This window comes from Blastomyces dermatitidis, assembly GCF_000003525.1.
Source record: "Blastomyces dermatitidis ER-3 genomic scaffold supercont1.5, whole genome shotgun sequence".
Classification (NCBI taxonomy): Eukaryota; Fungi; Ascomycota; class Eurotiomycetes; order Onygenales; family Ajellomycetaceae; genus Blastomyces; species Blastomyces dermatitidis.
The window spans coordinates 5,158,304-5,230,392 of record NW_025544778.1 but is presented as its reverse complement, the minus strand read 5'-3'; the positions used below and the strand labels follow the sequence as shown (position 1 = coordinate 5,230,392).

The 72,089-nt window shown below is 33.2% G+C and overlaps 5 protein-coding genes across 5 annotated transcripts; 2 read left to right on the top strand and 3 right to left on the bottom strand.

Moving 5' to 3' along the window:
* Nucleotides 1–19,185: 19,185 nt before the first annotated feature.
* BDCG_05620 (plasma membrane ATPase) lies at nt 19,186–23,035 on the bottom strand. The gene is made up of 3 exons (XM_045421311.1): nt 22,022–23,035; nt 19,565–21,893; nt 19,186–19,460 (listed from the first exon to the last, which is right to left on the bottom strand). Exons 1-3 carry the CDS (start codon nt 22,433–22,435, stop codon nt 19,414–19,416), a joined length of 2,790 nt encoding a protein of 929 aa, XP_045277226.1. The 5' UTR covers nt 22,436–23,035; the 3' UTR covers nt 19,186–19,413.
* Nucleotides 23,036–24,395: 1,360 nt separating this feature from the next.
* Nucleotides 24,396–25,933, top strand: BDCG_05619 (uncharacterized protein; the record flags this gene model as incomplete). Its single annotated transcript, XM_045421310.1, has 4 exons — nt 24,396–24,655; nt 24,731–24,922; nt 25,025–25,289; nt 25,359–25,933. Exon 4 carries the CDS (start codon nt 25,517–25,519, stop codon nt 25,931–25,933), a length of 417 nt encoding a protein of 138 aa, XP_045277225.1. The 5' UTR covers nt 24,396–24,655; nt 24,731–24,922; nt 25,025–25,289; nt 25,359–25,516.
* Nucleotides 25,934–38,134: 12,201 nt separating this feature from the next.
* BDCG_05618 (uncharacterized protein) lies at nt 38,135–38,365 on the bottom strand (the record flags this gene model as incomplete). Its single annotated transcript, XM_045421309.1, has 1 exon — nt 38,135–38,365. The coding sequence occupies one exon, from the start codon at nt 38,363–38,365 to the stop codon at nt 38,135–38,137; it is 231 nt and encodes a 76-aa protein (XP_045277224.1).
* Nucleotides 38,366–55,098: 16,733 nt separating this feature from the next.
* On the top strand, nt 55,099–55,458 carry BDCG_05617 (uncharacterized protein; the record flags this gene model as incomplete). The annotated part of the gene is made up of 1 exon (XM_045421308.1): nt 55,099–55,458. Exon 1 carries the CDS (start codon nt 55,102–55,104, stop codon nt 55,456–55,458), a length of 357 nt encoding a protein of 118 aa, XP_045277223.1. The 5' UTR covers nt 55,099–55,101.
* Nucleotides 55,459–58,338: 2,880 nt separating this feature from the next.
* On the bottom strand, nt 58,339–60,486 carry BDCG_05616 (uncharacterized protein). The gene is made up of 2 exons (XM_045421307.1): nt 60,081–60,486; nt 58,339–59,982 (listed from the first exon to the last, which is right to left on the bottom strand). Exons 1-2 carry the CDS (start codon nt 60,209–60,211, stop codon nt 58,899–58,901), a joined length of 1,215 nt encoding a protein of 404 aa, XP_045277222.1. The 5' UTR covers nt 60,212–60,486; the 3' UTR covers nt 58,339–58,898.
* Nucleotides 60,487–72,089: the final 11,603 nt, after the last annotated feature.

Below are 72,089 nucleotides of genomic sequence, written 5' to 3'. Positions count from 1 at the left end.
GTTGTCAATATATCTATCTCACAATGCCAGTGCATGCTTGATTGCTAGCAATTTCTTTTCATACACTGAGTAATTGAGTTCAGCACTTAATAGTTTTCTATCATTATATACTACTGAGTGCAGCTTGCTGTTCTTGCTCATCTGTAGAAGAGTATCTCTGATAGCTCATTCAGATGCATCTGTCTCAATGTAGAAAGATTTATCACAATCTGATTGAATAAGTACTGAGAATGTTATTACATGTTCTCTCAGTGTGAGAAAAGTCTCTTTGCACACAGCATTTCAGATGATTGAATGAAACTTCTTCTTTCATAGATTTGCATCTGTTTCTCTTAAGAGATCTGAGAGTGATGCAGATATTCATGTGAAATCCTTGATGAATCTGTGATAGTATGAGATCAACTCAAGAAACTGTTATACATGATGTACATTTCTCAGCTGTGATCAATTCACTATAATATTCAATTTCTTCAGAATGAGATGTATACAGTCATCACTTACTACATGTTTCATGAACTTCAACTCTTTCATTTCAAACACACACTTGATTGATTTGATGTAGAGCTTATGCTCTGTCAGATTTGTAAGCACTTCATTGAGATGCTTCAGATATTCATTGTATGAGTTTGAAAAGACTAGAATATTATCAAGATATACAAGATATGAGGTTTCATTCTGTTTATAAAGAATTGTATTCATCATCATTTGAAAGATGACAGGTGCATTTGTCAGACTGAATGATATTACTAGAAATTCAAACTTTCTTCATTGTGTATTAAATGCAGTTCATGAGACTGATAGTTCATCTATACAGATCTGTCAGTATTCTGAGAGAAGATCAATCTTCAATAGATATCAGACATTTTCAACTGTATTCAACTGTTGTTAAATCTGTGACAGTGAATATTCATTCTTGATCATAAGCTTATTAAGTGCTCAATAATTGATACACATCTGTCACTCTTCATCTGTCTTTTTCATGAATAGAACTGAAAAGCCTCACATGCTTGATGAGAATTGTATAAGATCACATTCTAGAAGGTCTGTGATCTGACACTTCTGTTCTTCAAGATGTATTTGTGACAGAGAGTATGCATTCTGATTGACTGGTTTTGCATTCTCTGTGTTAATCTCATGTACAAATCCTTGTTCTGGTGACAATTCTGATGAAAGATCTGTTCAGAAGATCTTTCTATACTTCTTCAGAAGCTTCTTCATACACTTATTCTCTCACATATTCTTTATCTTGATTTCCTCTGCTTTCAGGTCTTATATGATATACAGAATGCTTTCAGATGAGATCTTGTGAATTGTTCTCTTTACTTATTGATGTGTAAGCAGATTTAACCCTTCTATATCAGAGACATGGAATGTCCTTCTCATATCAGTTGATAGAATTGTATGAATCATTTTCTTCCTATTAGTCAACTGCATATGACATGTATGTCATTGAATCTGCAGATTGAATCTTTGAAATCAATTGAGTCTGAGAATAAGGTTATATTTCACATTCTGCAGCTCTCACACTTAAATATAGCAAGATCATTCTCTGAAGTGCAAGAGAACTCTTACTTTTGCAGGTGATATCAAATATTAGTTATCAGATAATCTTATATATCAGGGATTCTTCACTCAGCAGACCTCTTTCAATCTTCAGATCATATAATCACTAATATATTATATAGAAGCTTCTGTATCTGCTAATACTTTTACAGTCATCTCTCAATTCTTATTCAAGTGCCTCTTATACATTAACATTTCAGGTCTCAAGACATTGAGATGAGCATTCACTTTCTTATCTGCATCTCAGTCAGAAGCCTGCTTTCTCTTTATATTCACAGAATTCAGAGAATCATCTAACACAGACATCTCTTTCACTTTGAAGACTTTTCATAGAATATCAGTGAGTGTCTTCAAGCTCACTGATTCTGCTAGTTTTTTGACTTCCTTGCTTCTCTTGACTGTGTATGCTGAGTGCAATCTTTTGCATCATGATTTTGACATCTGCAGTTGAAGCAAGCTCAATACTCATGATATCAAGATTTTCATTCAGAGAATCTCTTTTTCAGAGAATTCAGTGCTTTAGCAATAGCATTCAGATCTAGATTCATCATATCTGAGTGTGTAGCTTATGTCATAGAAGTCTGATTACTCATTCTTTACTGAGATATACTTGATTGCAGTATTTTCTGTTACAATTGACTCACTTGTTCCTGTATAATGAGAATATTGTATGCTTTCTTCACTGTGTCTGACTGTGAAATTAAGCATTTTCATTCTGCTCTCAACTCAGATGTAAGATCATGAATGAAGATCTGTAAACAGAAAGATATTGAAAGCTCTTCATTCAATACAAGATAGTATAAGCTGAAGTGTGTGAAGTATAATGTAAGATCACTCACTTGTCTACACTCAGTGAAGTGTTTGTAACACTTGTCTTATATATTCACTTTCTCAAAGTTATGCAAGATTCATTTGAAAAACTCATTTCATATTTGTAAGAATGAATATCACTTCAGATCTGTAAGATTTATCTTTTCATCAGTCATTTATAATGACTTCACTTTTTCATGTAGAAATGCAGCAGATCTTAAGACTTGTTGAAATTTCATTGACTGTCTGTCTGTGAGTTCATATTCAATTCAATAATGTGATTGCATCTGACTTAGCCAGCTGATTGCAGCATCATTTTTTCAGTCATCATTAAAGCTTGATGACTCTGACAGATCTTTCAGCTTGATGTATTTCATGCTCAGATTCTCATTCTGTGCAGTGATCTTCAATGATGTATATACTTCTGAAGAGATTGTGAACAATCATGATAAGATCTTCAGGTTTAATGTAGTTGTCTGTCTGTGTAAACATTCAATCTCCTGCTGCAGGTCTAAGATCTGGTTTTCTCTATTCTTATTAATGATAGTGATTGTGTCAGTGAAGCTCTTCATAGTGAATACTTGATCTGCAGCAAATGTCAATTATTGTTTGACTTCTGTCTCAGTCTGTCACTGTGTACACAAGGCCTCAATTTTGTTTAGAATTCTTGTATGTATACAGAGCTTCAATTTCAGTTTGATGATCTCAGTTACTTTTCTTACTGCTTTAAGTAAACTCTCTGAGAGGTTCTGCATATCTTCTGATTCAGATAGCAGAGAAGAGTGTTGTTTGTATTGACTAGAGAAGATATTCATTTCAGTGATTTCTCATTGATTGTATAATATCTATTATTATATTACTGTGTCATTATATCAGTATATTATTCTATCACTATATCATTATATTGCTATATCATTATATGATTTCTGTTATCATTGTATGACTCTGATGATGACCACTTCTCTCTTTTATCTCTTTGAGTGAAGAGCAGTCTTCTTTGAATCTGGTTCATCACTCTCATTTCTTTTCTCACATCTCATTCATTCGCATACATGACATTCACCTGAGTGTGAAGTTTTTCCTCAACAAGTGAAGCAGTATCAATCAGATGCTTTTTCACTCACTGCTCTTTATATGCTATCTTTTGAGATATTCTAGAATCACACTGATATGATAACTATGAATCACTTTGTAGATAGAATTATCACACTCTGAAGAAGTCTGCACTTCTCACTGATTTTTAGACATGCTATCAGATGTGATTCAAAGATTGCTTAAGTCAGTGTATAATTACAGACATACACTGACTTCTTATATATTGAATCTCATACACTAAATTAATTAGTGACTGCTAGAGCCCTCTTTACATTTGTACACTAGTAGTTCAGAAGCAGCTACATTATTATCTGACGGTTGTACATTCTTCTGAAACACAATTTAAATTATTTTTATTAATTTAAATGACTTTAAATCTCATTTGAGTGTTATCAAAAAGTGTTACTTTTTAAAAAATTAAAAATAGTCTAAATAAAACCTTAAAATGTCTAAAAATAGTAACTTTATACTAAGAATGAAACTAAATGAGATTAAATGAGATCACTTTCCTATTTTTTTCAAGTCATGATTTCATTTTGAGATCTGATATATAGTCACTTTGCATGTTTATTTAATAATTAGTCCCAGCAGAATTCATGTCAAGAAATGTATGAGATCAGATTAAATGAGATCAAATGTGAAATTCATGATCTCAGCAGCTAGTCTAGTAAGTAATCATTAACACCTCTTCTTACTACAACTGTGACCTATAATAAGCCATCACCCGGGGCCTCTCTCATTCTCAAATCTTTCAAAAATGCAATAATAATTAATTACATGAATCAGACTCTGATTTCCTTATTAGAAAAGGCATCTGTACAGCAATAACTGTAAAAATCAAGAAATACATGCAAAATTCATTGATTCACTGTATTATTATTATCATTCAATCATTTCTTTCTGATCTCTTTCAAATCAATTCTTTTGATAAAATCTTCAAACACAGGCTTCATCAGTGGCTTGATGAGCCTGTCAGCTATGTTTGCTGTAGAATTAACATGTTTCATCATGATTTTCCCTTTTTCAATCAAATCATGGAGAATATGATATCTAATCTTGATATGATATGACCTTTGTGTTAAGAATTTCTTCTTTGCTAGATCAATTGCTCTCTTATTATCAACTTATAGATGTGAGCATATTTTTGCTTTTTCATCATTCATTAACTCAGTGTCATATAATATATCATTCAATCAGATTATCTCACAAGCTGTCTTACTAGCTGCAATATATTCAGCTTCTGTGATTGATTTGATCATAGATGTCTGTCTCTGCAATTATCATGAGATTGATGACCTGTTAATCAATATAATATAGTCAGTAGTCAATTTGTATTAAGAATCTACTTCTGCTCAGTCTGAATTGCAGTATACTACAGAACTCAGACTCACATCATCAATCTTCTTTCTGTATAGTATGTTATGGTTTTTCATCTTCTTGATATAATGTAGAACATGCTTCAATGCTGCTCAACATACTTTGTGTAAATACAAGTTAAAATGCAAGAGATAGTTGACTGTGAATGCTAGGTCTGACTGACTGCTTGAGATCAAATACTGTAATGATTTCAATTCTTGATGATATCTTGTAGCTGTAAAGTTATCATTCAATTCATCATTCTCATCAGATGAAAACTTCAGTTATATACCTGCTATCATTGAGATCTCTGCAGGATTCATCTTATTTATACTGAAATCTTCAAGAATCTCCTTAATATAATAACTCTGTGTAACTGCTAGATCATCATTTCTCTGGTATTTGATCTTTATTTCAAGATATGACTTAGTCTCTTTAATATTCTTTATCTCAAATCTCTTTGCAATCTCTCTTAATACTCAGTCTAATTACTGTTCTTGAGATTCTGTCACCTGATAATCATTGACATGTAATATCAGATAGATCTTGTGAACAGAGTGATATAGAAATTCATCATCATAAGATAATATCTTGAATCTCAATATGATAAGATGTTCTGTTACTAGGAAATACTATACTCTCATAGCTTGCTTCATTTCATATAGACTCTGATAAAGTAATCTCACTAAGCTCTCTCTGCTATGCTTAACATCTGTGAGCAGTTGCATATAGATCATCTCATTCTGTGATAGTATGTCATTTAAAAACACAGATACATAGTCAATCAATTTGATCTTTCATTCTTTAACAGTTAATATAGTGAATAGACTGTGTGATGTAGACTCTGATATCACTGCAGTATACAATCTCATATAATGAATACTCTGCTGTTATAAGAACTCTCTAATCACTCAGTGAGCTCTAAAGTGAATAATTTCTCTCTTATTATTGAATTTTCAATCATATACTTATTTATCTGTAAGAATATTCATTTTCAGAGCCTTCTCAATGATAATATATATCTTCTTCTATTCAAATATCTTAATCTTCTTTTTCATTGTCTCATGTTAATAGTCTTAGTCTGAGTTTCTCTTGACTTTCATCAGTGTAGTTGATCAGTCTGTCAGAATACTTAGAACAGAATCATTCTTATTAACAGAGTCTTCAGACTCTTCATTTATAACAAGCTATGTCTCATTATCTAGAAGATAGATTGAATCAATTACACTCTCTAAGTTCTTATTTACAATCATCTTCAAAACATCTGACTTTTTCTTTATAAGATGTTATAGTAAGTAGTGCTGTCATTTCTCTCTGACATTCAGAATATTCAATTCATTAGACAATTCATTGAATTCTCTCACTGTATTTACAGGTGTATTTGCACCCATGTCAAGAGCTTCATTAAATATGATATCTTGTGCAATCTCAAGATGACATGCAACAGAATCTTACATATGATATTGATATAATTCTTGATATTCAACTAGCTGTTATTTCTTACTGTCAGTTCTATCTGTGAGCTTATTTAACACTTTTAAATTCTTCTTATAGATCTTGCACTCTCATCTCTGTATTCAATGAACAGAAGATTGCATCTCAGTTCATGCTTTAAAAGATGTAAGTGATGTTTCTTTCTTACATCTAAATATCTTTGTTGATATTGAGAATATATTAATCATTATAATCACAGCTTGTATTGCTTCATCTTAAAGTTCTCTCTCTAATTTACTATTAAATAGTAGACTTTGTATCTTTTCTGCAACTATTTGATTCATGTGTTTCACTGAGTCATTTGATTGTAGTGTGTCAGATGTAGTCATTTCATATACTATTTCTTTACTCTGATAGTAGGTCTTAAGTTCTTGACTTTTAAACTCTTCTTTATCATCTCAGTGTAGAGTTTTAACTCAATATTATGTAGTTATCTCAATATCTGTGATGAAATTTATTAATCTTGCAGTAGATTCTTTCTTTCTCATTATAAGAATTACTCATCTATAACAGATTGTATTGTCTATTATACTCAATCAGTAGCTTGTACTCTCTCTAGTGAGAGTGTCATTTCTGTTGAAAAGTGTTTTTTCACCCTCTGTCAGATCAATGAAGAATCTCATTATCAGCTTAACAGCTCATATTATAGATGTGAAGATTGAATATGTCATTTTTATCTGAACACAGACTTTGCAGAATGATAAAGCTTATTGATCAATAATTCTCATCTCTAAATATAAATCTACTGTTATTTTTACAATATCTGTGAGATTCAGATATTCTAGCTTTTAATGTTATTGCATTATTATAAGTTCTATAATCTTTATATCATTTCTTTCAGATAGTGTTAATATTGTATCATCTTTCATCTGTAATATGATCACAGGTTTAAAATCACTATTAAGTATAGTAAACTGAATCAAGTCTCTGTATATAATCAGTCTTTTCATCTCATAGATATCATTCTCATTTAATCTTGCTGTAAATAAGAACATGTGATTGAGAGACATAATCAACATAGCATGATTATTTTCATATATTAACTGCTTATAGATATAACTCTGATGTACAAGCTTACTCATACTCATGAGATTCACTTCTAACTTCAGAACATAGCAGACATTATTTAATAGCATATTTATCTCTTTCAGTGAAATCTTTGTATCTTCTATAGCTGTAGCAGAGACTATCATTCTATCTGTCATTTTCAACATCACTTTCATCTTCTGAGACTTTGCCATGATAAGATCTCTGTGAGATGTGACATAAGCACCTGATTCAGAGTCTAGAATTCAGGTATCTTTTCCTATCTGATCACTCACATAGGCCTTTTCTTTGATGCAAAATACTTACTCTATGATATTGTGAACAGAAGCAGTATCTGTATTCTTCACATTCTTGTCTTTATTCTTGTTTCTATTGATGTTAAAGTTCAAATTTGAAGAACATTTCTCAGAGTATTTCTTTCAACAGTCAGTCTGAATATAATCTATCTTTTGATAATAATAGCAGGTCTTCGCATCATTATCTCTATATTCAGGTTTGAATTCAGTGTTCTTGTCTTTCTTATCCTTGTCTTGAGCATTATTCATGGGATTTTTCATGAATTCAGTACTACTATTTTTCACAGTAGAAAGATGTAGAAGTATGTTATAGTATAATCTTATAAAGTCTTCTTCTAAAGATCTTGAATTGTTCTTATTAATCTGATTCATTCTATTCTTTATAAAGAATGCTCAATCTCTATTGACTTCTATCAGTAATCTATTGAAAAATATGACATCTTCAATCTTATATTTCAGATGAATATAATCAGTTCTGATAGCAATTAATTATTTAATAAAAGCTCTGTCAGATTCTTTACTTTTAAAGATTATTTCAATAAGCTCTTTAAACAAACAAGTTCTATGTACAGCAGATCTCTCAGAAAAGTTATTCTCTATAATAGTTTATAGAGTATAAGCTGATAATTTGAACTTCTTGAGTATAGTGAAATTGTGATTCAAAGATTACTTAAGCCAGTGTATGATTACAGGTGTACATCAGCTTCTTATATATTATAATATTGTACACTAATATAATTAGCGGCCGCTATGACCTCTTTACACTTGTACATGTATACTAGTAGTTCAGAAGTGACTGTGTACACTAGTAGTTCAGAAGCAGCTGTGTTATTATTCAATAGTTATACATTCTTCTGAATCACATTCTCTCTCATCAGATTCAGTCACACTCACATGATCATGTCATACACTCTAGCTTCATGCAGATTAGCTCATTACTAGTGTTTCATAATTGTGTGACCTATCTCTGATTTGGCTAGCATTCTGTGTACACTTCTCACAAAGAAACTTCCACTATATTACATCACTCATTTACTAACTTTTTCATTCTTCAATCATCTTCTTCATTTCATCATCATCAAACATCATCATTATTCAAGATTTCTATCTCTTCTTCTGTTCAACTCTTTCTATCTGTTCATCTATCACATTGTACATGTTCCTGACAATGACTTCTCATTTTCATAACAAGTATTATCATAGTGCTCATACTGAGCAGTTCATTAGCAGTAAGTATAATATATTATAAAACATGGTCAGAACTTGTTTATTCTCTAACAATCATCAGAATGTATTACTATGAATAATACATCTTCTTTATCTTCTTATATGCCTTCAACTGTTTTCTTCAGCAGGTTTCTGATTGTGTTTTCTGGCATAATTTTACATAGATGCAGATGCTGATATGTTGTTTTTATTCATGTAGAATCTTCACATGTTGACAGATCTGTATTCATCAATGATAGTGAACTCAGTGTTGAATCATTGATTAAGAACTTGAAGAATATGATAATGAAGAAATTATCTGTGTTATATATAATCAAGTCTTCTATATCCTCTCTTACTTCTTCTGTCACTTCTTTCTCTGCTACTTCTTCTCAATCTTCTACACTTGTCTCTGTGTCTGATTCTCCTGCTATCTCTGTTCCCGCAATCCCTACTCTTACTGCTTCTGATTTTACTGTCTCTGCTTTCATTATCAGCTCTCTCTGTTTCAAGAAGATATTGCATAGACTTAATGAATTATCTCTCTCAGTGTGTACACTTCTGCTCTTCTTACTGACTCTTAGAATGATTTATTGTATGAAGACTGTATACAATACAACTATCTGAAGCTCAGTCACAGATGCTGATTATTATATTCATTTTAAATATTTGTGATGAGATAATTATTCATTCATATTAGAGAATCATCTTCTCTCTCAATAGTATCTAGATTATAAGTCTTCATTTTTCATCTTTTCTTTCTAACACTGATTTTTGTATTCTTAGAAGAAATTATTATGAGTTTTACTATGCATGAAGTTGTAGTATTCACAGATATCAAAGAGCTTTTTATAACTATAAAGTTCAATATCACAGAGATATCTGCTCTGATAAATTTCTTCAGAATGATAGATCTGTATTAATCTATTCTCTAGCATCTATTGTCTGACTTTGTGATGCAGACAAAAGATATCTGTGTTTTCAGAAATGAGAATACAGATGTTATACTCTTTTACATTCACAGGTGTGAGACTTGTACATCTTGTCTAAAATATTGTTGTAAAAATGAGCTGTTCATATGCTGTATTCTGCTTTCTGTATTTTCTCATGTCTCTCTCTCTCTTTCTGAGAAGCCTTATGCATGTTGTAATTGCATGTACAATTCTAAGATCAGCAGATATTTATTCAGTAATTGTTACCTCTGCTTTTGCAGTTTCATATACTAACAATAGTTCTTAGTTGCTTCAGCACCAGAGATCATTTTAATCAAAGATAATAACACTGTTAAGACTATCTTCTCTCACTCTCAGGCTTCTTTCATCACTTTCTCTCTCTTCTCTGCAGAGAAGATTGTGCATACATCAGATTATAAGTGTTCAGCTCTGAGTAACTTCTGCTGTTATTCATCTGATTCTGTATCTTCTTCTTCTTCTATTTCTTTCACCTTTACTCTCTCTGCTCTGGCTTCTGATTCTGTGAGTCTCACACTCTTCTTCAATTTCTCTACATATATGTATGTGCATTTCTATATTAGCATTTCAGTCAATCTTGCAATAAATGACATTAATGTTGTACACAGAGTGATAGAGGAATCAGAGACATACACAGTGTTATTACAAGAGTAGCTTACAGCTCTCAAATTCCTTGCAGATCTCAAGTTTTGAGATTTCCTTTATTTTTGATGTTTTTCAGATGATGTGATGTTGAAAATAGATTAAATATATGATGTATAAAAATGAATGAGATGTGTATGATAATATTTATCTTTTACAGCTGACTCTTACAGTTAATAATCAATTCATTATCTCTTTTCTTACACTTTTTCTTTATCTGCTAGTCACTACTCTTACACAATCTCTATATAATACAGTGTTCAGTGACTAGATTCAGCAGCTTTTATCTTTTGTAATTCTGTCTCATGTATTATACTGTCTCTCTTCACCTGCTCAGATTACTACAGTGAATAGCTTATTAAAACTAATCTTACTCAATCTCTGAGTGTTCTCAGAGATTAAGATAACTTAATCTCATATGTCTGCAGATGTTTCAGATAGTTCATTCTCTGTAATCTCTGTAATTGAACTGATGTAAACAGTTAAATTCAACTCTGAATTTCTTTTTCTTCTGTGATCTGACTCATGTACAAGTCTGTCACTCTGAGACTGCTCTTTATCATATTACACTCACTGTCTGCAGCATATTATCATACAATCAGCTACAGTCTCATCACTTATTGAAGTGTGATATTTGTCTGATTTCTTCATTTCTTCTCATTCTTTTCTTATAATTATGAAAAGATCAGAATAAGTGAGATTATCTAGTTTATAAGCATCTATAATTTCTCTTACTTCATGAGACTTTTCAATTGTAAGTCTTTTCTTTTTCAATACTGATAATAGTGCTGTGAATAATTATAATTCACTCAGGTCTTGCATCTTTGCTTTCATAAGTTATGAATTATTGATTAAGTTGTATAAGACTTATCTCTCTGATTCTTTCAATGCATACATTCTCAGAGAATGTGATTTAAGTATTTTATATAACTCAAATCATCTAGATTGAAACTTCTCAGAACTCTTATTACATATAAGAACTCACATTCTCATCTTGAGACTTAATTTCTTAATAAGTGAGTCTTATATTCTTTTCAATTGAATTGCTTAGTTCAGAAGTAACTCATTAGCTTTTACATGTGCATGGCTGATCTCTTTCAATCTTGATTCTGCATTCACAACTGTTATGTTCACAACTGCTGTTTCTGCTGTATCTGCAACTGCTGTTTCTGCTGCATCTGCAACTGCTCTCTCTCTCACCTTTTCTGAAGCATTCTCCAGAATGCGCGGATGCAATTCATACAACAGGTAGAATGATGAATACTTGAAGACTACATGCTGTCAAATCTGTGTGATCAATAGCGCCTGCCTGAGATATTCATTTCATAGTCTTGTAAGCTTACTCACTAGATATTTCATCAGTATGTTGCTCAAGATTTCATTCAAGTGTTTCATCTTCTTATTCATCTGTGAATGATATAACATTGTTCTACAATGTCTTATCTGTAACTGGCTCATGAAATGCCTCACTGCTTCTTTCACAAGGTTTGCATCATTATTAGTTAGAATCTTGTGTGATATTTTATAGTTGATATAAATTTTATTATGTAGAAACTTCATCATCATCTTCTCTATCATCTCTGAAACTGCTTTCATGACTGACCAGTCAGTAGCATAGTCAATAGCAGTGATTATTCATCAATTTTCATTTGATGTTTACAGTAATATGTCTATGAGATTCACTCTTCATTGTTCAAATGATTGTATTATACACTTTATCTGATATTGTACTTTCTCACATTCTAACCCTTTCTTAGATTCTTTCACAATCTGGTAATTCAGGCACTTGTGAGTGTATGTCTGAATATTCTCAGTCATGCTTAGCTAGTATGCTCTTGATTCAAGTACATTCATGAGTTCAGAGCTTTCTAAGTGGTCAAATTCCTTGTGCATGTGAGTTATCAAGTTGTGTTAAAATGAAGATTCTAGATAGAAAGCTTCTGCATATTCTAGATTGCAGTAAAGTATAACATCATTTTTCAATTTTCTCAGCTTGAAGTTCAGAAGCATCTCTTCTACTACTTTCACAAGACACTTGTTATCTGACATCTTGCTATTCTTCAAGTGAGAGTTTATGATGTTTATTTATTCTGATTTCTTGCATTCTCTCAGCATATTTAACATGAACATCTCTTGTACCTGATTCACAGAATTCTCACTCATGAAATCAGGTCTGCAACTGATTGCATCAGATATCACTGTATTCAATTCCTTTCAGTATTTAATATGAAGATTGTATACTAAACTCTGAGATTCAACATACTAAGCATTTAAAAGGTTTTATTATCAATTATAGATAGATAAGGCTTTTATGATCTGTGATCACTGTTGTTATATACTCATTATCAATATATCTATCTTATAACACCAGTGTGTGCTTGATTACTAGCAATTTCTTTTCATACACTGAGTAATTGAGCTCAGCATCTGATAGTTTTCTATCATTATACATCACTGAGTGCAGCTTGTCATTCTTGCTTATCTGTAGAAGAATGTCTCTGATAGCTCATTCAGATATGTTCATCTCAATGTAGAAAGAGTTATCACAATCTGATTAAATAAGCACTGAGAATGTTATTACACATTCTCTCAGTGTGAGAAAAGCCTCTTCACATGTGATATTTCAGATAATTGAATAAAACTTCTTCTTTCACAGATTTGCATTCATTTCTCTTAAGAGATCTGAGAGTGATACAGATATTCATGTAAAATCCTTAATAAACCTGCAGTAGTATGAGATCAACTCAAGAAACTGTTGTATATAATGTATATTTCTCAGTCACAGTCAATTCACTATGACATTCAATTTCTTCAGAATGAGATATATACAGTTATCACTCACTACATGTCTCACAAACTTCAACTCTTTCATTTCAAACACACACTTGATTGATTTGATATAGAGCTTATACTCTGTCAGAGTTGTAAGCACTTCATTGAGATACTTCAGATGTTTGTTGTATAAGTTTGAAAAGACTAGAATGTTATTAAGATATATGAGATATGAGGTTTCATTCTGTTTATAAAGAATTGTATTCATCATTGTTTAAAAGATGATGAATGCATTTATCAGATTAAATAATATTACTAGAAATTCAAACTTTTCTCATTGCATATTAAACACAGTTTACAGAACTGACAGTTCATCTACACAGATCTGTCAGTATTCTGAGAGAAGATTGATCTTCAATAGATATCAGGTATTTTCAATCATATTCAACTGTTATTGAATCTGTGACAGTGAATATTTATTCTTGATCATAAGCTTATTAAGTGCTTAATAATTGATACACATCTGTCACTCTTCACTTATCTTTTTCATAAATAGGACTGAAAAGTCTCACACACTTGATAAGAATTGTATGAGATCACATTCTAGAAGGTCTGTGATCTGACACTTCTGTTCTTCAAGATATATTTGTGACAGAGAGTACACATTCTGATTGACTGATTTTACATTTCTTATATCAATCTCATGTACAAATCCTTGTTTCAGTGATAATTTCAGTGAAAGATCTGTTTAAAAGATCTTTCTATACTTCTTCAGAAGCTTCTTCATACACTTGTTCTTCTGCATATTCTTTATCTTGATTTTCTTCACTTCTGAGTTCTGTATGACATACAGAATGTCTTCAGATGAGGTCTTATAAATCATTCTCTTTACTTATTAGTGTGTAAGCAGATTTAATTCTTCTATATCAGAGATGTGAAATGTCCTTCTCATATCAGTTAATAGAATTATATGAATCATTTTCTTTCTATCAGTTAACTGTATATGATATGTACACTATTGAATCTGCAGATTGAACCTTTGAAATCAATTAAGTCTGAGAATAAGATTGTATTTCATGTTCTGCAGCTCTCACACTCAAATATAGTAAGATCATTCTTCAAAGTGTAAGAAAACTCTTACTCTTGCAGATGATATTAAATATCAGTTATCAGATAATCTTATGTATCAGAGATTCTTCACTCAGCAGACCTCTTTCAATTTTCAGATTATATAATTATTAATATATTATGTAGAAGCTTCTGTGTCTGCTAATACTTTTGCAGTCATCTCTCAATTCTTATTCAAGTACTTCTTATACATTAACATTTCACATCTCAAGGCATTGAGATGAGTGTTTACTTCATCATTCTCACTTATATCTCATTCAGAAGTCTGCTTCTTTTTTACATTTGCAGAGTTCAGAGAGTCATCTAACACAGATATCTCTTTCACTTTAAAGACTTTTCATAGAATATCAGTGAGTGTCTCTGAGCTCACTAATTCTGCTAGTTTTTTAACTTTCTTACTTCTCTTGACTGTGCACACTGAGTGCAATCTTTTATATCATGATTTTGATATCTGCAGTTGAAGCAAGCTTGATGCTCATAATATCAAGATTTTCACTCAGAGAATCTCTTTTTCAGAGAATTCAGCACTTTAACAATGACATTCAGATCTAGATTCATTATGTTCAGATATATAACTTATGTCATAGAAGTCTGATTACTTATTCTCTGCTGAGACATACTTAATTACAGTATTTTCTGTTATAATTAACTTGCTTATTTCTATATAATAAGAATATTGTATGCTTTCTTCACTATGTCTGACTCTGAGATTAAGTATTTTCATTTCACTCTCAACTCAGATGTAAGATCATGAATAAAAATCTGTAAATAGAAAGATATTGAAAGCTCTTCATTTAATATAAGATAGTGTAAACTGAAGTATGTGAAGTATAATATAAGAATATCTACTTATCTACACTCAGTGAAGCATTTATAATACTTATCTTATACATTCACTTTCTCAAAGTTATGCAAGATTTATTTGAAAAACTCATTCTATATTCATAGAAATGAATATCACTCTGAGTCTGTAAGATTCATCTTTTTATCAGTCATTTATAATGACTTTGCTTTTCTGTGTAGAAATGTAACAGATCTTAAGACTTGTTGAAATTTTATTAACTATCTATCTATGAGTTCATATTCAATCTGATAATATAATTGCATCTGACTTAGTCAGCTGATTACAGCATTATTTTTTCAGTTGCTATTAAAACTTGATAACTTCAGCAGATCTTCTGACTTAATATATTTCATACTTGAATTCTCATTCTATGCAGTGATCTCTGATGATGTGTACACTTCTAAAGAGATTATGAACAATCATGATAAGATCTTCAGATTCAGTGTAGTTATCTATCTATGTAAACATTCAATCTTCTACTGCAGGTCTAAGATCTAGTTTTCTCTATTCTTATTAATGATAATGATTATATCAGTGAAGCTCTTCATAGTAAATACTTAATTCACAGTGAATACTAATTATCATTTAACTTCTGTCTCAGTCTGTCACTGTGTATACAAGGTCTTAATCTCATTTAGAATCCTTGTATATATACAGAGCTTCAATTCCAGTTCAGCAGTTTTAACTACTTTTCTTACTGCTTTAAGTAAATTCTCTAAGAGGTTCTGCATATCTTCTGATTCAGATAGCAGAGAAAAGTGTTATTTATATTAGTTAGAAAAGATATTCATTTCAGTGGTTTTTTATTAATTATACAATGTCTATTGTTATATTACTATATTATTATATAATTTCTATTATCATTGTATAACTTCAGTAATAATTACTCTCTTCTTTTTATTCTTCTTTTAAGTGAGAAGCAGACTTTTTTAAATCTGATTTATCACTTTCATTCTCTTTCTCACATCTTATTCATTTGTATACATGGCATTTGCCTGAGTATGAAGTTTTTCCTTAACAAGTGAAGCAGTATCAATCAGATGCTCTTTCACTTATTACTCTTCATACACTATCTTTTGAGATGTTCTAGAATCACACTGATATGATAACTATAAATCACTTCATAGATGAAATTATCACACTCTGAAGAAGTCTGTACTTCTCATCAGTTTTTAGACATACTATCAGATATGATTCAAAGATTGCTTAAGTCAGTGTACAATTACAGATGTACACTGGCTTCTTATATATTGTAATATCATATACTAATATAATTAGCAGCCGCTATGGCCCCTTTACACTCGTACGCGTACACTAGTAGTTCGGAAGCGGCCGCGTACGCTAGTAGTTCGGAAGCGGCCGCGTTATTATCCGACGGTCGTACGTTCTTCCGAACCACAAAATAAGTCTTGAGATGTGAGATAATTGCAGACTACATGTAATTATATAATCAAAGATTGTGTTCTTTTCAGAAACATTGCATGTTTATAGTAATATTCTTATCAAGATTATTATCTTCAAGAATATCATTGATTTCAGACTACTTTACAGTTAAAAGAATTTCCTCTCTTCATATTAAGTAGTTAATAAATTTAGTGAGAACTATTAGTCTTTTAATAAGTCTTACTTAGCTTCTGAATTCTTTAAGAACTTTTATTATAACAGATGTCTTCTCTTTCTATTGAAGATATTCTGTCAGATTCACTCTTATCTTATTACTTATAAGAGTCTCACTTCTACTAATCTTTATTCACTTAATCTCATACTGAAGTCTTGTAATTTCTAGTCTCATGTGAGTCTTCTTACTTACTGAGCTATTATTATTCTGATTATTTAAGCTCTCTGCATTGTCTGATATCTCACTGATATCTTCAACTAAGTCTTTGTATTTATTGTTAAACTTATCAGATTATTCTTTTATAATTGTGTTATTCAGCTTAAACATCTCAGAAGCTATTTTCTAATTTATTATTAATATTAATAGTAATCTGTGATCTTGTATTTACTACTCTGATATTTTCTCATTTCTCTGTCTTGAAGACATGTATTCTTTTATTAAGTCAGATATTCTCTCAGATCTTAGATTAATCATGAGTTTAATCACTTAATAAATCATCTAGACATGCTTGTAACAACATATAAAGATATAGTTAGTATGTTATTTCAGCAGTTTTCATTGCTTATAAAGAGCTTTATAATCTCTTAAAGAATAACATTGTTATGTTATATTATAATCTAACTACGCGAGTTACACTAAATGAATAGATTGAGATAACACGTGACTAGAATAGATGTAGTAATCATTAACAAAGTATGTATACAGAAAACTTGACCTTACTAAGTGTATTACTTAATCTCATTATGTAAGCTAATCTTGCAAATGTGGCCCGTGTCACTATCTGACCTCACTTAATACATCTTTTCTTATAATTTGAAATCACTTAATTATTTACCATCAATTCTACAATCAATTCAAAATCAATTTAAAATCAATTTAAAATTAATTTAATACTGAAATTATTCTTGAATTTAATAATAAAGTAAGTATTTATATAATTTATACTGAATTGATTATTAATTGATTTTCAATCAATTGTTAATTATTTAAATATATAGATTGAATTTATTTTATTACTATAATTAATTAATAATTAATTTAGAATTAATTCAAAATCAATTCAAAATTAATTTAATACTGAAATTATTCTTGAATTTAATAATAAAGTAAGTATTTATATAATTTATACTGAATTAATTATCAACTGATTTTCAATTAATTATTAATTACTTAAATATATAGATTAAATCTATTTTTATTATTATAATCAATTCAGAATCAATTCAGAATTAATTTAAAATCAATTTAAAATCAATTATTAAATATTTTTATCTTAATATATTTTAAAATTCTGTAAAATATCTCTTTATATTCTATATGAATTTATCTATTTATTTAATTAATTATGAATCAGCTATACATACTTTGATTGATTGATGAGCTGAATAAATGAAACTATGAGTGAATTGAAAGATTGAAAGTCAATTATCAACTGATTATTACTGTATTGTACAAGGTCAGAGTCATGATTATATAATGAGGTCAAGTGGCGCACTTAGTGAGGTCAAGTTTTCTGCTTTCTGAGGTCAAGTTTTCTGCTTTCTGAGAGAACTGGAAGAGAGAGAGACATTTGATGAAAGTTGATTAGTTCAGTTTTGTTAGAGTAACTACCATTGCTTATTCAGCACCAACTCAGTACAACTTGAACAAGAGGGGCGGATGTAGGCTACTGGGGCAAAAGAGCTCGATCACCACCAGCGCCTGCTGGTAGAAGGGCCGACCAACCGCGGGACCCTCAACAGCGAAAACGGTCTATCTCACTGCCAGCTTCTATTTGATTAGAGTTGGTTGATGCATAATAGATCTGAAGAGTTCTTCGTTCTGCAATGTACAGAGTACAGAGTATATAAATTTGTAATGTTGTACATCTCTGTATCATCATTCTTCAGAATATCTATAATACTGTTTATTTAAAGAAAGGAGGAAGAAAAACCAGAGAAGAATAAAAGAAGAGAGAATAAAAGATGAAAGATATAGACAAAAAAAATTAATTAAAAAAGAACAAAAAAAAGAATTATTATGTACAGGGGGTTTGGTGGCTATTTATCTGTGATTGTTCCGTTCAGTCTTTTGCTCTTCTTTTTTTATTGCCCAAAGCCGGCCTTGCCCTTCTTTTTTTTTCTTTTTTTTTTTTTTTATATCTCTTGTTCATGTACTCTCCTCCTCCCCACCCATTTTTTTGTGTCAATATTTGCAATTTTGCCTTTCTTCTTCTTCCTTCCTCCAACCAACCCCATCGTTTTCAAAATCTCAAAATTTGCCCCAGGAGTACGCACACACCCCACACACGCACGCACGGATACAACCACAACGGCCAACTCCCACTCTATATATATGGCGTGGAAAAGAAAAGACAAGAACAAAGAAAAAAAAAAAAGGAAAAGAAAAAAAAAGGAACAAGAAAAAAACAAAAAACAAAAAGACAGATATTCCCAAACGGCCTCCTTCCCGATCCCAATCCTCTATGTAATCTGGATAGTGTTTAATATATTATTTTCTTTTGGTTCGGATGGGTGGTGGGTGGTGGGTGAATGGATAGGTCGGACAGGTAGGCTAGGATTTTGGAAATAATTATGTGCTCTTCTCGTGCTGGGTCGAGACGCGTTGGAGTGAAACAACTGTAAAACGGAGGTGGTAACTGCGTTAGCAACAAGTCGCCCCACTTTTTTTGGGAAAAAAAAAATAAAATAAAAAAAAACAAGTAGCAATAAGTGATTCTTACCGAAATCCTCCAGTGAGCGTTGCTTCTGATTCTTCTTAGGGCTCTTCCCATGCATCATATTATCGAAGCCCGTCGAGCCCTGGAGCAGATAGTACAGCCCGCCAAGGACGCAGAAGCACCCGAATGAGAAAATCCAAATACGCACCACGGCGACGATGGACGTCTGTCCGCCCACGAACCAGCCGAAGAGCGTGAAGAAAGTAGCGACTATATCGACGACCAGGATGGCACCAGCCAGTTGCCACGATGGGATCGAGGACCAGAATGGTCCGTTCGCGCGGGTGATGAAGATGAGCCAGTTCTCCGTCAGGGAGATTTGGAGGAAGAGAACCTCGTCGCGCACACCGAAGTTTTGCACGATACCGCCGTTCTCGGAGCCGACGAGCATGGTTGTGAGGGTGATCCAGGTACCGACGGCGAGGACGATGCCGAGAAGGACAGACATACCCCACAACTTGGGCAGGTTCCATTTGACGGGGGTCTTGGAGAAGGGTGCGTTGTCGTAGGCGATGGCGAGCGTGGCGATGTCGGCGAAAATGGCAATGAAGACAACCAGTTCCAGATTCAGGGAGGTGTTGAGAATAGCGATCCAGAGACCCAGGAAGATTTCCAAGTGGAGGGACAGGGCAATACGATAGACAACGTAGGCGTACATGCGGTGGAAAATCTGGCGGGAGGTCTTGAGGGCGTCGATGATGGCAGAGAGACCAGGAGCAAGGAAGACAATATCAGCGGCAGAGCGGGCAGCGTCGGAGGCACCCTCAACGGCGATACCGGTGTCAGCTTTCTTGAGGGAGGGCGCATCGTTGACACCGTCACCCGTCATGGCGACGAGGTAGCCACGTTGTTGCAGAATTTCGACGACGTTATACTTGTGCTGGGGAAAGACTTCTGCAAAACCATCAGCAGCCTCGACGAAATCGTAGACCTCAGAGCCAGGCATGGTTCCTCCGCCACCGAGACCCAGACGCTCAGCATTGTACACGTTGGTTCCGAGACCAAGCTGGCGAGAAGTTTCACGGGCAATACCGACGGCATCACCAGTCAACATCTTGATGGACAAACCGAGAGTCTTGGCCTCGTTGATAGTTTTGGCAGTGTCGTGTCGGGGAGGATCAGAGCAAGGCATGATTCCGAGAATTTCCCAGGATCCCTCACCACGCTTGCGGGCAACACCGAGAGAGCGGAAACCACGGGTAGCGAACTCAGCGACCTTGTTCTTGTAGGCGTTGTCGACTTCCTCGGGGATAGGGTGGTCTTCCTCGACAGTCTTGAGGACGAAAAGCGGAGCGCCCTTGACGCAGGTAATGCGCTCACCTTGGGGGGACATGACGACAGCGCTGACCTTCTTGGAGACGGGATCGAATGGGTGGAATTCGAGCACCTTGTATTGGGTGAGGACGGACTTGGCGCGGGGATAGAAGCGGAGAGATTTGAGGAAAGCCTTGTCAATGGCGTCAATACCCTTCTTCTTGCGGGAGGCAGCCAAGCACGCGGTCAACATGAGATCTTCTGGGTCGACGCCAGCAACGCAGTAGGGATCAGCGAGGGAGAGCTTGTTCTTGGTCAAGGTACCGGTCTTGTCAGAGCAGAGGATTTCTACACCAGCAAGGGACTCAATGGCAGACAGTTTCTGGACAATGGCCTTCTTCTTGGCCAGATAGGCGGCACCGACAGCCATGGTAGTGGTGACGACAGCTGGAAGACCGACGGGGACACCAATGATGGTGATAGCCAGAGTGAACTCGAGGATGGTGACAATGTCGTTGGAGCGGTAGAAAGAGGAGACCCAGACAACCAAGAGGGTAAGAATGACCAAGATGAGCAAAACGGTACCGATACCGTTGAGCACTTCAGTGAAATGACCAGTCCCGGCAGCAGCAGCGTTGACAAGGGCAGCAGCACGACCGACGAAGGTGTTGTCACCGGTAGAGGTGATGACCATAAAGGCCTCTCCGCGCTTGACGGCGGAGGAAGCGTAGCAGGTATCGCCCTTGTGCTTGTCGACGGCCAGCGACTCACCGGTGATGGCGGACTGGTCGACTTGGAGGAAAGCTTCTTCCGTGACAATGCGGCCGTCAGCGGGGATGATGGTACCCTCCTCGACCTGGAGAATATCACCAGGGACGACCTCTGGAGCTTCGATTTCAGCCAGACGGCCATTGCGGAGCACGACAGCCTTGAGAGCGAGGGTTTTCTTCAATTCGTCAACGATAGAACCGGCCTGGAATTCCTGGATGAAACCGACACAGGCATTGAGCAAGAGAAGACCGCAGATCACACCGAAATCGACCCAGTCCTCGAGACCGGCGGCAAGAATAGCGGCGGCCTATTAATTGTTACATTAACAAAATGTCTTGTTCTTGTTTAATTCGTGGAAAAGAAAAAAAGAAAAAAAGAAAAAAAAAGAAAAAAAGAAAAAAAAGAAAAAAAGAAAAAAAAAAAGAGAGAACTCACCTCCATGACGAACTGGATAGGCCCAACGAAATAACTTAAGAACTTCAGCACCAAGTTTTCCTTCTCCTCCTTCATCTGGTTGAGGCCGTACTTCTTGCGACGCACAAGGACCTCCGCATCCGTCAGACCCTGGCGCGTGTCGGTGTTGAGCAGCTCCTCAGGAACAGGACGGGCACCACCGGGCTCGCCGTCTTCCTCATCCTCCACGTCGATATGGCCGTCCTGGGACTCGAGCTCCTCGATGAGGGCGTCCATGTCCTCGTCTTCGTCGTCATCTTCGGGGACAGGGGGTTTCTTCTCGTTGGGGACGGGTTCCGTGGCTTTCTCGGAGAAGTCACCGGACGGGAAGTTGGTTCCCAGGTGGTTTGGCGGGATGCCATGGCCCTGGGGACCAGACGCGGTGGGATCCGACATTGTTGTTTTTGTCTTTCTTTTTTTTTTCGATTTGTTCTGCTGGTTTTTCCTTCTGATTTATTCTATAAAAGTCAGGCGCGCACGCCGATTGGGGGATAGAGACGGCGTCCTTCCTAGTTTTTTCTCCTGACTTCGAGAACCTTTGGGGTTAAGGATGAATTTAGTAGTCTTCCTCCTCTAGGAGGAGATTTGACGCGCTGGAATGGTCCTCAGAAGCCAGCGCAATGGCGGGGAGAAAAGAGGGGAGAGGGGAGAGGGGAGAGGGGAGAGAAGAAGAGAAGAGGAAGAGGAGAAGAGGAGGAGGAGGAGGAAGAAGAAGAAGAGGCAGAGCAGAGCAGAGCAGAAGAGAAGAGAAAAGAAAAAGAGAATTGGGAGACGAGGAGCGCTGGGCGAGGATAGATATAAGAAGGCGGAAGTTGAGAGAAGAGAGCAAGAATGGGAGACTGGGAGAATGGAAGAGAGCAGGCGAAAGAAGGCGGTTGGGTTGGATGGGATGGATGGATCGGGCGGTGGAGAGAGAGAGGAGAGAATAATAGACAGAGTGTGGGACGGAACGAATAATACGGAACGAGGAGCAGTACAGTACAGCGTAGAAGCATGTAACTTATGTATTTAAAACGAAAATGCAAAAATCACCCCAAATGACGGCTCCACAGGGTAATATTACCAATAATACCACTCCTGCCGTTATTTTCTATGAGCAATTTTCCTGCTGTCCGGTTCCGCCGTTCTGCAAAAATATCCTCTGGCAAAACACGGCAAAAACGGGATGCTGGCCCTTACCGTACCATCCATTACCACCCACCCACCCACCAACCGTTACAAATCATCACCCTCACCACCAACCACCAAACCAGGCCATAATGTATGTGTATGGAGTAAGGTTCCAAGGTTTGCCACCATTGGCTGCTGCTTCTTGCCATTGGTTAATGAAACCCTTCCAGCTTAGCTTTTAAGACAAAACCTTGAACGAAAAAATAAAAAATATGTTTTAGAAAAAAAGCAAATACGTTTGATACCAAGCCGCTCTCTCCCGCAGTACACGCCACCTTACAATACCATACCAGCTAATACCATTCTATACCCTGTGGCAGAAAGACTGTTGATGATTACTACACCTACCCTAGTCACGTGCCACCCCAACCTATTTAGTGTAACTCAGATCACACAACTGAAAATAGATATTTAATAAAAATATAATAATAAATAATAAATAATTATTAATTATTATTACTAAGTAATTATAACTTTTATAATTAATTACTTTTATTTATTATATATAAATATAAAATAAAATCTCTATATATTAATATTAATATAAAATATAAAAATATAAGATTTATAAATAGTTATTTTAAATATTTACAGCTTAGTATAAAATATACTACTATACTAGTAATTAAAAGCATTTATAAATAATATTAAAACTGATAAAAAATGATTATAACTTCTATCTATATAAATTATATAATTAAAACTCACTAGTTAGTTAACTCTGTTAATTAAATAAGTGATAAGAATAAAGATAAGAAAATATAAAGCTTTTCACTTAGTTAATTTTATAAGTTTGAGCTCAGCACTGATATTATTCTCAGATAAATATTATAGTCTCTAACTGTATATATCTATAATTGAAGAATAGCTTCTTTCAGCAATATTTATTGTATGTATGAATTGAATCATGATTAAATACATTCTGTACAATTCAGCGCAGAGCTTTGTTCTCTGCAATGCTGCGGGGGCGCAGGGCGGCGGGCAACGCAAGCCTTTGGAAGTTGCGACGACGCATCAATAATGCATCATGCTGTCCGCCCAACAACGACATTTGTGTGCCATCTTCGCCGCCAAGGTGCGAATAATATTGTCATTTCATCCCTTGGCGGAGCGGCTTGGCGAGGGTTCTGACGCTTGGCGCTGGTGCGGAGTGGAAAAAGCGGGATTGAAGAGGACCGGGGGCTTGGCGGGGGGGAGTGGGTGGGAGAGCAATTCCTTGGCTGTTTGGTTTTTGTGTTTGTTCTTGTGTTGCGCCGGGAATTGGTATAGTATTATTGGGTTATATTGTGCGATTGTGGGAGATGGTGAATTTTTGAGATGTGGGGTATTTGTTCAACACAGACAAGGGGGTGGGAAGGGGATATATAGAGGACGACCAACCGGCTAGCGGAGGATAGAATAATGGATGAATTAGACAATCGTGTTAAGTACAAAACTCCTTGTCAGGTTAGTTACCATTTGGTACTACGGAGACAGAAGATCCTGTTGTGGTTGACTTAAACTAACTTAAACTCCGATTAGGTTGCAAGCTATCTCTGCGGACGGGGTCGAGCCCTTGCTTGCTTGGGGGGTGATTTGCTCTGTTTTTCTGCCTGCAATATCCTTTCTGAAAATTGGTGCAACCCGTTTATCTTACTGATATCTATAATTGCCCGTAATTTATTAGCATGCAAGCGATGGATTTTTGCAAAGGGAATGGAGGGACACTGTTGGGTATGTATGTACATTGTACATTGTACAGTCAGTCCATATCTTCATTCTACTTGGCACTGGGGACGGGGACCACCGCTAACTTATATCCACAACGGGCCCTAGACACTGCACTGGCTAAGGCTGCGGGGACCTTGCATTGGATCGCGAGATGGGGTTACTGAGATAACTCGCTCTCTCCACAGCCAAGAAAGAGCTGGCAGCAGTATATGCCTTTTTACCTGTAAGTTATAACTATATATATATGAGGCATTGACAGGAAAACTCTGGCTTACTGATGCTCTCAACTCCGCGGTCTGTCTGTCTGTCGCTTCTCATTTGAATCAATAAATATCCCATCAAACAGACCAATCATGCATACTACGCGATGGTTAGTTAGTGGCAATACTCCCCGCTGTTGCAGGCCCGGCCCAAGCCAGCCCAATCTGACTCTGACAAGTCCGCGACGCCCAGCACCAAATGTGGAGAGAGAACACCCGCTCCAAAAACCTGGGGATATTCGAGAACCAGGAATTCACCATCGGAGAAACTGCACATACTTCAGGCTTTTGAAGATAAAAAGGATAGAAAATAATAATAGAAAAATAAACATGAGCTATGGTTGTCGACGCGATCAGGACCATCCTCAGGACCATCTTATTATCAGTTGTTGCATGTCTCTTCCTGCCCGTCTACCCTTGCTTCATCGTCAGCTTCGCTGCTGAGAAAGCCGCTGATGAGCGGAGGGCAGAGGGCCTCATGGAGCCCATCGTGGGCCTGGCTTCAACAAACCCAGAAGAGAGAAGAAAGCTTTCCATAACCCCCTCCATGCTTGAGGAGGGTCACTCCTCCAACGGCCGTGCGAACGGCGTCAATAACGTTCTCACGAACAACAGCACCTCGTTCGATGCGGCGCGCAGCAAGGACAGGCCGAACAGGGTCGGGAGACTATTATCCAAACTGCCATTTGCCAAACCTCCCCGAGTTCCTTTATTGCACTTACTGCAACAATTCACTCTCTACACACATGACTGAGAGTTGCGGCTTTCTCACGCTGCACAGCTCTCTCTGAGATGCTGGCACTGGTTTGCAACTCACACAGTCTCTCAGTTCAGCACATACTGTGTGCATGCAGTTCTGTGTGCTAGGGCCGTGTTGATCATTATGATCTGATATGATACTCACTTTTCACAGGTCATGTTTTATTTGAGAGGGGAGAGAGAGAAGATGTAACTGTGATTTTATTAAGAGAGAATGAATAATTAGTAATATTGAATATAATTTAATTCTTCTATATTTAAAATTTGATTAGTTTATACTCTTCAATTTGAGGGTTTCTAAGAGTGTTTTAATAGTTTTTATACCAGCTTGAACTTAGTGATGAGTTGAAGAAGAAGAGAAAGAGAGAAGAAAGAAATAAGAATAACTTATCTTTATAATATGAAAATAGAGAATCACTGCAATTATTCTCTCTAATAATTAGACTGGCCGCCGGGACCATGAATTTCACATTTGATCTCATTTGATCTGGTCCCATACATTTCTTGGCGTGAATCCCGCTGGGACTGGCTATCAAAAAACCATGTAAAGTGACTATATATCAGATTTTAAAATGGGACCATGACATGAAAAAAATGAGAAAGTGGTTTCATTTGGTTTCATTTAGTCCCATTCTTGGCATAAAGTTACTATTTTTAGACATTTTAAGGTTTTTTTTAGACTATTTTTAATTTTTTAAAAAGTAACACTTTTTGATAATGCTCAAATGAGATTTAAAGTCATTTAAAGCAATAAAAATAATTTAAATTGAGAAGTGAAAATCATGGTCTCATTTGAAAAATGTGACAAGAGTAGACAGTAAGTCTCACTGAGACAGTATGAGACTACTATTCAATGTTAAAACTGTGTAATGAAATCAGTCAAATTGATAATAAGTAGACTGGCCGCCGGGACCATGAATTTCATGTTTGGTCCCATTTGGTCTGGTCCCATACATTTCTTGGCGTGAATCCCGCTGGGACTGGCTATTAAAAAAACAGGTAAAGTGACTATATATCAGATCTTAAAATGAAACCATGACTTGAAAAAAATGAGAAAGTGGTCTCATTTGGTCCCATTTAGTCCCATTCTTGGCATAAAGTTACTATTTTTAGACATTTTAAGGTTTTTTTTAGACTATTTTTAATTTTTTAAAAAGTAACGCTTTTTGGTAACACTCAAATGAGATTTAAAGTCATTTAAAGCAATAAAAATAATTTAAATTGAGAAGTGGAAATCATGGTTTCATTTGGAAAATGAGACAAGAGTAGACAGTAAGTCCCACTGAGACAGTATGGAACTACTATCTAATGTTAAAACCGTGTAATGGGATCAGTCAAATTGGTAATGGGACTATCAAAAAATCTGGTCCTGGTCTCAGACACGGTCACACGGTCAGTCTAATAATGAGACTATCAAAAAATCTGGTTCTGGTCTCAGACACAGTCACACAGTCAGTCTACTAATAATAAAGATCTGTTTTCTGCATGTATCTCTGATATAGATTATATGATAACTGTATACAAAGAATATCAACACTGCATGTATTAAATAAAGATGATATTACTATGTAATACTGTAGCTGTTTCTGTATATCTCTGAAAGCTGTTAATATTTTCTTTATCTCTTTATATTTGATAAGTTAGTAATATATTTCAATGCACTCTTTCTTTCATCATTATTATTATTATCATCATTATTATTATCATTATCATTATCATTATTATTATTATTATTATTATCACTATCTTCATCATTATTATTATTATCATCATTATTATTATCATTATTATTATTATATTATTTCTGACTGTCTCTTCTGCCTTCACTTCTCTTCAACACTTACTGAAATCAATTATGTTATTTCTCTTCAAATATTCTGTAGTTCTGCAGACTATCAAGGCGTGTGAGCACTGTCACAGATTGAAGAGAGAGAGAAAGAAGGTATTTAAGTAAGAGAAGATAGATTGTAAGACATGTTATAATGTCTTAAAGAGACTCTGTAAGAAAGTAGAATGATAATGATTTTAAGTAACACTTCTGATAGATTTAGACTGAACTAAGTATAGAAATAATATGAATAGCACTGCTTATGAGAGATTAAAGAAGAAGACAGTGAAGAGTCTCATACAGTAGTAATAAAATCAGAAGAAGTTCTGAGAATGATTTGAGTTTAAAATAAAGAGAGAGAGAGAGAAGAAGAGTATTACTGTAAATAAACAGCAGCAGAAGAAGATTAAGAGAGTGTTAAAGTAAGAGATAAAGAAGTTAAAACTGATAAGTTTTTTATTTATTAAGAGATAATGATTTTTAATAACACTTCTGTTCTCTAATTGATTAGCAGAAGCTGATAGAGAAGAAGAGAATTAAGACCTTGTTCAGGTCTTGAATGCACTTCATGATTCAGAATATTGAGAAGATAGCTTTACTCTCTGAGCATGTCAATCTGCTTACTACTGAGATGAAACCTGAGACAGCAGATCAGAAAATGTGAGATTTTGAGACATAGATTAACCTGACTGAGAGAGAGCAGTAGAAATTCTTCTCTAAGAAGATAGTGAAGAGAGATTTTAAGATGATTATCACTTCAGATAAGAAGAAGAAGAAGAAGAAGAATAAGAAGTAAATTATAAAGAATGATAAGAAGAATGAGAAAGAGAAGAAGTAGATTTTTTTCTTTTTATATTAATTAGTTATAAGTTTAAGTTTTTAATTATTAATAATTAAAATTGATTTTGAGTTTTTAAAAATTATTGTACAAGTTGTAATCAAGTCAGAAATGATATATATATATATATATATTTAACTATCATGATTCACAAATCACTATAATGTATAAGTATCAACATTTTTTCAACATTGATATTTACAATATTAATATATTTTTAATAATATTATCTGATAATATAATTTGATAACACTCTCTTTTACAATATTAATATATTTCAAGAAATATGACAGAGATTAATTAAGATTGTTTATTTACTTTTATATATTAATAATATTCAATCTGAGTTAGTACTAAAATTATAACTAAGTTAAGAAACAAGATTATTTTCTCTTATATTAATTCTTCTTATACACATCAGTGATCAGTTATTGAAAATAAATTATTATCTTTCTTAAATTATTATCATGTCTTCTGAATTCACTTCTTTCACTTCTTTTACTTCTATTGAAGATTTATAAACTCTTCAAGAAATCACTGTGAATCACAAAGTCTACATTATTTACAATTCAACACAGAATACTCTCTTTCAATTATAATGAATAATCACTTCATTCTTCACATCTAATTCCAGGTCATGAAATTTATGAAAAACTTAACACAAATATCAAGATAAACTATGAAATAATTATCAACAGATTGTATTATAGATTACTGAAGAGTCATCTCTCTGCTATAATCACTGTAACTTCATTCAGAAACATTCATTATAAACTGATTATAACTCTGAAGAAATTTCTTGACATCTGAAGTCATCAGAATGCAGATAATAAAAGAAAAATAATTAGAAAATTACTACTGAGCTGATAAGTTACTCTATCAGATAATAATTTTTGATAACACTAACTTTCTAATTTGAAGAAAATTATGTGAAAATAATCATATATTAGTACTCTGATTTCACAACTCTTATCTGATAACTTCTATGAATAATTATTTTATATATATATATCTCTGAATCTTTCTCTTTGATTAATTGAAAACCTCAAATTCTGAACACTTCTTTAAATGCTTAATTCAAATCTTCATATTTCACATTGATTCTGTCTTCAGTTCAATCTTGAGATACACTACAAAGTTAATATACAATATCTAGAATCAGAGTTGAAGAATCATTGAAGAGTGTCTCTCACAGTGAATACATGAACTAGTACAAATAATCTTACATTTATGAGAGTTATATATTATTATATTGATAAGAACTGAACTTATTAAGAGATATTAATTGAATTTGAATCATTGATCAGTAGTCATACTGAAGATTATATAACAGAGGTATTAATAACTGTGATTAAAAATAACTATTGAGATATTAGTCTCAGTCTTCTTACAATTACAACTGATAATACTGTGAATAACTACACTATGATAAAGAGCTTGAAGTAAAAATTGACTTTGCATTTCTGAAATGATAAACAAGATTATATTCTCTGCATTACTCATGTGATTCAACTTATAATACAAACACTGATAAAGAATCTTAACATTGAGATAAAAAATAATGAGATGACTGATTCTTAGAATGAGAATGAGATGAAAGTGATTACTCAAGTAACTTTTACATTCACTTTGTAAAAGATAATGTTTTTTGACAACACTTTTTAATATTGTTTTTTGATAATGCTTTTTGATAACACTACTGTTAATTTTGAATAGATTGACTAATAATTTAAATATCACAGATTTAAAACATTGCTAATGTGATTTATATCTTCTCTAAATAATAATAACAATTTCATGATATTCAATAAACAAATAAATCAGTCATATTACTGAATATGATACAGAATGTTAGAACACAGTGAAGTTCAACATATGAGATAACTATTCAGACTCTTCAATTGCATCAGATGATTGATCATTGAGTGTAACACTCTGATCAGAAAAAGATTCAGATATTGAAACTTTCTGATATGAAGTGAACTCAGTTGAAATATGTAATTGATTTACTGTTTCAGTTTTATAAGATAACAAAGACAGTCTCAATCACTTATATATCAATGATGCAGTCAGTCTGATGAGTGTATAATAGTTTATTTACTTATCTTGAGAAGTAGTTGAATCACTTAAAAAGAAATTCAGTCTGAAATGATACTATAGCACAGGCTATTATTACTGTAAGAAATAAACTAGCATATTACTACAGCAAAACTGAACAATCTTTTACAGAGTATTATATTATAGCAGCTCTACTAGATTTCTTCTGTTGAGTTAATATCTACACTTCTCAAGATTGAATAGAGAAGAAATGAGACTTGTATATCAAATTAGTCTGAGACTACTACAATGTCAACTATCAGAGATTTGAACAAGCAGATGTTCAAGATATGAAGATAGTGAAATACAATTCTCTAGTAAGTAACAATCTTTGATAATACTTCATATCTCATAGAACTATAATACTAACTTTGAAACAGAACTTACATACATTGATTACAACTGAAAATCAGACAAAACTACATACTTGTAAAACTGAATTTGACTGTTATCTTCAAGATAATCTGATGAATTTACATGCTAAATCAATTCTAGAGTTATGAAAAATTGTTGAGAGTACATATTTAACTATTACACTGATGACATGTGATATTCTAACAATTTCATTAACAGAGGTGAGAATGAAGTGAAAGTTCAACTCAAGTTGAGATATTTATCACTATCACTGAGAACAATTACAAGGAGAAATAATTAAGAAACTCATGATTATAAAACATGAAATTATCAGACAGTTTAATACCTCTGATCACAGTATATCAGAGAAGTGTAGTTTTCATAAGAAAGTGAAGAATAAACTTACACAAGAATCTATTTAGTTGTTTCATGAGCATTATCAATAATTATTACCAAATTCTGATTATATAAGCAATCACTGAATGAACTGAATGAGACTGATTTTAATCTTCAGTCTCAGTTTCATTCTGATTTTAAAAGAATGATCATCTTTCACAGTTTATTCTGAGAAATTACTCTCATTTCACTGTTCTTGAATTAAATCTGATCATTTTTCATGTCATTTCTCTCAGAAATGGTTCATTTTCAGATTTTTTTTAGGCTTGATTCTGATGAGACTCACGCCAAGAAATGTATGAGATCAGATCAAATAAGATCAAATGTGAAATTCATGATCCCGCCGGCCAGTCTACTGCAGACACATGAGATCAAGCTATCTTAATCTCTGAGAATACTCAGAGATCGGGTGAGATTAGTTTCAATGAGCTGTTCACTGTAGTGATCTGAGTGAGCAAAGAGAGATAGTATAATGTATAAGACAGAATCACAAAGATGAAAGCTGCTGAATCTAGTCACTGAACACTGTATTATATAGAGGTTGTGTAAGAGTAGTGACTAGCAGATAAAGAAAAAGTGTAAGAAAAGAGATAATGAATTGATTATCAACTGTAAGAGTCAGCTGCAAAAGACAAATATTATTATATATATTTCATTCATTTTCATATATCACATGTTTAATCTATTTTCAATGTCACATCATCTGAAAAACATCAAAAATAAAGAAAATCTCAAAACTTGAGATCTGCAAGGAATTCAAGAGTTGTAAGTCACTCTTACAATAACACTGTGCATATCTCTGATTCCTCTACTGCTCTGTGTACAACATTAATGTTATTTATCACAAGATTGACTGAAATGCCAATATAGAAATGCGTACACATACACATAGAGAAATTAAAGAAGAGTATGAAACTCACAGAATCAGAAGCCAGAACAGAAGAGACAGAGACAGAAGAAATAGAAGAAGAAGAAGACACAGAACTGAATGAATAACAGTGAGAGTCACTCAGAGCTGAACACTTATAACTCAGTGTGCACACAATCTTCTCTGCAGAGAAGAGAGAGAAAGCAACAGAAGAAGCTTAAGAGTGAAAGAGAGTAGTCTCAGTGACATGATCATCTTCAATTAGAATAATCTCTGACACTGAAGTAACTAAGAATTATTGTTAGTGTATGAAACTGTAAAAGCAGAGATGATAATTACTGAATAAACACTCACTGATCTTAGAATTATACATACAATTACAACACACACAAGGCTTCTCAGAAAGAGAGAGAGAGACATGAGAGAATGCAGAAAGCAGAACACAGCATGCAAACAGCTCATTCTCATAATAACATTTCAGACAGAGTGTACAAGTCTCACATTCACAGGTGTAAAAGAGTATAACATCCATGTTTCTGTTTCTGAAAACACAGATATCTTTTGCCTGCATCATGAAGTCAGATAACAGATGTCAGAGAATAGACTGATACAGATCTATCATCTCAAAGAAATTCATTAGAGCAGATATTCTTATAATGTTAAACTTTATAATTGTGAAAAGCTTCTTGATATCTGTGAATATCACAACTTTATACACAGTAAAACTTATAATAATTTTCTCTAAGAACAGAAAAATCAGCATCAGAAAGAAAAGATGAAAAAGAAAAAAGACTTACAATCTTGACACTGTTAAGAAAGAGAGTGATTCTCTGATATAAATGAACAATTATCTCATCACAAATATTTAAAATGAACATAATAATCAATGTTCATGACTGAGCTTTAGATAGTCATGTTATACATCATCTTCATATAATAAATTGTTCTAGAGATCAGTAAGAAGAGTGAGAGTGTACACACTGAGAAATATAGTTCATCAAGTCTACACAACATCTTCTTGAAACAGAGAGAGCTGGTAACAAAAGCAGAGACAGTAAAACCAGAAGTGATAGAAGTGAGAATTACAGGAACAGAGATAGTGAGAGCAGGAGAATCAGACACAGAGATAAGTGTAGAAGATTAAGAAGAAGCAGCAGAGAAAGAAGTAGTAGAAGAAGCAGAGAGAGATGTGAGAGACTCAGTTATATATAATATAAGCAATTTCTTTATTATCACATTCTTCAAGTTCTCAATCAATGATTCAATATTAAGTTTACTATTATCAGTGAATACAGATCTGGCAACATATGAAGATTCTATATAAATAAAAACAACATATCAGCATCTGCATTCATGCAAAATCATGCTAGAAAACATGATTAGAAACTCACTGAGAAGAAAAACAGTCAAGAACATATAAGAAGATGAAGAGAGTGTGTCATTCATAATAATATATTCTGATAATTGTTAGAAGATAAACAAGTTCTGATCACATTTCACAACATGTTACACACTTACACTTACTGCTAATAAACTGCTCAGTATGAGCACTACAAGAACACTTGTTATGAGAACAAGAAGTCATTGCTAGAAACACATACAATGTAATAGACAAATAAATAGAAGGTGTTGAACAAAAGAAGAGATAGTAATCTGAAATGAAATAGTGATAGTGTTTAATGATGACAATGATGAAGAAGATGATTGAAGAATGAGAAAAGTTAGTGAATAAGTGATGTAATATAGTAGAAGTTTCTTTGTAAGAGTGTATGTGAAACACTAGCTGAATCAGAGATAGATCATACAATTACAAAACACTAGTGACAAGCTAATCTGCATGAAGCTAGAGTGTATGACATGATTATATGAGTGTGACTGAATCTGATGAGAGAGAATGTAGTTCAGAAGAACATACAATCATTGAATAATAACACAGCTGCTTTCAAACTACTAGCTTACAAGTGTAAAGAGGCCATCGCGGCTGCTAATTAATTTAGCATACAATATTACAATATATAAGAAGCCGGCGTACGCCTGTAATTGTACTCTGGCTTAAGTAGACTGACCGGCGGGACCATGAATTTCACATTTGGTTCCATTTGGTCTGGTCCCATACATTTCTTGGCGTGAGTCCCACCAGGACCAAGCCTCAAAAAAATCTGAAAATGGACCATTTCTGAGAGAAATGGCGTGAAAAATGACCAGATTTAATTCAAGAACAGTGAAATGAGAGTAATTTCTCAGGATAAACTGTGAAAGATGATCATTCTTTCAAAATCAGAATGAGACTGAGACTGAAGATCAAAATCAGTCTCATTCAGTTCATTCAGTGATTGCTTATATAATCAGAATTTGGTAATGATTATTGATAATGCTCATGAAACAACTAAATACATTCTTGTGCAAGTTTATTCTTCACTTTCTCATGAAAACTACACTTCTCTGATATACTGTGATCAGAGGTAGACTGACCGTGTGACTGTGTCTGGGACCAGGACCAGATTTTTTGATAGTTCCATTATCAATTCGACTGATCCCATTACACAGTTTTATCATTAGATAGTAGTTTCATACTGTCTCAGTGGAACTTACTGTCTACTCTTGTCACATTTTTCAAATGAGACCATGATTTTCACTTCTCAATTTAAATTATTTTTATTGCTTTAAATGACTTTAAATCTCATTTAAGTATTATCAAAAAGCATTACTTTTTAAAAAATTAAAAATAGTCTAAAAAAAACCTTAAAATGTCTAAAAATAGTAACTTTATGCCAAGAATGAGACTAAATGGGACCAAATGAGACCACTTTCTCATTTTTTTCAAGTCATGGTTTCATTTTAAGATCTGATATATAGTCACTTTGCATGGTTTTTTGATAGCCAGTCCCAGCGGGATTCACGCCAAGAAATGTATGGGACCAGATCAAATGGGACCAAACGTGAAATTCATGATCCCGGCGGCCAGTCTAATCAGAGGTATTAAACTGTCTGATAATTCCATGTTTTACAATCATGAGTTTCTTGATTGTTTCTCCTTGTAATTGTCCCTGATGATAGTGACAAATATCTTAACTTGAGTTGAACTTTCACTTCATTCCCACCCCTGTCAATGAAATTGTCAGAATATCACGCGCCATCAGTGCAACAGTTGAATATGTACTCTCAACAATTTTTCATAACTCTAGAATTGATTTGGTGTGTAAATTTGTCAGATCATCTTGAAGATAATGATTAAATTCAGTTTTATAAGCATGTAGTTTTGCCTGATTTTCAGTTGCAATCAATGTATATAAGTCCTGTTTCAAAGTTAGTATTATAGTTCTATGAGATATGAAGTGTTATCAAAGATCATTACTTACTAGGGAATTGTATTCCACTGTCTTCACATCTCAAACATCTACTCATTCAAATCTCTGATAGTTGACATTGTAGTAGTCTTAGACTAATTTGATATACAAGTCTCATTTCTCCTCTGTTCAATCTTGAGAAGTGTAGATGTTAACTCAACAGAAGAAATCTAGTAGAGCTGCTACAGCATAGTACTCTGCAAAAGATTGTTCAGTTTTGCTGTAGTAATATGCCAGTTTATCCCTTACAGCAATAATAGCCTGCACTATAGCATTATCTCAGACTGAATTTCTTTTTGAGTGATTCAACTGCTTCTCAAGATAAGTAAATAAACTGTTATACACTCACCAGGCTGACTGCAGCATTGGTGTATAAGTGATTGAGACTGTCTTTGTTGTCTTATAAAACTGAAACAGTAAATCAATCACATATTTCAACTGAGTTCACTTCATATCAGAAAGTTTCAATATCTGAATCTTTTTCTGATCAGAGTGTTGCACTCAATGATCAATTGTCTGACACAATTGAAGAGTCTGAACAGTCATCTCATATATTAAACTTCATCATATTCTAACATTCTGTATCATATTCAGTGATGTGACTGATTTATTTATTTATTGAATATCATGAAATTATTATTATTGTTTAGAAGAGGTACAAATCGCATTAGCAATGTTTCAAATCTATGATATTTAAATTATTAGTCAATCTATTCAAAATTAACAGTAGCATTATCAAAAAGTATTATCAAAAAACAATATCAAAAAGTATTATCAAAAAACATTATCTTTTGCAAAGTGAATGCAAAAGTTACTTGAGTAATCACTTTCATCTCATTCTCATCTCAAGAACCAGTCATCTCATTATTCTTCATCTCAATGTTAAGATTCTTTATCAGTGTTTGTATCACAAGTTGAATCACATGAGCAATGCAGAGAATATGACCTTGTTTATCATTCCAGGAATGCAAAGCCAATTTTTGCTTCAAGCTCTTCATCATAGTGTAGTTATTCGCAGCATTGTCAGTTGTAATTGTAAGAAGACTGAGACTAATATCTCAATAGTCATTTTTAATCACAGTCATTAATATCTCTGCCATATAATCCCCAGTATGACTACTGATCAATGATTCAAATCCAATTAATGTCTCTCAATAAGTTCAGTTCTCATCAATGTAATAACATGTAACTCTCATAAATGCAAGATTGTTTGTACTAGTTCATGCATTCACAGTGAGAGACACTCTTCAATGATTCTTCAACTCTGATTCTAGATATTGCATATTGACTTTGTAGTGTGTCTCAAGGTTGAACTGAAGACAGAATCAATGTGGAATATGAAGATTTAAATTAAGCATTTGAAGAAGTGTTTGGAATTCAGGGTTTTCAATTGATCAAAGAGAAAGATTCAGAGATATACACATGCAAAGTAATTGTTCACAGAAGTTATCAGATGAGAGTTGTGAAATCAGAGTACTGATATATGATCATTTTCACATGATTTTCTTTAAATTAGAAAGTTAGCATTATTAAAAATCATTACCTGATAGAGTAACTTACCAGCTCAGTAGTAATTTTCTGATTATTTTCCTTTTGTTGTCTGCATTCTGATGACTTCAGATATCAGGAAATTTCTCCAGAGTCATGATCAGTTTATGATGAATGTTTCTGAATGAAGTTACAGTGATTGTAGCAGAGAGATGACTCTTCAGTAATCTGTAATACAATCTGTTGATAATTATTCCATAGTTCATCTCAATGTTTGTGTTGAGTTTTTCATAAATTTCATGACCTGAAATCAGATGTGAAGAATGAAGTGATTATTTATCATGATTGAAAGAGAGCATTCTGTGTTGAATTGTAAACAACATAGACTTTGTGATTCACAGTGATTTCTTGAAGAGTTTGTGAATCTTCAGTAGAAGTAAAAGAAGTGAAAGAAGTGAATTCAGAAGATATGATAATAATTTGAGAAAGATGATAATTTATTTTCAATAACTGATCACTGATGTGTGTAAGAAGAATTAATATAAGAGAAAATAATCTTGTTTCTTAGCTTAGTTATAATTTTAGTACTAACTCAGATTGAATATCATTGATGTATAAAAGTAAATAAACAATCTTGATTAATCTCTATCATATTTCTTGAAATATATTAATATTGTAAAAGAGAGTATTATCAAATTACATTATCAGATGATATCATTAAAAATATATTAATATTGTGAATATTAATGTTGAAAAAATGTTGATACTTATACATTATAGTGATTTGTGAATCATGATAGTTAAATATATATATATATATATATCATTCCTGACTTGATTACAACTTGTACAATAATTTTTGAAAACTCAAAATCAATTTTAATTATTAATAATTAAAAACTTAAACTTATAACTAACTAATATAAAAAGAAAAAAATCTACTTCTTCTCTTTCTCATTCTTCTTATCATTCTCTATAATTCACTTCTCATTCTTCTTCTTCTTCTTCTTCTTCTCATCTGAGATGATAATCATCTCAAAATCTCTCTTCACTGCCTTCTCAGAGAAGAGTTTCTGCTGCTCTCTCTCAGCCAGGTCAATCTGCACTCTAAAATCCTGCATTTTCTGGTCTGCTGTCTCGGGTTTCACCCCAGCAGCAAGCAGATTAACATGCTCAGAGAGCAGGGCTGTCTCCTCAATATTCTGAATCATGAAGCACATTCAAGACCTGAACAAGGCCTCAATCCTCTTCTTCTCTGTCAGCTCCTGCTAATCAATTAGAGAACAGAAGTATTATCAAAAATTGTTATCTCTTAATAAGTAAAAAACTTACCAGTTTTAGCTTCTTTGTCTCTCACTTCAACACTCTCTCAATCTTCTTCTGTTATCACTTATTTACAGTAATACTCTTCTTCTCTCTCTCTCTCTTCATCTTGAACTTAAATCATTCTCAGAACTTCTCCTGGTTTCATCACTGCTGTATGAGACTCTTCACTGTCTTCTTCTTCAATCTCTCACAGACAGTGTCATCTGCATTATTTCTATACTTAGTTCAGTTTAAATCTATCAGAAGTGTTACTTAAAATTGTTATCATTCTACTCTCTTACAGAGCCTCTTCAAGGTATTATAACATGTCTTGTGATCTGTCTTCTCTCACTTAAATGTCTTTTTCTCCTCTCTCTTCAATCTGTGATAGTGCTCACGCGCCTTAATAATCCACAGAACCGCAGAATATTTGAAGAGAGATGACATGATTGATTTCAGTGAGTGTTGAAGAGAGATGAAGGCAGAAGAGACAGTCAGAAATGATATGATAATGATAATGATGATGATGATGATGATAATGATAATGATGATAATAATAATGATGATGATGATAGTGATGATGTTAATAATGATAATGATGATGATGATAATGATGAAAGAAAGAGTGCATTGAAATATATTACTGACTTACCAAATATAAAGAGATAAAGAAAATATTAACAGCTTTCAGAGATATACAGAAACAGCTATAGTGTTGCATAGCAACATTATCTTCATTCAATGCATACAGTGTTGATATTCTTTGTATGCAGTTATCATATAATCTATATCAGAGATACATGCAGAAAACAGATCTTTATTACTAGAAAGAATGATTACAGCAATTCTCTGTTTTCATATTATAAAAATAAGTTATTCTCATTTCTTTCTTCTCTCTTTTCTCTTCTTCTTCAATTCATCACTAAGTTCAAGCTGGTATGAAAACTATTAAAACACTCTTAGAAATCCTCAAATTGAAGAGTATAGACTAATCAAATTTTAAATGCAGAAGAACTAAATTATATTCAATATTACTAATTATTCATTCCTCTTCAATAAAACCACAGTCGCGTCTTCCCTCCCCCTCTCAAACAAAACATGGCCCGCGAAAAGCGAGTACCACGCCAGGTCATAATGACCAACACAGCCTCAGCACACAGGGCTGCATATGCACAGCGCATGCTGAACTGAGAGACTGTATGAATTACAAACTGATACCAGCATCCCAGGGAGAGCTGTGCGGCGTGAGAAAGCCACAATTCTCAGTCACATGCACAGAGAGTGAATCATTGCAGTAAGTGCATGTGCATTGCATGAAAGTAATACTTTTTGATAATACTCAGTCTCTGATATCATGAAAATAGAGTCTCTCTGTAAGATCTGTTTTTACCAGAAGTCAGAAAATCTTATATTTCTCAAGATTATCTTCACCTGCCTTGTCTGTGAAATTGATGAGAGAAATCATTGATTTCAGTGTTCTGTCCTTGATACTATTCAAGTAACAGCAGAGTTCACTCTAGTCACACTTTTTGAGTGTATATTTTCTAAATATTCACATTTATACAGATATATACTGATTATTTATTAGATGATATTAAGACAATGACTCATCACAGCTGTGTTACTCTCACTGTGAGAGATACATAATTAATAATAGACATTGCAAAGACTCTGAGAAGTGAGTATTTTGAGAGTGCTGCAGCCCTGCAATCTTGATTTTTTTTTTTTTTATTTTTTGTTTTTTTCTTTTCCTTTTCTTTTTTTTTTTTTTTTTCTTGTTTTTATTTTGTTTTTTATTTTTTGTTTTTTTTTTATATTTTATATTTTTTTTATAATTAAAATTATATGAATTATGATCTGTATTCAGAAAAGTAATGATATTTAATAACACTCTCTGTTGAATTTTCAACAAATGAGCACTATGTTATGATATTATGTAAGTGAGAAGTGATTTCATGATCTCATTTGATATCATTCTCAATAATGAGATCAGAATGAAAATGTGACTAAGAATTCAAACATATTCTTTATTCAGAACTAGATTTTTATTTGAAAAGTGAATCTGAAACCTTTAATATTTGAAATAACATGATTTGAGATCAATGTGATAAACATAAACCATGATCAGAAGTAATGCTTTTAGGCAACGTGACAACTGTAAAGTTTGATCCTGGTCCCAGACACGGTCACACGGTCAGTCTAGGCTTAAGCAACCTTTGAATCACATATCAGTGAGATTAAGCTGATATGAATAGTATCAGATATAGAAATCATACTTTGAAAGCAGCTTTACTTATCTGACTTAATATTCTATCAAGCTCTTTGTTGTTAAGAAGTAACACAGATTTGTATAATCAGTGAGAACTTGTACTGAGTACTTATTACTCTGAAGATGATATTATCAGATTTTAAAGAATTTAATAATTACTAACATCTCTTAATTATGAGTATTATATCTGCTCTATGTAAGTGATAACTTCTTGAAGAAGAAGATTACTAATCTTTATTTACAGTGTCTTATAGACTCTGTAAAAAAGTCTTCTCTTACAGACATTTTATTATCTGTATTCTCAGTGATTATTATCTCATAATTCTTTCAACATTGAAAGATCTTCAGTATCAACTGTGAAAAGATTTCATAGATCTTATTTCTGAATACATCAGTCTCACACTGACTGAGTAAGTCAGAATTAAAGTGATTCAGTATTATAATATCTATAAAAGCTTGCTTCAATTCTGTAAATACTCTCACAGTGTCTTGAGTGAGAGTAAATAATTCTATTTTTCTGTCTTTAACACTTCTCTTTAACAGATCTGTAAGAGAGGTAGTAATCTGTGAATATGTATAGATAAATTATCTATAGAAATTTATAAATTCTAGAAACATCTATATCTTACAGTATGTCTACAGTGCTGATCAGTTCTTAATGATGAAGATTCAGCTTCTGTCTATTAAAATATTAATAATCTCAATAATATAATCTAAGAAATTAATCTTCTGCATGTAGAATGAGCATTTTTCAGTGTTTATATAGAGTTGATACTATCTCAAGTGACTCAATACTTCTTGAATATAAGTATCATGTTCCTTCTCTGTTTTCAAGAAGATTAGAATGTTGTTTAAGTATATTATATAGAAGACATTGACAAGGCTCTGCAGTGTCTCATTTATATAGATCTGAAAGATGACTGAAGTATTATAAAGATTAAAAGATAAAACAAGATATTCAAAATTACTGTACTTAGTATGAAAAGCTGTTTTTCAAATATCATCTTTATTAACTTTGATTCTATGATAGATATTCTGTATATTAATTTTTAAGAACATCTTTGCTTCAGATAATTGATCAATTATCTTATTAATTAACAGTAATAAATAGTGATTTTTAATCATCATCTTATTAAGATCTCTGTAGTCTATATATAGATATAGTCTATCATTCTTCTTAAGTATAAATAGTATAAGTGTCTCTACTGAACTCTTTGATAAGTATATTCAGTTCTTCAATTATGCTTTTTCAAGATATTTATACAGAACATTCAATTTCTTTACTGACAAGTTATAAAGAGGTCTGTGCAGTGCTGTTATATCATCTTCAAAATAAATCTTATATTATATCTTGATATCAGAAAACTTCACTACTTTCTTTTCTAAAAATATATTCTTATAATCTGTAAAGAGATATCATATTTATCTGTCTTTAATAATGAATACTGCTGTTAATCTTATAGTGAGAATAATAACTTCTTTATCTATTTTCAAGTCTAAGTCATCTGTTACACAGTATATTGACTCTATCTTTTTCTCAAGATTTCTTCAATGAAACTCTTCAGATTTCTCTATTACTATCTCTTCATTAGTGAGACAGTACTATCACATCTAAGTAACTCAGTTAATAAGAGAATTGTTTTCTCTTAATTACAGAAGATCTAGAATAACATTCTTATCTATGATATTAACAGTGTGAAGAAGCAGACTACTCTTCTTAAAGATTTCTTCTAAGTCTGTGATCACACACTTCACTTAAATTATATCAAAACAGTGATATTTCATTTCATCAGTAAATTTCATATAATCTGATAGATCTATCTTCTTTCAACTCTTCATCAAAGAAAAGAAATAGAATATGAAGTTAGTATTCATCTCAGAGTTAAGTAGGCATCTCACTGATATCTTCTTATTCAGAGTATTTATTGTGATTATAACATGAACTTAGAGATGTGAGAATTATCAATTCTTTATTTCTTTTTCATCTTTATCTTTCATAAATATATTTATCAGAAGAAGAGTTAACTTTAAGAAGATATTTTCTCAGTTTCTTCTCTTCTTCAGCTTCTTACAATTACTAGTATAGTAATTATCAGCTTCACAGTTAAAATAGAGATCTTTGTTAAATCTTTTTTAATATTTCTTCACAGTGAGTGAAGAATCAGAATACTTGAAATTCTTCTTTATTTTCTCTACACTGAAGCTGTCACAGTATTATTTAGATTTCATTATTAATTACTTAGAAGAGATCTTATTGATTTTTTTCTCAGAGTATTAATTATTCAAATAGATTCAGAAAGTTAAGTTAACAAGCTCAGTGTAATTAATTAATAAACTCTGATACTGTAATATTATTATTCACATCTTATAAGTTAGCTTTGTGAGATAAAGCTATATTTTTAATTAATTCAAATTATCAGTCAATTTCTCTTAATATTCTTCAAATCTTGTATTGAAATTGAAAGAATTCTTATTATCTTATTAATATAATAAGTTAAATTACTATATCACTGTAAAGTCACAGTTGTAGTAATCTTCAATCTGATTTAGTAGAAAGTTTTTGAATTCTTTTTAAGTTATAGTAGTATTAATACACTCAAGCTCTCTCTTTTTAATAGTTTAAGTAGTTGCAGAGATGCTTTCAAGAAGGTTGACAGTATATATTACTTATATCTCATGAGTATTAAACTAACTCAGATTAAGATAGAATTTTCATTTAAGAGTACAGATAAAGTTATAAAATTCAGACAATATATTTTTCTTATAATTTGAAGAATCTTCAATCTTAATCTATCTCTATAATAGATGTAGATGTGTAGAGATCACAGTAATAGCAGAGTAATTAAAAATGTCATATTAAAATATACAGTAAGTTTAGAAATCTCAGATTTCTGCTAAGATAGATTATTATTATTATTATTCTTCAATTATAGATATATACAGTCAGAGACTATAATATCTATCTGCGAATCTTTAGTTCAAAGAGTTTTTCCTATATCTATAGAGTCAACTATTATACACTTATCAATTTCAGATATGTAAAATCAGAAAATTTCAGCTCAGAATATAAAAACTGTTTATAAATTACAGTATTTCAATATCTTTTGATACTTTGAAATCATTTGAAAATATCATGATAAAGAAAAAGAAAACATAGTCTTAAAGATAGATATATTAAATAGATAGATAGAAAAGAATAGAAAGAAATAAGTATAGTAAAGAGAGTTATAGAATAAGATCTCTGCAGTTTATATCTTAAGCTATATACATATTTTAACACTCTATATAACTGACTGCTGTCTCTGTTCTCTCAGATCTGCTTCAGAGATTATTATTCTTTCTAAAGAGTTACTGCTCAGCTAGCTTCTGTAACTAGCTTACTTATAAGTGAGATTCTCACTAAGAATAATATCAGAGCTACTCAATTCTAGTTAAGTCTCTAATCTTTTAACTGTCAATCTCAGCATTTCAGCCTATTAATTGACTGTCACAGTCTTGCTTATACTAATCATCTATTAAGAATGTCTAGGTCTTATCTCATCTAGATTCTTACTAGACTCAGAGTGTTCTAATCAGATAGTTTTTAAATCTCATTTTCTGAAAGTGAGTATCTAGAGTGAGAGAGATGAGATCTAGTGTAAGAATAAGTGCTCGCAGGCGATTATTCGGGTGTTTGCAGCTTGGCGTGATATGTACTGTTAACTACTAGAAGTATTCATGATAGAAAGATAAAATGTAGAGATTAAATGTATAATAGCATTTAAGCTGAGTTGTAAATAGTATTCGCGAACTTCAGTCTATATAGTTATGTGTAGTCAAGGGCCGCTAGCTCTATTAATTACATAAGAGATAGAAATAGAGATAAAGAATCTGTGAGAAGTGAGATTTCTTATATACTCTTCTCTCTCTAAGACTTTGTCTGTGAAGTCTTTCACTAAGTGACTTCATAGAATCAGCTCAGTACTGCAGTAATACTCACTAAAAACTCTTTATATCTATAAAAAATCTTAGTGAGGAAAAATCCCTTATTACTATGAAGAGAAAAGAGTCTGTCACTCAGTTTCTTATTCTATGAGATTCTTTGTAATCTACAGATTCTTCTCTAACTATTACACAGATTCATCTCACATCTTTCATACAGAAGAGTTCTGATTAACTCTCAATTATTTTCATGAGATTCTTATATAATCATTACACAGATTCATCTCATAGATGAATCACTCTCTGTGAGATTATTCTTATCAAAGAGAAACATTTATAAGTTAATCTTTCACTTATTCTTATAAATCATTGTTCTTTGACACTGTAGAATTATGAGGAATTTTTCATTCTTTCACTAACTCTGTAGAATTATAGAATCAAGATATCTGTGATCTGCAATTACTCTTTGTAGTCATATAGAAAGATTCAGGCCTGTGATTCATAATCACTCTTATTTACTAGAGTGATCTGACTGTTTCATGAGATTATTCACAGTGTAAGCAAATCTCTCTAGAGTAGTATAAATATCTCAGATCTGTTCATGAAATCTCATCTTCTTTTCTCTTTTTCTGTAATAGCTCTCATTCTCATAAACTGTGAGTATTCTCATTTATCTGCAAAGTGTTTTCACTCAGATAATAGAGAGAGAGTGTTTCTGACAATATTTATATATTGATTCAAGAACTTCTCAAGAATAAAAAATTTTTCAATTTCAATATCTTTATAAATGATATCTGACTGCTACTGAGCTTCTTGTGAGTGTCTCTGTGACTTCTCTGATCACTTTTTATCAGCTGATAAAGCAGGAACACTGCTGCTCATGACTGTATCTTCATTCTTCTCAGTCTTATCACTGCATCTGATCTTCAGATCAGCAGCTCATCTCATCTCTCTTTCAGATCAGTTTCTGACTTCAAGCAGTGCAGTTTCTCTCTTTGCTGTAAGTCTTCTTATAAGTAATTTCTTACAGATTCTAGCTGATAGTTTTTATAAAGCTCTCAGTATTATCAGTGTCTTCTACAGTCTTACAGGTCTACAATCATTCTTTCCCTGCTTACACAATCTCTGACCAGGTATATGTGAATATGCCTAGATTCTCTATCAATGATTCTCACACTGTGATGCATTTCTACAATCTTATTATTAATGAGAGATAGGTCTCTGAGTATCTGTAAAATCTGAGTAATCAAGACAATGTGAATATCATGAATTTATGACAGAAGTTGATCTGAGTAGATGAGCTCTCTCTTTACATCTTAATTATTTTCAGACTGAATACTTCAGCATAACTGAGAGAGTGAACACAGCTTTGTAAGAGATATCTGATCACATATACAGACAGTCAGCTCTCAAGGCTCTGCTGCAACTGTGTATACTCTGATATTCAGCTTCTCTGAAGTCTGTGCATTTCTGATGATCTTTATATTAAATATAATAATTGTCTGTACTATAAGCATAATACTCTCTGCTTCTTTGAAGAGAGAAATTGATAGTTATAAGAGAGTTGAGTGTCACAGATGTTAAGAGTGTGAGTGTGAGTTTTCTTTATTTTTTCTTTATTAGTCTCTAAATTGTGTTTGTAACTCTGTTTGTTTTCTTGTTTTTTAGCTTTAATAAGAATATAATTTCTTCTTTTCTTATGTACACTGCAGACTGTTCATTTCAGTAGAAACTCATTATCTTATAGACTAGAATTCATAAATAACAGTATTAATATCTTTATTATAATCAGATTCTTAGTGAAGACTGCATCATTCTGACTTATCAGAATTCACAGTATAAAAGTCATGTCTTAGCTTCTGCAGATATCTTATCTGTCTGAATGATTCTTAAGTGAACTTATTCATCTTATCAGAATACTCTTATCACTGAATCTTGAATCAGAGCTCACAATCTCACTTCTCTGAGTCAATAATTTCTTTAATCTGATATTCTCTTTCACTCTCTAGTACTTTATAAATAGAGTGATGAGTCATAGAGTTCTCTTCTACAAATTCCTTATATTCACAGAGTAAAGAGACATGAAAAACATTATATATCTATAACTCAGATAACAGTTTCAATCTGTAGAACTGTAAACTAACTTTCTTCATAATCTTATAAGACTCTGTCTGTAAGAGATTCAGCTTCTTACTAGATCTCTGTATGATAATGTTTTCTAGACTCAGTCAGACTCTATTATCTTTCTTGAAACTCTTTATAATATGCTTAAAGTCATAGTATCTCTTCTGATACTCTTAAGTCTTTCTCAAGAATTTGTGAGCTTTCTTCTGAATCTTCTGAATTTTCTCAGTCTGTTTATAGATATCATCACACTCTATAGTGTACTCTCATGAGTTCATTAAGATCATCTGTGAATGAGTCTCAGTGAGTATCTCAAAGAGAGTTTTATCTATACTGACATGCTTTGAGTTGTTGTACATAAACTCTGTAAGTGATAATCAATATATTCAGTCATTCTGATTGTAATTGACAAAGCACTGCAGATACTGTTTTAATATACTTATCAGACATTCTATCTAATCATCTATCTGTTGATAAAAAGCTGTGCTTAGATCTTGTGAGATCTTCAGTATAGTTATCAGATCAGATCAGAACTCTTCTATGAAGATTGATTCTCTGTCTGAGACAATGTTCACAGATAATTCATGCAATCAGATCACATCACAGATGAAGATATGAGTTAAATTCTTTGACTTCAAGTTCTTACAGATGAGTATAAAGTGTGTTATCTTAATGAAGTAATTCACTATTATCAGCACACTGTCAAAGCAGGTATTATATATGTTCTTACTTTCAGAGAGACTCACAAGAGTATTCATTTCTAACTGTTTCCAAGGTTTTTATAAAATGAGTAGAGGAGTAAGTTCTTCATATGACCTGAACTACACTACTCATAAACCCTGATAAACAGTATAAGAATTTACTATCTTCTTCACAAGTTCTTGCATCTTCAGTCAGAAGTATTTTCTTATAAGTAACTTATAAGTTCTAGTATCTGTAAAATGACCTGCTAGAGAAGAGTTATGATGCCTTTTAATAAGTTCTATATATAGAAACTTATTCACAGACATATAAATTCAGTTCTCTCTTTATAAGAGATTATTTAAGTCTCTTTAATTCTTTATTTCTGCAGAATTGATCTCTGCTATAAGCAGTTTCTGAATATACTGAGTATATTTATTCTTCAGTTACAGTTCAGATAATCTGAATAGAAGATCTTATAAAGACTTATACTCTGTTTTCTCTTATATCAGATCTTTCACAGTGTTTCTTGAAGCTTACAAACTCTTCAGATTATAGATATTCTCTTCAAGAATTCTCACAGAGATTCTCAGAGTGTTGACTCTCAGTGTTATAGAGAGTAGTTATACAGGCTTCTTCTCTCTCTCTTCTCTCTTCTCTTACAGAGAATTGAAAGACTCTTCAGTCAATCTCTTTATAACACTCAGTCTGAGCATCTCATGAAGCTTTTCTGTCTTCTCTAGTTTCTCTATATCTATCACTCTGATCTTCTTAATATAGTCTGATCTGTAAGAGAATTTATCTGCTGAGTTCTTAGTTTTCTTGATATGTTCTATCTTGAATCAGAACTCACTCAGTCTCTGAGCTCAGTGAACCTGCTGTTACAAGAGTTTCTTGATTAAAGTAAACTGTTACAAGCTGTTATAATCAGTTCTAACAGTAATCACTATTATAAGGCTCTTAAAGTAGTGATATCAGTGATAGAAGAATTTCACTATCATAAAAAGCTTCTGATTATAAATGTTATAGTTGATCTCTGTGAGTTGCATCTTTCATGAGAAAAAGATCACTGAAACTCAGTTCTCATTTAACTGTAGTTATAAGACTATTTCTGAAATTATAAAGAAGAAGACATCTGTCTTCAATCTAGTTAAGAGTAAGAAATTAAAGTGAAACAGTATCACTGTATTCATAAATATCTGTTTTAATCTTATAAAGACTCTGTGAGCTTCTGAGATAAGAAAGTTCTCACAGTTCTTTCTTCTTAATAATCTTTTTATTCTCTGTTCATAGAATGACTTCTTCTTATTTTCATTCTTCAGCATGTCTGTAAGAGTTAAGAAGATTCTTGTGAATGCAAAGATAAATCATCTATAGAAATTCACAAAGCTCAGAAAGATCTGAATCTCATAAATACTAGTTAACTCTAGTCATGATAGAATAGTCTTAACTTATAAAGATTTCATCTGAATATCATCTGCAGTGATTATATATTCTAGAAAATTAATTTAACAGACACTGAAGTTATACTTTATAAGCTTAATATATAGTTCTGTCTCATCTAAGATCTTTAACACACTTTATACATGCTCAGTGTGTTCTTTCTTCTTCATAAAGTACATTATCACATTATTTAGATATATTATCATGAAGACATTCAGATATGCATGAAGTATTTTATTAATAAAAGACTGAAATACTGCAGAGATATTAGTCAGATTAAAAGACATCATTAGATATTTAAACAATTTCAGTGCAGTTCTAAAGACAGTCTTTCATTCATCTTCAGATTATATTTACAGTTATATATATATATTAATCACATTCAGTTGTGTGAATATAACAGCTCTCATAAGATGATTGATTATATTCTCAATCAGAGATAGAGAGTAGTAACTCTTTATTATCTTAAAGTTCAGATTATAATAGTCTACACATAATCTGAGATCTTCATTCTTCTTCTTCATGAATATCACAGAGGCTTCTGCAGAGATCTGTGAAGATCAGATAAAGTCATTCTTCAGATTCTTCTTCACATAGATCTGTAAGATCTCTGTCTCATAATAAAAGAGCTTATAGATTGATTCTCAGAAGAGTTTCTACTCTTCTATTAAATCTATTATCAGATTCTTCTTATGATGAGAAGAAAGCTTAGCTGTCTTAGCTGAGCTGAATATCTCTATAAGATCTCAGTATTTCTCTGATATCTGAAGCTCAGTTTTCATGACTGTAAGATTCTCAGACACTTGTAAAGTCATTATATAGATGAGCTTGTCTTCTCTAATCAACTCTGCAGTATTAACTGATTCTATCTCTGTAAGTAAGTCTGCTAACACTGATCAGAAGTATAAATCTGACTTATGAACAGCTATGTACAGATTGTGTCTTTGAAGTCATACAAGTCTTAAGTACATATTATCTACAATGTCTGTAATAATTACAGTTTCTATAAATCTTCTTCAGATTTCAGAGAGATCTTGCAATTCAAAGATGATTCTTATAAGTTTCTCAGTTCTCAGATCTGAGTTCTCACACTCTGCTTATTATAAGAGCAGGTTCTCAGTTTTTATCTTTCAGCTTATTCACTCTGTGAGCTTTAGAGACACTACAGTGACCTGAGATTCTGAGTTTATCAATACTTTTCATACTTATGAGATAGTAGTACTGCAGCACAGTCTCTCTCTATAAGTAAGTATTTTCATTGAGAGAGTAACAGATTCAGATGTCAGCTTCAAGACTTTTAAAAAGACTGTTGCTGACTCTGTCTGTGACTTCTCAAATTTCTATTTTAATTTGTCTGAATAGTTTGTGTGAAGATATTCTGATTTAGAATAGATGAAACAGAGTCTTTTTTTCTTAATCTTTCTATTATACATTCTGTTCACAGAAGCTTATAAATCTTTTTCTCTCTGCTTAGCAGTCAGATATAAATCTCTCTGTGTTTTATTATCTTTTTCTGACAAATCTGTTCTCTGTTATTCTGACTCTTACAGAGTCAGTTAATAATTCACTCTCTGTAGATCTGTGACTCTCATAGTGATCTGTAAGTGATGAATAAGAGTTATCAGTTTCTTCAGAGTTAAGAACTTAGAGTTTTACTCAATGAGCTTGTTCTACATATCTTTATTCAGTCTCTTTATAAATATTATCATTCAGATCTTGTTTCAGAGCTCTGTTTTCACAGATCTTAATTTATATCATAATTTCATGAAGTGTTATAAGTAGTCTTTATCAGATTTCTCATCTCTTTTTCTAATATTGATAATCACAGCTCAGATGTTCTCTGTTCAGCTTATAAAGTCTCTCAACTTATTCTCTAGATAGATTTTAAGAACAGATCAGTAGAATCTCTTATAATCATTTTTTAAATGATTCAGTCAGTTCTTAGCTTCAGTGTAATAGAGATCTGTTATTATATAGATGACAGCTTCTTCATCTTTTATATCACACAGTCAGGCTTGTGAGTCAATTTCAAATACAAACTTGCAAAAGCTTTTATAGATTGTAATTCAATAAGTGACCTTAAGTGATTATAGCTTAAGAAAGTTTCTTTTCAGTTTATAAATATCTCTGAAGATTATGTCTAGAGACTCAGTTCAAGAGTGTTTACAAGCAGTAAGCATTTCTTGTAGAAAAATAGCTTAATTCTGTGAGAGATACTCAAGAATGTTCTTCACTAAGATTGATTTATTTGTGAATTTGAAGAATTTCTCTATCACAGATGCAGAGAATGATGTTCTGTAAGTAATTGATAAGTTCTCTGAGACTTCTTCTATAAGAATTATTCATGATTTAGATAACTGCTTCTGAGTGTCTGCAGTAGAGTTTGCAGAGATGAGAGTATATAAGTTTCTAGTTCTTTCAGTCATAACAGGCAGTTACTGACTGACTGAGCTTGAAATGTAAGAATAAGTACTCACAGGTGATTATTCAGGTGTTTGCAGCTTGACATGATATATACTGTTAACTACTAGAAGTATTCATGATAGAAAGATAAAATATAGAGATTAAATATATAATAGCATTCAAGCTGAGTTATAAATAGTATTCATGAACTTCAGTCTATATAGTTGTGTGTAGTCAAGGGCCGCTAGCCCTATTAATTATGCAAGAGATAGAAATAGAGGTAAAGAATCCGCGAGAAGCGGGATTTCTTACATCTAGTCAGTTAAGCTTGATAATGATTTACTATTCTGCAGATACTCTAGATCTTAATCACTCTAGTACTGATCTAACTTAAAGTGTCTGAAAGACTGTTAATTCTAAGATCAGTGAGAATTAGTGTCTGAAAACTTCTGAGATGAATATCTTAAGCTTGATAATGATTCACTATAGTGCATCTGAGAGCTCTCAGTACTGTTTTATAACTTAACAGTGAAAGCTGTGATTAAGATGACTCTTGCAGAGTTTGAATCTGCTCTCTCTTAACATTTATTCCCCGGGGGGAAGGCCGCTAATTGAGGCTTCATAATAGCGTAGTTAATCACTACTAGACTGGCCGCCGGGACCATGAATTTCATGTTTGATCTCATTTGATCTGGTCTCATACATTTCTTGATGTGAATCCCGCTGGGACTGGCTATCAAAAAAACATGTAAAGTGACTATATATCAGATCTTAAAATAAAACCATGACTTGAAAAAAATGAGAAAGTGATTTCATTTGATCTCATTTAATCTCATTCTTGATATAAAGTTACTATTTTTAGACATTTTAAGGTTTTTTTTAGACTATTTTTAATTTTTTAAAAAGTAACACTTTTTAATAATGCTCAAATGAGATTTAAAGTCATTTAAAGCAATAAAAATAATTTAAATTAAGAAGTGGAAATCATGGTCTCATTTGAAAAATGTAATAAGAGTAGACAGTAAGTCTCACTGAGACAGTATGAGACTACTATCTAATGTTAAAACCATGTAATGAAATCAGTCAAATTGATAATAAGACTATTAAAAAATCTAGTTCTGGTCTCAGACACAGTTACACGGTCAGTCTAATCACTACGTCACTGAGTCTCTGCTAAGATAGAGATGTACACACTCTAGAGAATAATATAAAGTTTTTCTCAGAGAGTGAAATTAGATCAGTCTCAGTACAGATGTATAAGATTATATTAATTTATTAATAGAGCTTGACTGATTCAAACTTGTAGTCAGATTAAGTGATTTAAATTGTAATATAATAAAACTGAAGTAATGACTAGTTAGTAGTATTATATAGAGATAGTTATTTAAAAAGCTGTAGAGATGAACTTGATATCTTGCTTAAATAGCAAGCTTATGAGCTACAGAGTTATTGCAAGAATATCACAGATATAATACTTAGTATACTAAGAAAATTGTATGAGAAATACAGTAACTCTTGTATATATTTTCATAGAAGATAAAAACAAATTACTGACTTCTTTGATAAGAAATCAGTATCTAGCTATTCTATATAGATAATAAGTGAATATCTCTCTTCTATTCTATAAGTAAGAATAGCTGAAGTGATATCTTAGTAGTATCTTACTACTATAAAAGAGTAATCTGCTGACCTTGTGTAGAAGTGAGATTCTTATATTTATTAATTAAATCTTTCTATATTATATCTGAATGATGTTATAGAGTGATTGAAAACTGATTTAAACAGTCTGCAGAATAAATGAAATCATCTGTATAAAAGTAATGAGCTGTGTGAAACCGCAACAGAGTCTTAGCGCGGCTGAAGATATAATAGAAAATCACATTATATGAAAAATATTTTCAATATCTTCATTCTTCATCTTCAAATAATTATCATTAATTATATTCATGTCTAAATCTTCTAATTACACTGAGAAGCAGTTGTAAAGAGCTGTTAATATATATAAAAGCAATTCAAAATTAAAAATTATATCTCTGTTATAAGAATTTAAAGTTCTATATATTATCTTATATGAGAGAATTAATGAGAAGAAATTAAAAACTATAAGAGTTTCACTGAATTGAGTATTGAATAACAGTTAGAATGAGATAATTAAAATATGAATTTATTAGTTAAATATTAATTTTTATCTGCTTATTATTGAGTATATCAAAGCTGTTATAAACTGTATATTAAGATAGTATTATACAGATTCAGATACTACATCTTTCACAGTAAGTAAGATATAAGTATATTAATTTATCAAATATCTATCAGATTATAAATAAGTTAAGTAAAAGCTTATAAATTTAAAACAAGTGTCTTATAAGAATATAAGCTTTATTATTAACTAATTTAATTAATATAAATCTATCTTTAATTAATATTATTTTTTTCACTATAATATCTATAACTTTAATGAGATTGAATTTCAAGAAGAAGAAGAATATAAACAGTGAGTTATAATCATCTTTAAAGATATGAATTTCATTATACAGTTATCATACTCTTATAGATTAATAACAGTGATGAAGTGTATTAGTATAGATAACACAGTATTAAATTCATTGATTATAATAAAATCAAAGATTTATTTAGAGAATTAATATACATACTTTAACTTATTTAATAACTATATTATCATCACATCTGAGTCTGGCTTTATAAATAATAAGATTGAATTTGAATAAATTAAGTAATTTAATAAGATGATAAAAAAGTATTAAATAAGCAGTCATTAACTGCTATTAATAAATAATCATGATTCTCATCTTATAGAAGAATTTATTTAATACTATAATCTTTATAAGATTATTCTGTTCAGATTCTAATCTTATATAAGTTATATTCTATAATCTCTTGATAATATATCTTTTCAGCAGTATAAGCATTATTATACAAAGACAGTTAATAAGACTGCTTACTACAGATATAAGTAGTATAATAACAGACAATTTCTTACTAATCTGAAGAGTGTTTAACTGTAAACATTCAAATCTGATACTGTGAGAGCTGGCTTTATTAATCACAGAATGTGTTCAGTTAATTATAATATAATTCTCAATTAATTAAGACCTCTTATCATTGATGATACTTCAGATCTCAACATATACAATGATGATAATAATATATACAATTACTTTATCTTATCATCTACAGATTAATTATTAACTGTCTTCTCATAATTAATCTTCTCAGAGACAGTTGTAAAACTATGTTATTAAATTAATACAGCAGTCAAGATCTTAAAAGATGTGAAGAATACTCTTATATCTGATTTGATAAGATAATTGAACAAGATCTTCAAGAGTAGTATGATTCAGATGAAATTAAATATACACTGTGAGAGTGAACTTGCAGATTATTATTAAGTAAATAGATATTAAGTTATCAAATCCTTCTACAGACAGATACAAGTAGATGAAGTTCTTACTATTAAGAATACTAATTGCAAGATTGTGATCTGTAGAGCAGATGAGATGAAAAAGACATTTAATAAAAATCTTTGATTAATTGAAATCAAATCTATAAAATCTACAGCCACTCAATCATAATAAGATAATTCTATAGAATCTCAATCTACAGTGGATTCTACACCTTCTAATGAGTATATAGATAATCTTTATGTTATAGATAGATGTGATGATGATTATTAATTAATTTTTGAAGATCACTATATTCAAAATATTTTCTGTACAGTGTGGTTTTCTGTACACTGTGGCGCACTCACTAGAGAGAGTGAGTAAGCATGGCACGGTTAATATGAATCTGACTGTCAGCTTGGCATGCGTGGCGAGTTGTACAGAGTTATACGCAGAATGTACCGAACAGAAGGCCTTATCCGGCCAGGTTAGCGTGTATAACCCCGGCCAGAGCCGTCCAGGGCCGTACAAGCTGGGACTGTACGGACTTATACGGCCCTGGACGGGGTCACCGAACAGGCCCTTAGAGATTACATTACCTGTGTGGATGAGCCATTGCCGGTCATTTGTCTACGCGGAGTTTGCGGGCGCTGTCCAGAGATCTCTTCAACCTCTTCAATGCACTGCTACTGGGTTATCCGCGCGCTCACACGACCAGGGAATCGGGAGGGAGGTCAACACGAAGGAGAACACCTGAATGAGCTTTTTGGTTTTGTTTCTCGTGGGCACGGGGTGGCGTCGTTATGCAGGGCGGGCGTGGGGTTGTTGCACGAGCGAGTTATGGTTTGAAAGAGGCGGGTGAGGGGAGAAAGAAAAGAAAAGAAAAGAAAAACACGGTCATTGTCTGGTGTTGATTTGACCGAGTAAGTTAGAGAGAAGAGAGAAGAGAGAAGGGGGAAAGGTCAAAGTGTCGTTGCTGTAGCCAGTGATTATTCTTTAGATATTTAGAGTAACTAAATATCTACAGTATTTTGAGAACATATGACACCGGGATTGTCCTCCTCACCGCCAATTGCCATGCCATCTTCAGATTCCCTCCTCTCTTCTAGTCCTCATCTCGGACTTTGCATGCATCATTGCATCACTCACATCATTCATTCACAGCCTATGCCTTGCTCACGTTTTCCCCCCGAGTTGGATTGAAGAAGTAACTACAACGCGCAGTACAGATTAAGTTACCAGTGCTGCAAATCAGTTAAAGCAGGGTTTTGAAATTTCAAAGAACGCGCGGAACACATGCCATACTCTCTTGTTTTCTTTTTCCTTTTCCGGCGCCCGCCCGCATTAATCTCCCGTGAATCGTGGGGTAACTTAACGGAAAGAAAGAAAGAAAAAGAAAAAGAAAAAGAAAAAGAAAAGCCTCAAAACCAAGCTATAATAATGACGGACCCGGGTTGTGTGTGAGGACTTTACCATATAATAATTCTCATTTTTGTCGTTAACTAGTTCTTTGTTCAGTGCGGAATAATTCTCCAATCGTCATCCCGGTATTGTATATTATTGCGAGGTAACCAGGTAATCTTCAATCTACTCCGTATAGAGTACTCCGTACAAGTTGGATGGATCTCCGAGTTCACTGGCAATCTCCTTGTAGATAATTAAAAATCCCTCTGAGCAGGGAGCAGGGGATCAATCAATCCTTCAATCCTTCAATCCTTCATTGAGTTGAGTAGTTATGGATTATGAGCTAGTTTCTGAGGATCACCACAGGCATTCTCATGTATGCGCATAACTATTAACTATAGGCTCCGCGGGAGTTGAGTTGATGAAGTGAGAGTTCTTGCTTCATCAAAAGAACTTAGATGGATTCATATTGTATCACTAGTCATTGAAGGTTCATTCGGTTAGAATTTATTATTTATTCACAGAATGAGATTCAAAATTTGAAAAGAGGGCACGACTAAAGGAGAAGAAAAGAGGAGAGAGATACAGGAACCAGTTCAAGAGAGATAGATAGACATGTTAACTGTTGATTTGAAGGTTATGATAATCTCGGAGATGAGACGGTAATGAAAATGCTACTGACACTATCTATATATATATATATAAGCGAGCAGAGTTCAACCACCTCTGTATGTATATATATATAAGATTTATCCAACTAAGTTACTTAACTTTTCATTTATTCCTCTACATTTCAAATGTCTCAGAATACTCACATTTAATCCGAGAACCCGTGGCGTTAAGAACAACCGATGCAGCCTCATGAAAAAAAAAAAAGGCTCATTTTCTCACCCGTGTCACCGACAGCACTCTGTACCTTACCTACAGACCGGGAGTACATAATAGATCTAGGCTACTGGGGCAAAATCACCACCAGCGAGCGCACTGCTGGTAGAAGGGCCGAATCAATAGATAACTCTCTCCAGGCAGGAAGACATCCCCCACATGCCGCAGAGCCGACTGCCACTCACCCCGCCACACAATGCCCACGCACTTACCACGCACGGTGGGGCTTACATCAATACCAATACAATACCAATCAATACCAGTCATATGTTTTGCAAAGAAAACCTTAACTCTAATATATCAGAAAAAGGAAAAAAATTAATGAGATCGGCTACGAGAAATTCTGCCTGAAAAGTCAGCAGAAAATAAATACAATATCTCACCTGCAATTATCATGATTCACAGCACAGACAGACCTACACATTCATCTGATTAATATATGTGCCTAATAATAAATTATTATTATTATAATGAGTATAGCTGAACTGCTCCAGCTAGAAGGAAGGAGGAGCTAGAGATACGATACACAGACACTACACAGATACTACTACTCTGTAGTTACTACAGAACCAGCCGCGCCAATCAAAGCCGCACACTTTCTCAGCAACGTCAGCCAAGACAGTCAAGCAATGCTTGGTTGCTTCTGTAGACCTTCTAGAATAGCGCTTGTATTTGAGCTTAAGTTGCAAAAAGGAAAAAAAAAAAAAACCATGAAATATGTAAAATATCAATAAAATAATACGTACTGTAAGAAGAAAAACAAATAAAGAAAAGAAAGTTTGTTTTGCCGGTAGCCCAGCTCAGTCCGGAAGACTTCTCCCAGTGATGTGATTTCTTTTCGACATTTTTTTTTCTTAAAAAAAAAAAAAGAGAAAAAAAAATTAATCCTTCTTTTCCTAGGTAGACTCTTTGAAATAATTAAAATAAATTACATTCTCTTCTCTCTCTTATTCTTACACCCTCTAATATTGTACAGTACATAACATGCATGTAGATTACATGTCCCTTTCATAAACAATTAAACGATGGAAACTCTGTCGCAGTGTCGCTCGTTCCGTTCCAAGGCTGATTGATCATTGATTGCGCCCCCACCGATGGTGTCAATTTCCCTTTTCGGCCGCGGCCTAGCCTATTCGGGTGCGGGATTTATTGCAATTGGCACTAGTCTAATTCTTTCCAGCCTAGCGCGGTAATATTCAACGCTACCAAGGTAGATATAGATATATATATACGGAGTATATATATATATATATATATATACATGTACATACATAGTTATATATATATATAGTAATTGGCAATTACAGCAGGTTTGAGAAATACAATTACATACCGAGAACTTTTTGTAAAAATTACATCCCCGGTTCATGGAAGAGAACGAGACCTGCCGCTGGCAATAAATATAGCAGCTGGGAAGTACTTACCACTTACTACTTACTTATATTGCGAATGGATGGTGAGAGGTCTGTAGCATATCATCCCATCTACCATAACATCTGAAATGCGATGGAAAAGATTTGACGGTATGAGCATGTTTCAAGTTTCATACAAGATATGTAATGAATAAGAAAAAACGCTATATAAAGTCGCTCAAACAAACGGGGGAATCATGCGGGAAGATACTATATCCAAAGCCAGCCTGTCCTCGTGACCTCTTATCTGTGGTTGCAGACAGTGGCTTGGGCATATTCACATATAAGAAACTGGTAGGATTGGTAAAGACATATATCAAATATGCTCATTGGATTGTAGGGAAAAAGAAAAATGAAGTAAACAGAAGCCAAGGGATCACATCCTCTTAACGACAAAGGGTACCGACAACCTTGGAATACTGACCGATTGACTGGCTGCGATTAGCGGATCGCGGTGCCAAAAAAGGTTAACTAAACCTCCGATACAACGAACGCATCACCAAGAATCCCTCATCGAATCGCTCGATTCAAAGGACCGAATCACCTTAAACGGCGCGTCCTGCCATAGCTTCCCCCCTTTCTCCTCCTCATATCCATCTCCATCTTCACTCTCGTCCCCCTCTACCTCCTCACCCTCCCGACCCCTCTTATCATTATCCTTATCCTTATTTTCCCCCTTCACCAAATACGACTCCCACCGCTCATCCCCCCACACCTCCCACCCCTCCTGCTGAAGCAAAGCCGCTCGACTCCCCCTCTCCAACAAAAACGCACTAGGCCTCCACATATCCACCTCCTCCGTCTCAAGCCCCTCCAACCCCTCCCCCGGCAGCGCCGTCCTACCCCTCCGCAGCGGCCACACCCCCTTCTCCGCCCACCCATGCCCCTCCACCCCCTCCTCCCAATCAACCCACACCTCAAACACGCGTAGCAGCGCTAACTTGGCACCCCCACCGTCGTGGCCGTCAGCGGCCACGACAGCCTCCACCAGCGGGCGCAGCAGATACCGCTCCGCCGCAGGCGACATGCACCGCTCGCTGAAGGCCCAGGGCCGCTTGAGCGAGATGCGCAGCTCGCAGAGACCCGAGAGGCGCGGGAGGAGGCAGGTGCATGTCTCTTCCCAGGCGGTGGGGGGGCGCGGGGTGTAGATGGGAATGTCCTGGGCGCGGTAGCGGGTGAAGGAGGTGAGTTTTCGGTTGATTTTGTAGAGGGTTGGGGATGGGATGGTGGGGGGTTTGGCGATGCGGTTGGGGTTGGGGTTGTTTGCTTGTTGGGTGGTTGAGGAGGTGGCGGAGGATGAGCGGGACTGTCGTGGTGATGGCGACGATGATGATGATGATGATGATGATGATGATGATGATGATGATGATGATGATGAGGGTCGGCGAATTTGGCGGAATGAGGGTAGATATTGGAGGTAGTAGCAGGAGTCTACGTAGTTGAGCCGCGGCCCGCTGATTTCGAGTTTTGTGATTGCTTTGAGGTGGGGTTCGGGGATGGAGATTGAGAAGGCCAGGAGAGTGATTAGGTCCATTTGGAATATCAGGTGTTTGTACAGCACTGTGATTGCTTCGGTGTAGCTGTTTTGTCGGAGTTAGTATAAAACAGATAAATACTGCAAAAGTAAAGGTAGTTAAAGAAAAGAAAAGAAAAGAAAAGAAAAAAAAACCATACATACACTTGCCGACAAACAGATAACAAATCCAAAGCGCCAACGATGCCTCTCTTTGCGCCGTCCGCGAACGTCACGGGGGCCGCTTCCAGCTCCTGCGGCAGATTGCCAAAGGAAATAGGCCCATAACCCACCATTGGATGATGAAGGCTGGTAGACAAACAGGCATAGTCCTCCCCCCGGCCCTTGAAACATGTATATCCCTTCTCGGTACCCTCCGCACAGGCAAAACTGGCCACTTTCCCAGGGATTCTGACGAGGTGGACGCGATGGCAGGAGAGGGCGTGATGGTATATTGCCAGGCGGATTTCGAGAGGCAGCCGCCTAAAGAAGGGCGATTGTTGGGTTTTGAAGTGCGGGGCACCAGTCGATGGGGATGGCGAACGTGCGAATGAAAAGAAATGTGATTATATTACATCACTCATTTACTAACTTTTCTCATTCTTCAATCATCTTCTTCATCATCATCATCATCAAATGTCACTATCTCATTCAAGATTTCTACTTCTTCTTCTGTTCAACTCTTTCCATCTGTTCACCTATCACATTGTACATGTTTCTGACAATGGCCCTCTGTTCTCACAACAAGTGTCATCATAGTGCTCATATCAGGCAGTTTGTTAGCAGTAAGTGTAACATGTTATGAAACATACATGATCAGGACTTGTTTATCTTCTAATGATTGCCAGAATAATGTATTATCATGAATGATGACACACCTTCTTCACTTTCTCATACACTCTTGACTGTTTCTTCTTCTCAGTGGGTTTCTGATTGTGTTTTCTGACACAATTTTGTGTGAATGCAGATGCTGATATGTTTGTTTTTATTCATATAGAATCTTCACATGTTGACAGATTCACATCTGCTGATGATAGTGAACTCAATATTGAATCATTGATTGAGAACCTGAAGAACATGATAATGAAGGAATTGTCTGTGTTATATGTGATCAGATCTTCTATGTCTCTCTCTGTTCCTTCTGTTTCTTTCTCTGTCACTTCTCTTCAATCTTCTACACCTGCCTCTGTATCTGGTTCTCCCGCTCCTGCTACCCCTGTTTCTGTGACTCTCACTCTCACTACTTCTGCCTCTTCTGGTTTTACTGTCTCTGCTTTCATTATCAGCTCTTCTCATTTCAAGAAGATGTTGCATAGACTTGATAAACTACATTTCTCAGTGTATACACTCTCACTCTTCTTATCAACTTCTAGAACAATCTATTATATAAAGACAGTGTACAACATGACTATCTGAAGCTCAGTCACAGACATCAATTATTATGTTTATTTTAAATATTCATGATGAAGTAATTGTTTATTCATCTCAGAGAATCACTTCTCTTCTCAACAGTATTAAGATTATAAGTCTTTTTCTTTTTCATCTTTTCTTTCTAATGCTGATTTTTTTATTCTTAGAAGAAATTATTATGAGTTTTACTATATATAAAGTTATAGTATTCACAGATATTAAGAAACTTTTTATAACTGTAAAGTTCAATATTACAGAGATCTCTGCTCTGACAAATTTCTTCAGAATAATAGATTTATATCAGTCTATTCTCTAGCATCTATCATCTGACTTTGTAATACAGGTAAAAGATATCTGTGTTTTCAGAAATAGAAACATGAATATTATTCTCTTTTACACTCATAAGTGTGAGACTTATATATCTTGTCTGAAATATTATCATGAGAATAAGCTGTTCACACACTGTATTCTACTTTCTGCATTTCTCTGTGTCTCTCTCTCTCTTTCTGAGAAGTCTTGTGTGTGTTGTAATTATACATACAACTCTAAGATCAGTGAGTGTTTATTCAGTAACTGTTTTCATCTCTGAGTTTATAATTTTTATATACTAATAATGATTCTTAGTTGCTCTGATATCAGAGATCATTCTAATTGAAGATAATAACACTGCTAAGACTATCTCTCTCTGTTCTCAAGCTTCTTCTGTCACTTTCTCTTTCTTCTCTGCAGAGAAGGTTATACACATATCAGATTATAAGTGTTCAGTACTGAGTAACTCTCACTGTTATTTATTCAGTTCTGTATCTTCTTCTTCTTCTATCTCTTTCATCTCTGCTCTTTCTGCTCTGACTTCTGATTCTGCAGGTTCTGCACTCTTCTTTAATTTCTCTACATGTACATGTACACATTTCTATATTGACATTTCAGTCAATCTTGTGATAAATGACATTAATATCATACACAGAGTGATAGAGAAATCAGAGATATGTATGATGTTATTACAAGAGCAGCTTGCAGCTCTTAAATCTCTTACAAATCTCAAGTTTTAAGATTTTCTTTGTTTTTGATGTTTTTCAGATGATGTGATGTTGGAAATAGATTAAATATTTGATATATAAAAATGAATGAGATATATATGATAATATTTGTCTTTTTACAGCCAATCTTTATAATTGATGATCAATTCATTATCTCTTTTTTTTTTCTTACACTTTTTCTTTATCTGCTAGTCACTACTCTTATACAACCTCTATATAATACAGTATTCAGTGACTAGGTTCAGCAGCTTTCATCTTTGTGATTCTGTCTTATATATTATACTGTCTCTCTTCACCTACTCAGATTACTATAGTGAATAGCTTATTAAAACTAATCTCATCTGATCTCTGAGCATTTTCAGAGATTAAGATGACTTAGTCTTATATATCTGCAGATGTTTCAGATAGTTCATTCTCTGTAATCTCTGTAATTGAACTAGTGTAAACAGTTAAATTCAACTCTGAATCTCTTTTTCTTCTGTGATCTGACTTATATATAAGTCTGCTGCTTTAAGATCACTCTTTACTGTGTTGCATCTACTATCTGCAGTGTGTTATTATATGACTAGCTACAGTCTCATCACTTATTGAAGTGTAGTATTTATCTGATTTCTTCATTTCTTCTCATTCTTTTCTTATAATTGTGAAAAGATCAGAATAAGTGAGATCATCTGATTTATAAGTGTCTATAATTTCTCTTACTTCATAAGACTTTTCAATTGTAAGTCTCTTCTTTTTCAACACTGATAATAGTGCTGTGAATAATCATAATCTGCTCAGATCTTACATCTTTACTTTCATAAGTTATGAATTATTGATTAAGTTATATAAGATCTGTCTCTCTGATTCTTTCAATGTGTACATTCTCAGAGAATGTAATTTGAGTATTTTATATGACTCAAACCATCTAGGTTGAAACTTCTCAGAACTCTCATTATGTATGAGAACTCATGTTCTTATCTTGAGACTTGATTTCTTAACTAGTGAGTCTTGTATTCTTTTTAATTGAATTACTCAGTTTAGGAGTAACTTATTAGCTTTTATATGTGCATGGCTGATCTCTTTCAATCTTGATTCTGCATTCACAACTGTTGTATTCACAACTGCTGTTTCTGCTATGTCTGCAACTACTTTCTTTCTCATCTTTTCTGAAGTATTCTCTGAAATGCGCAGATGCAATTCATACAACAAATAGAATGATGAATGCTTAAAGACTGCATACTGTTAAATTCATATGATTAATAGTGCCTGACTGAGATATTCATCTCATAATCTTGTAGACTTACTCACTAGATATTTTGTCAGCATGTTATTCAAGATTTCATTCAAGTGTTTCATCTTCTCATTTATCTGCAGATGATATGATGTTGTTCTACAATGTCTTGTCTGTAACTGACTCACAAAATGCCTCACTACTTCTTCTATGAGATTCACACTGTTATCAGTTAGAATCTCGCGCGGCATTTCATAGTTGATATAGATCTCATTATATAGAAACTTCATCATCATCTTCTCTGTTATCTCTGAAACTGCTTTCATGACTGATCAGTCAGTAGTGTAATCAATAGCAGTGATTATTTATTGATTTTCATTTAACATTCACAGTAATATGTCTATGAGATTCACTTTTCATTGTTTGAATAATTGTATTATATACTTCATCTGATATTATACTTTCTCACATTCTAACTCTTTCTTAGATTCTTTCACAACCTGACAATTCAGGCACTCATGAGTGTATATCTGAATGTTCTCAGTCATGCTTGATCAGTATGCTCTTGATTTGAGTACACTCATGAGTTCAGAGCTTTCTAAGTGACTGAATTCCTTGTGCATGTGAGTTATTATTATTATTATTCTTCAATTATAGATGTATGCAGTCAGAGACTATGACATCTACCTGAGAACTTTAGTTCTCAGGGTTTTTTCTATGTCTGTAAAGTTAACTATTATACATTCATCAATTTCAGATATGCAAAATCAGAAAATTCCAGCCCAGAATACAAAAACTGTTTACAAATTGCAGTGTTTTAACATCTTTTGATACTTTGAAACCATTTGACAATATCATGACAAAAGAAAAGAGAAAAAGAACACAGTCTCAAAGATAGACACATTAAATAAATAGATAGAAAGAAATTGAAAGAAAAAGATAAAGAAAAAGATAAAGTAAAGAGAGACTATAACAAAACAAATTATTAAAAGAGAGTGTATAGCTGTTTTAACAGACTATATCTGATTAATTTCCTCCTCTTCATACTCAGATAATTCTGAATTTAGCCATTTTCTTGTAGCTGCTTGAGTTTCTGATAGAAAGTCTATTAAGTATTTAATTCCTGTCTCAGTTGAGAATAAGAATCTCATATTTAATTGATTTAGATCATACTTCTCTTTCAATCTGACTCTGAGACTATTGTATAATGCACAGTGCATTACAATATACTCAGAATTCTCATTTATATTGCAGAATGAGCATTCTATTGAGTCAAATCTATCATCAAATCTTTGTATATAAGATTTGAAATAGCCATGTCCTAGTTTCAGCTGTATTATAGATGAGAATATTTTCTTTTTACATTTAATTGAACAAGATTTTCACTTGGGTTTTGTTTCAAATCTTGAATAATGTATACTCTTCTTTTGTTTCTGCCAGCTTTCATTTCACTTGTCTAAACAAGATTCTTTTATTTTTCTCTTTATAAAAGACCAGAACATAATTTTTTGAATAGATCTGCTTAATTCTGCACTCTTTTTTGCAGCTGAATCAGCCAATTCATTATCATGAATATTCATGTAAGCAGGAACTCAGTGCAGATGAATTATCAGCTTTGATATTCTTCTCTTTTGAATTTTCAAAACAGAGTTTAAGATCAGTTCAAGATTCATTTGATCATTATAAATCTGACTATTTCTAAGTCTTTTTAAAGCAGCTTGACTATCAGAGAATATTCATGCCTCTTTCAAACAATTTCCTCTTTTATAAGATTTTATTTCAATGAGTTTGAAAGCTTTCACTATTGTAAATAGTTCAGCATCAAAGACTTCACATTCAGAGCCTAGATTTCAGAAATCTGAGATAAAATTAATATTATCTTCAGTATAAGCAATGCCTGTGCCTAATCTATTCAAGTTCTCATTTTTTGAGTTATCTGAATAAACCAGAATAGAGTCTTCTATATTGATTGTAGAAATTCTCTTCAAATGCTGTTCATATTCTTTCTCTTTTGATAGTTCACTTATTTGTAAGTCTATAAGAGATTCAAGCTTTTCTCTTCAGAGAGATAACTTCTCATGATCAACTTTTTCAACATTTAAAGAAGAAAATTGATTTTTAATCAGAGAGCATAGTCTGTACAGTTGAGAAGGCATTTTCTTTGAAGAATTATTTTCATTTCAATCAAGAAATCTATTCCAATCCAGTTCATTTCCAGAGTTAATTGATGGAAATGAAGAAGAGACTCTTTCTCTGATTATATGATTTGAGCTCATCTTTACAACTCTCAGAGCATAGTTCATACAGGCCTTTTCAAATCTAATAGCAGGAGGAGGAATTGAAGCTTCAATTTCCATTGCTTTAATAGGAGATGATTTGAATACTCTCAGAATTCTTCTCAAGGCTCTGTTTTACAGACTTTGAAAGAGTTCAGTGAAATTCCCTTGATTATTCCATCAAACTTGAACTCCATAATCAGCTACTGATGTAATATGTGCATGTGAGTCATCAAGTTATGTTGAAATGAAGATTCTAGATAGAGAGCTTCTGCATATTCTAGATCATGATAAAGCACAACATCATTTTTCTTTCTCAATTTCCCTAGCTTGAAGTTTGAAAGCATCTCTTCTACTACTCTTGTGAGATGCTTATCATCTGACACCTTGTCATTCTTCAAGTGAGAGATTATAATGTTCACTCATTCTGATTTCTTGCATTCTCTCAGTGTGTTTAACATGAACATTTCTTATGCCTGGTTTGCAGAATCCTCACTCATGAAATTGAGTCTGTAACTGATTGTATCAGGTATCACAGCATCTGATCTCTTTCAGTATTTGATATGAAGATTATACACTTGAAACTTCAAGATTCAATGTGCTAAGTGTTTGAAAGGTTTTGTTATTAATTGTAGATAGACAAGACTTTCATGATCTGTGATCACTGTTATTATATGCCTGTTGTTGATATATCTATTTCACAATGCCAGTGTGTGCTTGATTGTTAGCAATTTCTTTTCATACACTGAGTAATTGAGCTCAGCATCTGATAGTTTCCTATCATTGTACATTATCAGATGCAGCTTGCTATTCTTACTCATCTGTAGAAGAGTGTCTCTGATAGCTCATTTGAATGTGTCTGTCTTAATGTAGAAAGGTTTATCATGATCTGATTGAATAAGCACTGAGAATGTTGTTATATATTTTCTCAGTGTGAGAAAAGCTTCTTCACAGACAGCATTTCAGATAATTGAATGAAACTTCTTCTTTCACAGATTTGCATCTGTTTCTCTTAAGAGATCTGAGAGTAGTGCAGATATTCATGTGAAATCCTTGATGAATCTGCAGTAGTATGAGATCAACTCAAGAAACTGTTGTACATGATATATATTTCTCAGCTGTAATCAATTCACTATGACATTCAATTTCTCTGAGATGAGGTATATACAGTCATCACTCACTATATGTTCTATGAACTTCAACTCTTCTGTTTCAAACACACACTTGATTAATTTGATATAGAGCTTATACTCTGTCAGAGTTGTAAGCACTTTGTTGAGATGCTTCAGATATTTGTCATATGAGTTTGAAAAGACTAGAATGTCATTGAGATATATGAGATATGAGATTTCATTCTGTTTATAAAGAATCATATTCATCATTATTTGAAAGATGACAGGTACATTTGTCAGATCAAATGACATTGCTAGAAATTCAAACTTCTCTCATTATATATTAAACACAGTTCACAGAACTGACAGTTCATTTACACAGATCTGCCAGTATTCTGAGAGAAGATTAATCTTCAATAGATATTAAGTGTTTCTGACTGTATTCAACTGTTATTCAATCTGTGACAGTGAATATTCATTCTTGATTATAAGCTTATTGAGTGCTTGATAATTAATACACATTCATCACTCTTCATTCACCTTTTTCACAAATAGAACTGAAAAGCCTCATGTGCTTGATGAGAATTATATGAGATCACATTCTAGAAGGTCTGTGATCTGATGCTTCTGTTCTTTGAGATGTGTTTGTGACAGAAAGTATGCATTCTGATTGACTGATTTTACATTCTCTGTGTCAATCTCATGTATGAATCCTTGTTCTGACAGTAATTCTGATGAAAGATCTGTTCAGAAGATCTTTCTATACTTCTTCAGAAGCTTCTTCATACACTTGTTCTCTCATATATTCTTTATCTTGATTTTCTTCACTTTCAGGTCCTGTATGACATACAGAATGCTTTCAGATGAGGTCTTGTAAATCATTCTCTTTGCTTATTAATGTATAAGCAGATTTAATCCTTCTATATCAGAGGCGTGAAATGTTCTTCTTCTATCAGTTAGTAGAATTGTATGAATCATTTTCTTTCTATCAGTCAACTGCATATGACATGTACATCATTGAATCTGCAGATTGAATCTTTGAAATCAATCAAGTCTGAGAATAAGATTGTATTTCATATTCTGCAGCTCTTGCACTCAAATATAGCAAGATCATTCTCTGTAGTGCAAGGAAACTCTTACTTTTACAGGTGATATCAAATATCAGTTATCAGATAATCTTATGTATCAGAGATTCTTCACTCAGTGAATCTCTTTCAATCTTCAGATTATATAATTATCAATATATTGTGTTAAAGCTTCTGTGTCTGCTAATACTTTTGCAGCCATCTCTCAATTCTTACTTAAGTGTCTCTTATACATTAACATTTCAGGTCTCAAGATATTGAGATGAGTATTCACTTCATTCTCATCTGCACTCCAGTCAGAAGCCTGCTTCTTCTTTGTATTCACAGAATTCAGAGAGTCATCTAATATGAACATCTCTTTCACTTTGAAGACTTTTCATAGAATATCAGCAAGTATCTCTGAGCTCACTGATTCTGCTAGTTTTTTGACTTTCTTGCTTCTCTTAACTGTGCATGCTGAGTGTAATCTTTCATATCATGATTTTAGTGTCTATAGTTGAAGCAAGCTTGATACTCATAATATCAAGATTTTCACTCAGAGGATTTCTTTTTTAAGAGATTCAGTGCTTTAGCAATGATATTCAGATCTAGATTCATCACATTCAGATGTATGACTTGTGTTATAGAAGTCTGATTATCTGTTCTTTACTGAGATATACTTAATTACAGTATTTTCTGTTATAATTGACTCACTTGTTTCTGTACAATGAGAATGTTGTATACTTCTTTCATCATGCCTGATTGCAAGGTTAAGCATTTTCATTTCACTCTCAACTCAGATATAAGATCATGAATGAAGATCTGTAAACAGAAAGATGTTGAAAGCTCTTTATTCAATATGAGATAGTATAAGCTGAAGTGTGTAAAGTATGATGTAAGATCACTCACTTATCTACACTCAGTGAAGTATTTATAATACTTATCTTATATATTCACTTTCTCAAAGTTGTGCAAGATTCATTTGAAAAACTCATTTCATATTTATGAAAATGAATATCACTCTGAGTCTGTGAGATTCATCTTTTCATCAGTTATTTATAATGACTTTGCTTTTTTATGTAGAAACACAGCAGATCATAAGACTTGTTAAAATTTTATTAACTATCTGTCTGTGAGTTCATGTTCAATCTGATAATATAATTATATCTGACTTAGTCAGCTGATTACAGCATTATTTTTTCAGTCATCATTGAAGCTTAATAACTTCAGCAGATCTCTTAGCTTGATGTATTTCATACTCAGATTCTCATTCTATGCAGTGATCTTCAATAATGTGTACACTTCTGAAGAGATTGTGAATAATTATAATAAGATCTTCAGATTCAGTGTAGTTATCTGTCTGTGTAAACATTCAATCTTCTACTACAGGTCTAAGATCTGGTTTTCTCTATTCTTATTGATGATGATAATTACATCAGTGAAGCTCTTCATAGTGAATACTTGATCTGCAGTGAATGTTAATTGTTATTTGACTTCTGTCTCAGCCTGTCACTGTGTACACAAGGTCTCAATCTTGTTTAGAATTCTTGTATATGTATGAAGCTTTGATTTCAGTTCAGTGATCTCAGTCACTTTTCTTACTACTTTGAGTAAACTCTCTGAGAGGTTCTGTATATCTTTCAGTTCAGATAGCAGAGAAGAGTGTTGTTTATATCAACTAGAAAAGATATTCATTTCAGTGATTTCTCATTGATTGTACAATGTCTATCATTATATTACTGTGTTATTATATCAGTATATCATTCTATCACTATATTATTATATCACTATATTGTTATATAATTTCTGTTATCATTGTATAACTTCAGTGATGATCACCTCTCTCTTTTATTTCTTTAAGTGAAGAGCTGTCTTCTTTAAATCTGGTTCACTGCACTCATCTCTTTTCTCACATCTCATTCATTTGCATATGTGGCATTCATCTGAGTGTGAAGTTTTTCCTCAACAAGCAAAGTAGTATCAATTGAATGCTCTTTCACTCACTGCTCTTCATACTCTATCTTTTGAGATGTTCTAGGACCACACTGGCATGATAACTACAAATTCAATACAGAATACTCAGAGACAACCGCTCCACCACGAACTCGCTCGATTTTTCGAATAAGAACCCGCCGATAGATCCATCGAAAAGCCCTCGATCATACAAGCATTTTGACCCCATCGCCGACCGCATACCCCGTGTGGTGGTGGAGTTATCCAGCCAAACATGAACCAGATGTCATTCAGAACTCCTGCATGGGATTATCCCTCATTCTCCCCTATCACACCACAACCCCAGGCCAAATTACCATACAAATTGTAAGGTGAAGAGACCTAGCCGCATGCATCAATCTTCTTGATTTTGGAAGATTCTCAATCTGTAGTTGTGAAGATATCTGAGAAGTGATCTCTATAAAAACCCTGTTCATCTTTGATGTTTCAAAACACTAACACCAAGTCTCACCCTCATATCGCCCTTCTCAATCTGGCCCATCCTCAGCAGAAAAAATACAAAATAATATCTCAGTGATAATATTAAACACATAATCAATGAACAATGAGTCAACAGTATATCAACAACTATAAAATCAGTATATTTCAAGATCTGACTGAGCCTTTGATCTCTGCACAGTGAGATATATTAAATCTAGTTTTAATATCTCAATATTCAATAGATTCTGCAAGGAATTGAGAACAGCAACACTAGATTTCTATTAAATTTAAGAATTAACTCTATATTGATATAATCATTGACAAAGTCTTCTATTTTGAGATATAAATAATCAGTTCCTCTACATTCTGCTAGCAATATTTATATTATTATATAGAAACAGACTTATATTCTCTATAATATCAAGACTCTGAAGAGAGAAAGTCTTGATAGAGAGTATACAGTAATATATATCTTAGCAGTTTCTATCTCATTCTTCTGCAGCAGTCAATGCATAAAAAAAAAGATCTTAGAAATAGTTTTTTACTTCTCTTAAAAAAGTAAGATGTTTTTCTCTGGATTTTACACAATATTCTTACAAAGAATTAAAAACAGAGCTATTTTCTATTATAATTTCATATTCTTTTAAGTAAGAATTACTTTTTCAGTGACTGAAGAGCTTTTATTAATACTTAATTCTTTTTTATACTCTTTATTAACTGATTTGAGTTGCACACTTGTTGTGTGAGAAGAATTGAATAATTTAGAATAAAATTGAATAGTTTTAATCAATTTCTCTGCAAAAAATTGATTTATTTTTTGTCAGTTTTTCTCTCAAAAACTGTCATATCATCTGATTTATTATCAATTGATATCATACTTTTTCTCACTGTATCTCAAGAAAGAGATTATAAAGATTTTATTAATTTATCTTAAAAATCAATTTTAGTTTATTAGATTCTCTTCAAAAATCTAATCTAGTTACTGAACTAGTGTGAAAAAAATCAGGTGTTTTATATATAAAAGTCTTTTATTCTTCTTTTGAAACAGTCTGATCAACTTTTCAATTGAAAACAGACTTAGAAATATCTCAATTGAAACAGTCTGACCAACTTTTCATTGAGTGAAAACAATGAGTTCAAAAATACACTCAGTTGATGTGAATAAAGATACTTTCTCAAATGCTATTTCTGAGATTGAAATTCTGAAGAGAAGAAAGAAAGAAGAAATAGAGAAATAATAAGTTCTTGAAATACAGAAACTTGAAAAAGCAAGTAAGATTCTTGAAAAGCAGTGTCTGAGTGAGATGAATGAAGAAGTTCTGTTAATTCTTCATGCTCAGACTAGACAACTACAGAAGATAATCAAGTTCAAACTTGAAATCTCAAACACAGTTCAAAAAATCTTGAAAATTTCTAGTATAATCACTGACTCTTTATCTTGCTCTTCTTCTTTCTTTTTTTCTACTTCTTCTTCTTCTTTGAATCAGAAGAAAACATATACTCAAGCAGCTGAATCTGCTGTCTCTAAATCTGCTATCTCAAAATCTGCTTAAAATCCTGAGAAAACTGAGAAGAATACTGCTCATGTCTCTATTCATAGAAAAGTGAAAAAGAAAATGTAAAAAGAGA

What these genes read in the sequence shown, in the direction of transcription:
- BDCG_05620 (XM_045421311.1), bottom strand. Translation starts at nt 22,435, where the DNA reads ATGTCGGATCCCACCGCGTCTGGTCCCCAGGGCCATGGCATCCCGCCA. An exon ending in CTATCCAGTTCGTCATGGAG is followed by an intron (nt 21,894 to 22,021) that starts GTGAGTTCTCTC and finishes AACAATTAATAG; the next exon opens with GCCGCCGCTATTCTTGCCGC. An exon ending in ACGCTCACTGGAGGATTTCG is followed by an intron (nt 19,461 to 19,564) that starts GTAAGAATCACT and finishes TCCGTTTTACAG; the next exon opens with TTGTTTCACTCCAACGCGTC.
- BDCG_05616 (XM_045421307.1), bottom strand. Translation starts at nt 60,211, where the DNA reads ATGGTGGGTTATGGGCCTATTTCCTTTGGCAATCTGCCGCAGGAGCTG. An exon ending in TTATCTGTTTGTCGGCAAGT is followed by an intron (nt 59,983 to 60,080) that starts GTATGTATGGTT and finishes CCGACAAAACAG; the next exon opens with CTACACCGAAGCAATCACAG.